Genomic DNA, 72,089 nt, shown 5'->3' on the forward strand with positions numbered 1-72,089 from the left:
TTCACACTGCCACACAGCTTTGAGTCATCTGAAAATTTGCTAATGTTATTTTGAATCCCTTCATCCAAATCATTGATGTATATTGTAGATAGCTGCGGTCCCAGCACCGAGCCTTGCGGTACCCGACTAGTCACTGCCTGCCATTCTGAAAGGGACCCGTTAATCCCTACTCTTTGTTTCCCGTCTGCCAACCAATTTTCTATCCATGTCAGCACTCTACCCCCAATACCATGTGCCCTAATTTTGCCCACTAATCTCATATGTGGGACCTTATTAAATGCTTTCTCAAAGTCTAGGTACACTACATCCGCTGACTCTCCCATGTCCATTTTCCCAGTTACATCTTCAAAAAATTCCAGAAGATTAGTCAAGCATGATTACCCCTTCGTAAATCCATGCTGACTCGGACCGATCCTGTTACTGCTATCCAAATGTGCGGCTATTTCATCTTTTATAATTGACTCCAGCATCTTCCCCACCACCGATATCAGGCTAACTGGTCTATAATTTCCTGTTTTTTCTCTCCCGCCTTTCTTAAAAAGTGGGATAACATTAGCTACCCTCCAATCCACAAGAACTGATCCTGAGTCTATAGAACATTGGAAAATTATCACCAATGCATCCACGATTACTAGCGCCACTTCGTTAAGTTCCCTGGGAAGCAAACCATCAGGCCCTGGGGATTTATCAGCCTTCAGTCCTATCAGTCTATCCAACACCATTTCCTGCCTAATGCGGATTACCTACAGTTCCTCCGTCACCCCAGATCTTCTTGCCACTACTATATCAGGAAGATTGTTTGTGTCCTCTTTAGTGAAGACACATCTAAAGTACCTGTTCAACACATCTGCCATTTCCTTGTTCCCCATAATAAATTCACCTTTTTTGGTCTTCAAGGGTCCAACTTTGGTCTTAACATACCTCTTCACATACCTTAAGAAACTTTTTCTATCCCCCTTTATATGCTAGCTTACCTTCGTACCTCATCTTTTCTCCCCGCATTGTCTTTTTGGTTATCTTCTGGTGTTCTTTAAACATAACCCAGTCCTCTTGCTTCCCGCTCATCTTTGCTACGTTGTACTTCTTCGCTTTAATTTTTATACTGTCCCTGACGTCCCTTGTCAGCCACAGTCGCCCCTTACTCCCCTTGGAATCTTTCTTTGTCCTAGGAATGAACTAATCCTGCGCCTTCTGCATTATATCTAGCCAAATACCTGCCATTTTTGTTCCACTGTCATCCTTGCTTGGGTATCTTTCCAGTCAACTTTGGCCAGCTCCTCCCTCATGGCCCCATAGTCCCCTTTATTCAACTGTAACACTGACACCTCCGATCTAGCCTTCTCCCTCTCCAATTGTAGATTAAATCTGACCATGTTATGGTCACTACCTCCTAATGGCTCATTAACCTCGAGGTCCTTTATAAAATCCGGTTCATTACATAACACTAAATCCAGAAATGCCTTCTCCCTGGTAGGCTCCAATACAAGCAGTTCAAAGATTCCATCAAGAAGGCACTCTACAAAGTCCCTTTCTTGGGGTCCAGTACCAACCTGATTTTCCCAGTCAACCTGCATGTTGAAATCTCCCATAACAACCACAGCATTGCTTTTGCTACATGCCAATTTTAACTCCTGATTCAACTTGCGCCCTATGTCCAGGCTACTGTTTGGGGGCCTGTAGATTAGTCCCATTAGGGTCTTAACCTTACAATTCCTTAGTTCTATCCATACTGACTCCACATCTCCTGTTTCAATGTCACCCCTTGCAAGGGACTGAATTTCATTCCTCACCAACAGGGCAACCCCACCCCCTCTGCCCACCTGTCTGTCTTTCCGATAGGAGTTATACCCTTGAATATTCAGTTCCCAGCCCTGGCCCTCTTGCATCCATGTCTCTGTAATTCCCACAACAACATACTTGCTTTTTGGATAGAGACTTTTGGATAGGTACATGGATATGCAGGGATGGAGGGATATGGATGATGTGCAGGCACATAATAGTAGATCTTAGCATCATGTTCGGTACAGTCATTGTGGGCTGAATGGCTTGTTCCAGTGCTATGCTGTTCTATTTTCATTGTTCCATGAGCTTCCAAGTCAATCTTCTGGGAAGAAGTGGGAGTTAGACAAATCTATCAAAATGTCATTATTCTGCATTATTTTGGGGATCTGATCTTTGCTGGGCAAGCCAGTTTTCATTGCCCTTTCCTAATTGCCCTTCAGAAGGTGGTGCTGAGCATGTTTCTTGAAGCACTGTGGTCCTGTTGATGAAGATGTGGGATTGGATGTCCTTCCTTCTGTAAACATGATACATCTGTACAATTTTCCACATCACTAGCAAGCCGCCAGTGTAGTAATTGCACTGCCACAACTTCAATATATGTGGCATTTTCAAAGTGATCCCATTTCAGCTCAAAAATAGCATTACATTTTGACATCCAACAGTGCTTTCCTTATTTAATAGAAATATAATTGGATTGAAAACAGAAAATCAAAATGTCGCGAGTGGGGATGAGATGACAGCCCTCAACATCACCGGAATATGGTCGCAATCTGATGGTCCTTCTTCCGTTTTCTTATGGAGTGCGGCGTTAAAAAAATAATAGTATTGGCTTCACATCAATGGACATCATGCTGCTCTCCATGTGACTGATGTCAGGAAAGGACACTAACTCCATTTCAAATTAGAGTCTTCAGCTATTGTTATCAGCTGCTCATGCCACGATGTCAGGCCCCATGTTTAAAGCTTGTATGATTACCTAGCACCTCAAAAGGCACATCACCATTGAATTAGGGCAAGAAAAGACATTGTGTGCTTCATACAATGTTATTCCTTCCGTTTGACTATCTTTAATCGGACTTTACTAGCTTTAGCTTGCACCAATCTTGTCCTACTCCCTAAAGAAGGGGAATGGGAGTGTTCTCCTCAAGAAATCCCTGTGCCTTCTCTAATCACCCTTTCAATCATGAAGGAAGACCCATTTTACCCACATTATTAATGTCGTTCCCTTTATCACGTATCTGTACACTGTGAATGGCTCGATTGTCATTGTGATTGTCATTGTCATTGCTGACTGGTTAGCATGCAACAAAAACTTTTCACCGTACTGTACTATTTTTCATTTAAACCCTGTGATTCCAATGGGAGAAGTTGTCGTTGCGCGATCTCCGAAAAGCGGTCTCCCATCAGGGACCTGCGAGCTCCCGATATTCCTGTCCACCGGGCCCATGGCTGGAGCCTCCGAAGCTCCGAAGTCTGGTCGCAGCCGCGCACCACCACAGCTCTACCCATTCCGAAGCCAGCCAGCTCCGCAATGGCGAGTCCGCAGGCTCCTCGACAGGAGCACCCAGGTTGGTTCCGGCCGGAGGCCGCCGCTGGCTCCACGATGTTAGGCCCAACGACATCGGAGACCCGACAGGGAAAAAGTCGGGTCTCCCGTACAGGGAAGAGATTAAACGGTTCCCCCCCCCCCCCTCCCCCACATATACACAGCTAAAAAATAATAAAAACTAGAATCAACACAGACATTTAACGAGCAAAATAAAAAGACAGACGGACTGCAGTCGAGCCGCTGCCGTTAGGCGCCGTCACACCACAGTTGGTGTTGCAGCATGTTGTTGCAGGGAAAATGGAGACATGCACTGTTCACTTATGGGCAGCAAAGTCAGTGCTGAAGGAAACAACCAACCAGAAAAATGTCCTACTACCATTTTACCCAGCATGTGTCTACTCCCACTACTGATTTCCCCCCATCCTGATATTTACACTGGGGTACATCTCCAACGTCACAATAAGTTGCTCAGTTTTGTACTAACTTCTTGAAAACTCACAGGCACGATATGACACTAGAGTCTGAAGAAGGATCTCGATCCGAAACGTCACGTATTCCTTCACTCCATAGATGCTGCCTCACCCGCTGATTTTCTCCAGCATTTTTCTCTAGCACGATATGATAGTCAGCTCTTGACTATACTTAAAAGTTAATATAAAAGCAATGTCATTCGTCTTGGAAAAAATTGAAAAATTTGGCATAATTTCCCAAATGTCCGTCGTAAGTTTGTAACACACTTTTACTTTCAACCTATTAACTTCCTGTTTTTTTTTCCTTCCCGCTATCAATATTTCCTTCCCAACCTTAATATTTTCTGAAATCAATTATCGATCAGCTGGGTCAATGCAGTGATATTTATGTCCCATTCATAGTAGCAGAGCTGGTTTTACACAGAGTATTCTTATTGATTCTGCTGCTTTTGATGAAATCTTAAGTATTCACTGCTTGCTGCTGGTGTTGTTGCTGGTGTTGGTGCTGGTGGTGTGATGCTGCTGGTGTGGTGCTGCTGGTGGGCTGGTGTTACCTCTTGGTTGTTTGAAATTGGACTCAATTATCTGTTAACCTGATATCAATCAGGTAACAAGCTGTTTGTGAGTGATCTATGTTCATAGTATGTGAACTTTGTCTGAAATGTAATAGCCATTATTCATTCATTTCCTCTGTTTGAAACCTGTGTTTGTGAAATATAAGCTGTTCCCCAGACTGGCCTGCTATGATTTCCAGTCAACAGAGATTGTTTCCTTCCTCATGTGTCACTCTATTATACACTGCTCTAACTTCCTTGCTTACCACATGTAATCAGGAGCTGGTTTGCAGTGCATTTTGCATCAACAATATCATCAACACACTAGGGACAATTTATAACTTTACCAAGCTAATTAACCTACTAACGTGTACATCTTTAGAGTGTTGGAGGACATCAGAGTTCCTGGGAAAAACCCATGTGGTCACGGGGAGAACGTACAAACTCTGTACAGACAGCACCCATTGTCAGGACAGGGAAAACTAGCGGGTCATTGGTAGCAAAATGCCACCATCCCTGACATGAATGCTGCTTCAATTCCTCAATGATCAAACTGCGAGAAGACCGAGTTTGGTGATTGTGCTTTTGCAATGAGTAATTTCCTTTCTTTTCCAGGGTTGTTGTGTATACAGCAGGTATTGTAGGCCACCCACAAGATCAATTCCTCAGAGTGTTTTAATTCCTTCAGTCCATCCCATCATATGCAACAACATTCAGGCATATTTGTACAATTCTTTGGTATGTCTGCTAATAATTTAGGTTTTTACTTGGTAAATTCCCAGCTTCACAAATATTCATCAGCAGATACTTGGGGCGAGGGCAGCCACAATGCTTTCCAAGCTCAACCAAGCTGGGCATAAATGATGTACCACAAGTGTTTTTTTATTGAGGGGGGAAACACTTTTGTTGTATCAACAATTGAGCTGGATGCTGATACATGTACTGTGCTTCCTTCCCAATAGCAAAGAAGTGGGGCAGATGTAGAGTTGCTGCCTTACAACGCCAGAGACCTGGGTTGGATCCTGGACTACACGGACTAAACTGTCTGCACGGAGTTTGTACATTCTCCCTTTGACTACATGGGTTTTCTTTGGGTGCTCCGGTTTCCGCCCACATGCTGCCACATCCTCCCACATCAAAGATGTGCAGATTTGCAGGTTTTTTGGCTTCTGTAAAAAATTGTTTCACGTATGTAGGATAGAACTAGTGTACAGGTGATCGTTGGTCGGCACGGATTCAGTGCACCAAGGGCCTGTTTCCCACTGTATCTCTAAACACTTCATCCTCAGTAACAATTAGTATGGGAGAACCTCAAGGCTGCGAGCTCAGTCCCCTGCTGTACTCACTCTATACCCATGACTGCGTAGACGGACATAGTGCAAACTCCATCATCAAGTTCGCCAATTACACCACTGTTGTTCGACGAATCACAGATGGGGACAGGTCAGAGTATAGAAGTGAGATCGACCGACTGACCAAATGGTGCCAGCTCAAGAACCTGGCTCTCAAAATCAGTAAGACCAATGAACTGATTGTGGACTTTGGTAGGGGATGGATGAGGACCCACAATCCTGTTCACATCAATGAGACGATGGTGTAGAGGGTCAAAAACTTCAAATTCCTGGACGTGCATATTTCCGAAGATCTTTCCTGAGAAGATTATAGAGATTCTGCATGTCAAAGAGGATTCTCCTAAACTTCTACAGGTGCACAGTAGGGAGCATTCTGACTGGTTGCATCGTGGCCTGGTTTGGCAACTTGAACATCCAGGAGTGAAAAAGACTACAAAAAGTTGTGACCACTGCCAAGTCCATCACCGGCTTTGACCTCCCCACCATCGAAGGGATCTATCGTAGTCGCTGCCTCAAAAAGGCAACCAAAATCATCAAAGACCCACACAATCCTGGCCACACACTCATTTCACCATTGCCGTCAGGAAGAAGGTACAGGTGCCTGAAAACTGTAACATCCAGGTTCAGGAACAGCTACTTCCCTACAACCATCAAGCTATTAAACACAACAATGAATAAGCTCTGAGCTCTGAACTGCAAAAGACTATATTATTATTGTACTATATGTTATTTATTGAACTTTTTATTTTTCTTCTCTTCCCCCGTTATGTACTATGTTTACATATTCACATATTCTGTCGTGCTGCAGAAGTAAGAATTTCATTGTCCCATCCGAGACATCTATATAACAAAAACTCTCATCTTGACCACGTCCTGTCTGCGCTGTATATTGATTTTAGAAAATAAAACGCTACTATATATCGCTATGATTTTTGGCCATCTTACTCACAATCCTCCTCCACTGAGGCAACCCCGAGGATTTTTCCGATCGATGGAAAATAAACAAGTTATGAGTGTTTAAAAAATCTTGAGATCAGCTGATTGATCCTCTCGCCTGTCAATCACCACAATGAAGATAATGCCCCTTCAGGGGAGGAGGGGGGGGGGGGGGGTGCAGGACTATAAAACCCCGGATGCCTGGACATGAGTCAGTCACTCTGGAAGATCGGGAGGGAGAGTCCACAATTGTAATTCTAAGCTGTGAATCAACTGATCTGTGAGTCTGCAATGTACTTGCAATAAATGATTTGTTAGCCCTTAATGACAATGAAATGAGTTGTTTGGAATTGGTGGAGAGGTGGAATATTGCGTTGGGGGGCCAGCCCAACAGGTCCCACTTAGTCTAGTATAACAATAAAACCCTCTTGACTCTCTTGACTAACGAAACAAAACTAAACTAAAACCTCAATCATACCCTTTGATTCACCTCGACAGTGGTGAACCATATGTTTGGTGGGTGAGGAACACCAGCCTACTGATGTATTGCGCAGGGGCAAAAATAAAAGGCCTATGGATGAATGAAATTGATATATCCACGTTTGAATGAGAAGAAAATGTAGCGGGATTTATTGGATTGCTTTTACAAAGAGGTGGCTAAGACTCAAAGGACCAAATAGCTTTTTGTGATTCAGTAGTTCATATTGCCAGCTTGGGTCTTATAGACAATAGACAATAGACAATAGGTGCAGAAGTAGGCCATTCAGCCCTTCAAGGCAGCACCGCCATTCACTGTAATCATGACTGATCATCCACAATCAGTACCCTGTTCCTGCCTTCTCCCCAAATCCCTTGACTCCGTTATCTTTAAGAGCTCCATCTAACTCTCTCTTGAAAGCATCCAGAGAATCGGCCTCCACTGCCTTCTGAGGCAGAGAATTCCACAGATTCACAACTCTCTGGGTGAAAACGTTTTTCATCATCTCCGTTCTAAATGGCCACCTCTTACTCTTAAACTGTGGCCCCTGGTTCTGCACTCCCCCAACACCGGGAACATTTCCTGCCTCCAGCATGTGCAATCCCTTAATAATCAAATATGTTTCAAAAAGAAAACCCTCTCATCCTTCTAAATTCCAGAGTACACAAGCCCAGCCGCCCCATTCTATCAATATATGACAGTCCCGCCATCCCGTAAATTAACCTTGTGAACCTACGCTACACTCCCTCAATAGCAAGAATGTCGTTCCTCAAATTTGGAGACCAAAACTGCATACAATACTCAGGTGTGGTCTCACTAGGGGCCTGTACAACTGCAGAATTACCTCTTTGCTCCTATATTCCTCCTCTTGTTATGAAGGCCAACATGCCATTCGCTTTCTTCATTGCCTGCTGTACTTACATGCTTACTTTCAGTGACTGATGAACAAGGACCCCAAGATCTCGTTGTACTTCCCCTTTTCCCAACTTGACACCATTCAGATAATAATCTGCCCTCCTGTTTTTGCCACCAAAGTGGATAACCTCACATTTATCCACATTAAACTGTATCTGCCATGCATCTGCCCACTCACCCAACATGCCCAAGTCACCCTGCATCCACATAGCATCCTCTTCACAGTTCACACTGCCACCCAGCTTTGTATTATCTGCAAATTTGCTAATGTTACTTTTAACCCCTTCATCTACCTCATTAATATATATTGTAAATAGCTATGGTCCCAGCACCGAGCCTTGCGGTACCCCACTAGTCACAGCCTGTCATTTGGTAAGGGACCCATTAAACCCTACTCTTTGTTTCCTGTCTGCCAACTAATTTTCGAACCATGTCAGTACTCTACCCCCAATACCATGTGCTCTAATTTTGCCCACTATTCTCCCATGTGCGACCTTATCAAATGCTTTCTGAAAGGCCAGGTACACTCTCTCTCCCTTGTCCATTTTCCTAGTTACATCCTCAAAAAATGCCTTTTTAGTTATCTTCTTGCGCTACAAATGCTAGTATTCACTGTAATGCTTTTCATAGGTGCTGAGAGAAGGATGGATTTAAGTGAAAATATATGTATGCAAATACTTGTAATTGATTAAGTTATGCTTTTGGAAAACGACATGTTGGAATTCATTGTCCCATTTATGATACAGACAATTATAAGCAGCTCCTGATTTATAATTTTTTCCTTTTTATGTGTAAATAGAGCTTGTTCATATGAACTAATCATGCACACCTCAGATTCTTCCATCAGAACTGAAAGCATATTCTCACTAATTACAGAATGCAAGAATTTATTGTAATAATTAGATATCATTCACGTCTTTAAACAAGCATTTCAAAAACTGTAGAACAAGTTTTTCCATGTAGCTAATTACTCTGTGCCTCATTTTGATGCAGTTCCTGTTTAATTTTGGTGTGAGCATTGAGCAGCATTTTGTTAATTTATGATGATCAATTTGCGTGGTGCGTAGTGGCACAGTTACAGCTTTATTGACCAAATTAGATGTGCTTACAGCCCGACTTTGTCACAGAATCGAGGCTGCATTTTAGTGCTGATATTCAGTTAAACAACATTTTATCACAATGGCCAAATGAATATCTCAAAATAACAGAATTCCTTCTGCCTGTGATGTGTAAAGGCAGTGAAGCAGAGCCTCTAGAACTCCACAGGCTGAGAAACGTTTATTAAAAAAGTCTATTAAAAATTCACTGTTATCACAGATTTAAGTTTGACTGTTGGAACCTATGCAATGTTAATTCAAAATTTTAAAAAGGTATCTAGACTTCTAAGAAATGGTCATATGATCCTAATATATAACTCATAATCGTAATAATATATAGGGCAGCAATGTGGCGCATGGGTAGAGTTGATGCCTTACAGCACCAGAGACCTGAGTTCGATCCTAACTATGGGTGTTGTCTGTGTGGAGTTTGTACGTTCTCCCTGTGACCCCGTGAGTTTTCTCTGAGTGCTTCGGTTACCTGCCAGATTCCAAAGATGTAAAGGTTTGTTGGTTAATTAGCTTCAGTAAGTTGTTATAAAAATAGTCCCTAGTGTGCAGGATAGTGTTAGTGCACAAAGGTCAGTGCCGACTCGGTCGGCCGATGGGCCCATTTCCGCGCTGTATCTCTAACGTCTCAAGTCTAATGTTCTCATATGGAGTCACAGCAGAGGTGTCCATGTGATGTCCTGGATGTCTTTCCTTTTTCTATCATCGCTGAGCCAATCCCCGTACGCAGGGAATGATACAACATCCGAACAAACACAATAACCCTACCATGACTATTACTGATGTTAGGACAGATGTAAAGATGTGCTTCCATTTCCCAAACCAGGAGTCTAGAAACCCGGTCCAGGAGGTGTCTACTCCAGAGTTCTCAGCCAATTCGATAGACAGAGAGGTGAGACCTACTAGGGCTCTTGACACTGACCCATCCGGAGCAGTGTTGTTGGGGATGAATGTGCAACATTGTTCGCCAAACATTACACACACCTCTCCCTTCTCAGCCAGTAGCATGTCCAAGGCCATACGATTTTGCCAGGCCATTTGGCTCGTTGCTGTCAGTTGTTCCGCTAATCCTTCAACTGCATCTCGAGTGTAATTTATAAAGCGTTGTTGATTGTAGTATAAGTAGTTGATCCAGTCCACATTTTTATTAATTGTGGACCACCAGAAGAGTATGGACTCAAAGCCCGCAGCTATCTGATTTCTGGCTTTAAATTCATCGGGTACCCCTCTTGGCATCCCTATCGCATCTATATAGATGTGTGTGTCGAATGATCCTCTCACCTTTCTCTTTTGTCGTCGGCTTCCTTTATTGAGTTCTACAGCATGTTCTACTGCTATGGTGAAGGGCATCATCAGTTGTATGAGGGTACAGGTTCCCGTCCATGACCCTGGTAACCGGGGCCACAGGGTATTCTCCCCGCACCACCACCAGACATCGGCTCTACTGACTATCTGCTTTTTCAGCCAGGAGCTATTGAACAGTGGCCCCTGTTCCTCAGCCGTTATATTATACATCTTATTGCAGTTGAGCACCTCCCCCATGTCCTGTCCCTCTGGGTTATTTCTTGTATAGCACTCAAACCCCTCCTCCCCAAAAGGAATGGTAAATGGAGGAGGTCGAGGGTCTTCCCTTCGGCCCTTCGTATTTTTGTTGCTGGCCGGAAATAGGTAATGATAACTCTGGCATATCACATTCTTTGGTAAGAGGGGATTCGTGAATAGCTGTAGTATACATGTCATAGCCCTAGTTGTTCTATCCCAATTCAGGGGAAATGGTACAGGGACCAGCTGAGGCCTAGCTCCAGCGCAGGCGTAACAATTGATTCGTTGCATACTTCTGGCTGTGTACATCATCCAGGCAAGCCAGGTGTTGGCTCCTTTTCCCCCTGTTGGTATTCCTTTCTTATATAACTGCCTTAATCCTGTTTCTCCTGCTACTATCATTATCTTCAGATCCTTCGACTCATTTTCCCTGATGACATTGCTGACTACTGGTGGTGCTGGTGTTGCCCCGGGATCCCTATTCTGACTGTCATCTATCTTGAACACCTCTCCCCTATCCTCATATCTTCCCATCTTCCCATCTCACTTTACTTCTATCTCAAACTTCAGACATGCGTCCTTCCCTGTTGTATCTGCACATATCCAATACCTACCACTTTCCTGTATTTGGACACTCTGTATGCTCACATATACGCGTCCTGGCAATTTCTTGTTCGGGTTTTGATATACTCTCCACCTATCAGTTTGATAGGTGGTCCGATGCCACCCATATTTTGATGAAGTAAACACCGCGTGCCAATCTTTACAGGGATGGGTGCATACATATATTCTATAGCCGCACCACCATTTTCCTTTACATACATTAAATGGGATGGTGGTGGACCTTCTATTCTGTGGTATTGTGATTTTTATGCATGTTACATTACTTACAAGTTGGGTAACCACCCAACACACGACCCACCAACACGAAATCTTCATTTTTCCTGCGGGTTCTTGGTAAATGTTAAAGTCAATGGTTCTTCTCCTTTTACGCACAGTCCACGGGCTGATATCGTCTGGTGGGGCCTCCACAGGACCCTTAACTCGACTTTCGTTAGTCCACCCTTTCTCTTTTGTTCGTACTGCTGTCTCCGTGATTAGTAATACCAAGTAGGGTCCAGTCCACTTAGCTTGCAGCTTTTCTTCTTTCCACGTTTTTATTAATACCCAGTCTCCAGCCTTGACTGAGTGAATCGGAAAGTCCAGTGGTGGGCTCTGGGCCAGCAATCCTTTAATTTTTAGTTCTGCAAGAGATTGGGACACTGCCAGTAAATAGTTCCTCAGGAACACATCGTTCCCTTGTATTGTTGGGACTCCTTCTACCTTCCCTAAGTATGGGAGCCCGAATAACATTTCATATGGTGATATCCCTATGTCTTTTCGAGGTGCCGTTCGGATTCTCAACAGGGCTATCGGAAGGCACTTAGTCCAGGGGAGTCTCGTTTCCTCTATCAACTTGGTGATTTGGGTCTTTAAGGTGCCATTCATTCTTTCCACTTTCCTGAGCTCTGGGGATGCCATGGTGTATGCAATTTCCATTCTATTCCCAGTGCTTCACATATCATTTCATGTGTTTTGGAGGCAAAATGGGTCCCTCTATCTGAGTCTATTGTTTCCACAATCCCATATCTGGGTATAATTTGTTCTAATAATATCTTGGCTACCGCCTGTGAGGTGGCAGTTGCCGTGGGGAATGCCTCTACCCATCTGGTGAAATGGTCCACTACCACTAACAGGTACTTCCATGTTCGTACCCGGGGCAGCTCGGTAAAATCTATCTGTATTCTTTGGAAGGGCCTAACTGCTAATGGTTGTCCTCCTCCTGGGACTGCTCTCATGATTTCCTTATTAATTCGCTGACATATTACACAGCCTCTTATGACTTGTTTGGCCATGGTAAACATCCCACAGCAATCGTAGGTTCTGAGGAGGGTGTCACAGAGGGCTTGTGTTCCCCAATGGCTTTGTCCATGTAATCTCCCTAATAACTCCCTCATTATTTCTTTGTTCAATAGCTGCTTTCCATTTGGTGTCCACCATTTCCCATTTGAAGTGCGCTGAGCCCCCATTTCTTTCATGTTTTCCTGTTCTTTCTCACTAAAGATAGGTATCTTTTCCTCTGGTTCCCTTAAAGGTATTAGTGACTTAATTTCTACCATCTGTTCTGTGGCTGCTCTTTTTGCAACCTCATCCACTGCCCTATTTCCTCTGGCCTCCAGGGTGTTACCCTTCTGATGCCCTGCCACATGTGCTATGGCTATTCGTTCTGGTTTTTGCAAGGCTTCCATTGTCTGTCCTACCAATTGCTCATGCGCTAGTTCTTTACCTTGAGTTGTTATCATTCCTCGCTCTTTCCAGATCTTCCCAAAGGTGTGTACTACTCCAAAAAGCGTATTTTGAATCGGTATATACTGTTCCTTCCTTCCCCTCCAATAATTCTAAAGCTCTCATTAATGCATATAATTCACAATATTGAGCTGACCAACGACCAGGCAGCCTGCCGCTTTCAATTTCCTCCATCGTTTCCCCGTTCACTATACCGTACCCACTATGTCTTTTTCCACCTATGCACCTGGAGAATCCATCTATAAACCACCGGCTGCCCTCAGCCAGAGGTTGCTCTTCTAAGTCTTCTCTACTTTTTGTCTGTAAATCTATTATTTCACTACAGCAGTGTACTGGGCCCTCTTCCTTGTCACCCTGTTTCTCCGCTGGATACAGGAATTGGGACGGGTTAAGGTTCTTATCCGTAATTATCATCAAATCGTCTTTTTCCATCAGGATGGCCTCATACTTCAAAAGTCTAGAGTCTGTTAACCATCTGTTGGATTTCTGAGTGAGTATGGTTCTTACTGTGTGTGGTGTAGAAACAACCAGAGTGCCTCCAAAGGTTAATTTCCTACTCTCTTCCACCAATATTGCGGTAGCTGCTACCGCTTGTATGCATCCCGGCCATCCCCTGGAGACTGGATCTAATATTTTCGAGAGGAAGGCCACTGGCTGTCGATTTCCCCCTCTTTTCTGGGTGAGTACCCCTAGTGCCACCCCCTTGTCTGAATTTACAAACAGGTGGAAAGGTTGTTCTACTGAGGGCAGGGCCAACACGGGAGCAGTAATCAAACTGTTCTTTAATTTCCCAAATTCCACCTCCTGTTCTGGGGTCCACTGAACTTTGTCTTTTTCTTCTCCCAATTTATCATACAGGAATTTCACTTGTCTGGAGTAATCATCTATCCACAGTCGACAGTATCCTATCAATCCCAGGAATTTTCGTATCTCTTTCTTATTCTTTGGTATTGGTACTCCCTTGATCCCAGCTATCCTTTCAGGGTTGATTCATCTCTTTCCTCCATTTATCAGATGTCCCAGATATTTTACCTCTTTGTTTCACAAATTGAAGCTTGTTACGGGACACTCTTAACCCCTTCCTTCCCAAGAAGTTTAACAGGCTTATTGTGACTTCCCTTACTTCCTCTTCTCTCTCTCCTGACAAAAGGAGGTCATCCACATACTGTAATAGTTGCGTTTCCCCGTGTCCTGGGAAATCCTCCAATACCTGCTCTAAAATTTGGCCGAATAAATTTGGTGATTCTGTAAAACCTTGAGGGAGCACCGCCCACCGGAATTGTTGCTTTCGCCCGGTTTTTAGGTTTTCCCACTCAAAGGCGAATAAGTCTCTACTCTCTGTTGCCAGCGGACAGCTCCAGAAGGCATCCTTTCTCTTTCTCTTTCTGTCTGTGTCTGTGCCTCTCTCTCTCTGTCTGTCTCTCTCTCTCTCTCTCTCTCTCTCGACGCTGAATAGATTCAGGACTGGACATGGCCCCTGCTTGGCCAGCCTTCACAAATGGGGCAGCAGCCCAACCCCACGGTGTGCTTGTGGCACTCCCTTACAACACATCATTGAAGCATGCCTTCAACTAAGACTCAAAGGAGGACTTGTCACCCTTCATACAGCAGATCAAGAGGCAACTGCTTGGCTAAAGGACTTTACATTCGCTAAATAAATAAAATCTCTCTCTCTCTGTCTGGCTGTCTCAGTGTCTGTCTCTCTCTCTCTCTCTCTCTCTCTCTGTATCTGTCTCTCTCTGTGTCTCTGTGTCTGTCTGTCTGTCTCTCTCTCTGTCTGTGTTTCTCAACTTGTATGTCTACCATAAAACACCATAAAAGCTGGTCATGTTTCATCAATTAACTTATTTCCAGTTAACTTTACTGACAAGAAATCTAAAAGAACATCAAGAAACGATTTTTACAACTTCTCTTTTTCAGGTTACCAGGATACAAAGAGTTCATTTTTGCAGCTTGTTCGCAATCCCCTACGGCCCAAACACAGTGGGAATTCCCACCTCCGCCACGGGGCGTCTGTGTTCAATTTTACAACTTGCTCATTTCAACCATTTGTTACAAACATCCCCCTTTCGCGGCCTCTGCCGTCTTATCTGCTACTTTTGGGAGTAACTCCCTTATCATCCTGTCTCAGGAATTTTCCTGTCTCTCAAGAATTGATCTAACTGTTCTCGTCAGACCTAATTAATCTTCAAGGAGGCAAACTCCCTTCTCCCTCAGGGTCCTCTCCTAGGTACCTCCCTCAGGGGTCTAATTTCTACCGAACTTCTTATCTTCCCCTTCTGCCCTTTGACTCCCCGTCCTGTTGGCCGGGTGATCTTCGTCAACCCCGGCCCCTGTCTTCTCTTTCCCTTGGGTATTTTGGCCCCCTCCGGCTCTACATTTTCTGTGGGTATCTCCTGTCCATATGCAGATCTACATTTTCCCCAACTGACTATACCTTATCATTGTTGGCTTTTCCAACCCCTGGGTATTTCCTGCCCTCCAGGGTCCAGCATTTGCCCCAACAGACTATTGGGCAGAATGCGGGGATTTGGCCCACAGCCTTTTCCCCTCCCTTCTGGGTTTGCCTTGCAGCCCCCTGAATCCTTCAGGGCATTAACCACAAGGTCTTATATTCTTAATACCGTGTTCATCGTACCGTGTTCATCATTCTCAATAGCCCAGGAAGTACTTAATAGTCATGTTCCTACCTGGGTTCCATGCACTGGAATTGCTCGATTAATTTTTCGCGATTTCCGACTACTCCCACTTCTTTGTCGAGTCTCTGTGTGGTCCGGATACTACTGCTTAAACAGCTGACGGCTAGCAAGGAGTTTGAGACCGCTGAACTCAGCAGGGTGCACCTTCCCTTCGTCCGTCTACTCCCATCAGCTGTCCAGAGTATTGGATCTCGGAAACGAGACAACCAATCTATCACTATTCAACACTGTTACTGTTGGGAATGACAATGAAACATCGATGGCTTTGCTGGATGGACAGGAGGAATAATATTTCTATAGCAGTCACACATGCAGCAGGTAAGGTGCTTGATGGTGCACTGGCTGTGGTACTGACCTGGCAATACACGCGCATAGGCTAACAGTCCAGGGATGTGAGTTCAAACCTCGTTGTAACACCTTGTATATTTGATCAAATTTAAAAAATAAATATGTGTAGGAATGAACTGCAGATGCTTGTTTACACCGAATATAGCCACAAAATCCTTGAGTAACTCAGCAGGATAGGCAGCATCTCCAGAGAGAAGGAATTGGTGACATCGAAACCCTTCTTCAGACTCAAATAAATAAAAAAGCAAGGGTGCAGAAAGGGAGATTCAACATTGTGTTTTGGTGATCGAGTTCTAAAGGACATGGTTGCCATTTTAATCTTGGATAGGCAGTGAGAGAAGTAACATGCGGTAACAAATCTGCTTCATCCTCACCAATCTCCCTGTGGTAATCAAAGCTTCTGGTGACAATAAGAATGAAAGTACACTAAACCGCAATTATGGAAACAAAACTCTATCATATTGTATGCATCTATCCCCATGATAAATGTGGTAGATGTCAGATGTCATTAAAATGGATATGAGTGAACAGAACAATAGCCCTTCATACACTGAGCAAAGGTTGTCCATACATTGAGCAATTATTCTTGTGTTTGGGCAGCTTCAATTAGTGGCTGCCAGCAACAGCTGCACAAGTTCTATGGCTAGCATGGATATGTCCTCAAAGGTAACAAAGGGCCCCAGAGTAAAATTGATCTACTGAGTGCAACTTGCAATCCTCAGATCAAGCCCGCACTAAATAATTGTGTCCCACTGCAATTTTACCCATCGTGCAACTTTTATAATGAGAAAGCAGAGAGGGGGTAGTTGAGGCAGGGACTATCGCAATGTTAATGAAACAGTTAGACAGGTGCATGAATAGGACAGGTTTGGAAGGATATAGGCCTAGTGCAGGCAGGTGGGACAAGTGTAGCTGGGACATGTTAGCTGATTTGGGCAAGTTGGGCTGAAGGGCCTGTTTCCACCCTGGAATGGTAGAAAAAAGAATGATAGAAAAAACAATGATAGACTGGTGATGGCGCACATGAACTCCAGCCTCCCTGACAGCCATGATCCACTGCGGTTTGCCTACCATTGTAATTCTGTATTGATTGGGAATTAAACTGTTGGCATTCCGGATATGTTGCCACCTCTTACTAAATAATGTACTTACCACATTAAAGGTCAATGATGATCAAATGTGTACTTCGCCCCAGTCTTCTAGAGAGAGTGTAGAGTGAAGTTGTTATTTTAGTCCACCATCATTCCAAGTATAATTTGTTGGCAATTTTACATATGATTGAATGTTCAAGCCTGAAGTACTCAACACTCATGCAAACCTATAGCCTAGCTCAGGTAAGAGTGCTCCTTCGTCGCATTGTTAATCAAATCTCAAATCCGCATTTCCTTTGCTTTTGGCAGTTGAGTTTAAAGTACCAGGAAAAATTATTGTTATTGAAGCCCAGGCATGTATTCCTGTGACAACTTAAGTGTAGTTTGAGATGTTTGAAACCTCAAAATACAACACAAATTTGAACAACTATTATTAATCACACCTACTCAGATTCAATAATAAATTATGTAAGTCGCTCCCAGCATATGTTTCATACAGCTCATAAAGACATTCAATAAACCCTAATTTTTTTCCAATCTTGGTTGGAGTGGAGCAGTGAAATATTAATCGTTGTAAAAAAATGATTTTAATAAATAAAGAAAGTTCCAATAAAATTCTGAGTAATGACACGTTTTCAATGCATATCAGATTTTTATTAAAGCAAATGCTCAATCTGTCTTCAAATTAAACTTCAGCCATCCAAAGTACTACAAATGAAATGCATTTTCTGACATTCATTTGAATTGACACATTTGGAGCTTTTTATGGTATGACTGTGGCAATTTTATGCAACGAAACTTCACGACAGCAAGTGAGTCAGTAGAATGTAATTATCCCAAAGTACATTTGCAGTTTAATATAATGTGGTTTTCCAGCTGAGCAAATCATCTCCTCCCATTCTGAGTCATGACAGGAGTGAATCCTGCTATATTCGCAGGTAAAAATGCCACTGAACCGTGTCTGTTCAATGTATAGCATGTGTCCTCATTGAATTCCCCTAAACTGGACTGCATACTTGAAACTTCTGACCTTGGAAGTAAGTGAAAACATGGTCCCTGGAAATCAGTATAAAATGGATCATTATATTCCATTCTACAGGTGGACGAATAAAATGGAAAGTAATTATGTTGTCATGATGTGCATGTTTGCTGATGGCTGCAATATTTCTTCCCAAAGCATAGTGAAAAACAAGCTGTCCAATTAATATTGTGATTTCAATGTCAAGGAAGGATCTCACTTTGTTTCACAAAATGGGAGAAAAAGAGAAAGGATTGAGCACCATGGAAAGATAAATCAGCAGACAGTGTATGTTTGATTGAAAATGTGGTTTTGCAGAAGTTTTTTAAAGGAAAAGAGGGAATTGGAAGGATTAATAATGGAAGCTGGCAACGGTTTACTTGGGATAGGTGGCATTGATCGATTGATTGATTGATCGATTGATCGACTGATTGATCGATTGATTGATTGATTGAGATTGAGTGAAAAATACTGAATGGAAACAGGCCCTTCGGCCCACTAAGTCCACACCCACCATCGATCACCCATTCACGCTAGTTCTATCTTTGCATCGACTCCCCATACAAAAGGGTCATTTACGGAGCCCTATTAACCTATGCCTGCACGTATTTGGGATATGCGAGGAAACTGCAGCATTCCGAGGAAACCCATGCAGTCACAGGGAGAATGTGCAACCTTCACACAGGCAGCACTCGAGTTCAGGTTTGAACCCTGGTCTCCGGCACTGTGAGGCAGTAGCTCTACCAGCTGCGCCACTGCGCCACTGTGCCACTGTGGTAGAGGAAGGATAATCTGAGCACAATTGCCGGGGGCGGCACAGTAGTGCAATGGTAGAATTGTTGTCTTACAGCACCAGATACCCTGGTTCGATCCTGACCACGGGTGCTTGGCTGTGCAGAGTTACTCCAGCTTTTTGTGTCTATATTTGACCTTTAATGTTTTCTCTGCTTCTCCTTCCAAAGGTTGCCTGTCAAGTACACAATTACAATTAACCCCGAGGTACTTCCAGTTGTCTGTTCAGCACACAGGATTCCCCATGCTAAGCAGGACTGTGGTCAAGGTGAACTCGACAGAATGGTGTCTCTGGGTGTGATTGCCCCCGTCGCTGACCACTCGGATTGGGTCTCGACCATGGTCGTAGCAATGAAGAAGAATAAGGATGAAATACAGATTTGCATCAATCCTAAGGACTTACAACCATTAAGCACTCCTCCAAGTTAACTGCCTTCAGCACACCCTTCGGGCGAAGCAGATTTCTTCGCATGCCTTTTGGCATAAGCTCTGCTAGTGAAGTATTTCAACGGGCTATGGAACAATTGTTTGCAGTTTACCCGTGTTCCATTGTAGTAGATGACATCCTCGTTGTTGGACGAACTATCGAAGAACAAGACTCAATTTAGAAAAGGTCCTGGACCGCGACAATGCAATCAACCTCAAGTTAAACCCTTAAAAGTGCAAAGTCAGAGTAAGTGAGGTGAGCTACGTAGGCCATGTGTTCACTAAAGGTGGCCTAAAAACTGATCTGGCAAAAACCATTGCTATCAACAAGTTGCCAGCACCCACAGACGTGCTTAGTCTGCAGAGATTCCTTGGCATGGTAAACTACCTGGGCAAATTTATTCTGAAGTTCAGTGAAATATCATCCCCACTGCGCCAGCTTACCCACAAAGACACTGTTTGGGCCTGGCACGAGTAACAGCAGAGGGTGCTTGACACTCTTAAGCAGCAAATGTTTTGTGCCCCTACTCTCGCTTATTTTAATCCTAAACTACTGGTCACACTGACGTGATGCTTCACAACACGGACTAGGCACAGCATGTCTTCAAAATGATGGTAGCAGCAATAAGCCTATGCTTCACGCACCATGAATGACACGGAACAACACTACGCCCAAATTGAAAAGGAGCTGCTAGCAGTCATTTTCACATGCAAGAGGTTTAATGACTTTATCTTTGGACATACGGTCACGATTGAAACTGACCACCAACCGCTGGTCAGCATCTTTAACAAACCGATACATGCCTCTCCAGGACTCCTTCAACGGATGTTGCTTCAACTTCAAAAGTATGACATTGCTCTGACCTACAAACGTGGCAAGGATATGCACCTGGCTAACACCCTCTCGCGTGCTCTCCGAAAGACCTGCGAGGGTCCGCCCTCACCGGATGATGACTTTGTGGTAATGACTGTGTCTTTTATTCCCTCGTCCTGTGTGGAGGACCTGGTTGCCCACACTGCTGCTGACAGTACCTTACGATCGCTCACCTCCATCATTAAGCGTGGCTGGCCTGACAAGCATTACAATGCACCGCTTCCAGTTCGGCCCTTCTTTGCCCTCCATGATGAACTAGTACTATAAGACGGTATTATCGTAAAAGGCCATAAGACTGTAGTCCCTGCTTCTTTACACGGCAAGTATTTTGATGCTGTCCATGCAGGGCACCCAGGCACTGAAGCAACTGTCCTGTGAATAAAAAGCATGTTTTACTGGCCTGGTATGACTGAATACATTCTCGAGAATGTGGCATCCTGTGCAGTGTGTAACAGTTTGTCACCTCATCAACAAAAGCAAACACTTCTCTCACACCCGGTTCCTGCCCTCCCGTGGTCTACAGTGGCAACTGACATATTTGAGCGGCATGGCAAGCAATACCTGGTTCTTGTCGACTCGTATTCCGGCTCGTTTGACATCGATCTTCTTAGTAGCCCCACATCTCACGGGGTGGTTCTAAAACTTGCTTGCCATTTCATAGACCACGGAGCTCCTTGTCAACTCCTTGTCAAAGGGAAACGAGGGTCTCAGGGATGGGTGATGAGGGTGATGAGGGGAATGAAGCCTGGTGACTAAGGTTGGGAGATAGTGGAATAAATGGATGGACACAGGAGAATTGGAGAATTTAATATTCATACCATTGGGTTGTAAGCTACCCATGCATGGTCCATTAATTCTCTAATTTCAAGTACCGGTAATACCCAATTGTTTTTCCCAGCTTTCTCCTCAACAGTACTCTCAGTTTGAAGAAGGGTCCCGACCTGAAATGTCATCTGTCCATTTCCACCAGCCCGAAACGTTGCCTATTTCCTTCGCTCCATAGATGCTGCCGCACCCGCTGAGTTTCTCCAGCACTTTTGTCTTCCTCCAGAGATGTTGCCTAACCTGTCCTCTGAATCTAGATCATGAATAATCCTCTATCTCAATACTATATTCCCACTCTCTCCATTTACCTATGTATGCCATCTAAAATTGTATCTCTCTTCTTCTTAAAACTAATTACTGGATTGCTTCGATGGTGGAATATTCTACCGGTTCACCAGCATCTGTGTAAGGAAATATATCTTCATCTCAATGCTAAATGTTTTACCATATTTACTGGTGCTGGTCTTTGATCCAGATCTGCCATCCAGAGGAAGCATCCTCCCTGTGACCTATCAACCCCAGCCAGAATTTTCCTATGTCTTCTTAACTCTACAGGTTAGATCAATCCAATCTCTCCTCCTCCCCTATAGCAAGTATCTTCTTCCTTTGAGTAAAAGACCAAAATTGTACACAATACTCCAGATGTCATTCTCATGATGTCCTTGTACATTTGTAGGAGGATATCCGAGCTCCTGAAGACCATGTTGACCAACGGTCAATGTTTATTGTCACGTGTACCAGGTACAGTGAAATATATTTTTTGCAGATCGATCGGAAAGACTATCCCCATACATAAGCACAATCACCCCGGTCAATAGACAATAGACAATAGGTGCAGGAGTAGGCCATTCGGCCCTTCGAGCCAGCACCGCCATTCACTGTGATCGTGGCTGATCATCCACAATCAGTACCCTGTTCCTGCCTTCTCCCCATATCCCCTGACTCCGCTATCTTTAAGAGCTCTATCTAACTCTCTCTTCAAAGCATCCAGAGAATTGGCCACACTGCCTTCTGAGGCAGAGAATTCCACAGATTCACAACCCTCTGTGTGAAAAAGGTCAGTACAGTATGCACAGAACAACCCACTGAGTCAATTTCCAAGAGGCGCCATTTTGGCACCATTTTACAGCGCTATTGGGCATTGATCTTCTGTACTTAAAACCTCCCCCAATGAAGACCAGGTACAATTTGTCTTCTTCACTGCTGACAGTGCTTGCATGTCTGCTGTCAATACTGGTATACAAGGACACACAGGGCCCTTCCTACATCAACATATCCCAATCTATCACTCTATAGATAGTAATATTCTGCCTCTTTGTTTTTCCTACCAAAGAGGATAAACATAAAATTATCTACATTAAACTGCATTTGCCATGTATTTCCCATTTATTAAATGTGTATAACCCTTGTATTGTACCAAGCTTAGTGTTATTAGGAAACTTCAAAATATTACTTATGCCCACTCAGCCAAACATTGATATGTGAATAGCTGGGGCCCAAGTATTGATTCTGTCGTGAGACATTAGTCACTACCAGGCATCCCCAAAACAATTCATTTATCTCTCCTCTATTTTTCCAGTTTGTCAACTCAGATTGAAAGCATGCCATTGTAATTCATCAATCCTCTGTACTTTAAATCCTGCTGCACATTCAGCGCTTATGTGGGGCTTTATCATAGGCAGACAAAATGTGCATGAAGGAACCGCTGATGCTGGTTTAAACTGAAGATAGACGCAAAATGATGGAGTAACTCAGCGGGACAGGCAATATCTCTGGAGAGAAGGAATGGGTGATGTTTCGGGTCGAGACCCTTCTTCAGACTGATCATCATTCTTCAGTCTGAAGAAGGACCTCAACCTGAAACGTCACCCATTCCTTCTCTCCAGAGATGCTGCCTGTTCTGCTAAGTTATTCCAGCATTTTGTGTCTATCTTTATCGTAAGTAGTGCGGTTTCGCAGACAAAAAGATGCCAGAATGCATATTGGTCCTTACTGTGGTGACTTACAAGCTGCTTAAGCTGCTTAAGGCCCTGACCGCATAATTTAATTAAGACATTTTATTATATAAGATTTTAGTAATCTTATATAGTAATACAAATTCTAAAATATTTGAAACCCTAGTTTTTAACTTTTCAGAAGTGCTCTCATGCCATGTTGGCACGCACATTCACAATCTTTGATCACAGGGCACCTACAGCCCAAATACATCATATACCCCAGAACATAAGAACCAGCACGTTGGGGCATATTGTATATACTTCCTTAACTATTCTGCTAGTTATATTCTCAAAAACTTGAGTAGAGCAGTCAAAAACAATTTTCATTCGAAGTAGACACAAAATGCTGAAGGAATAGGTAAAGTTTCAGGTCAAGACCCTTCATCAGACCCTTCGCAGTCTGAAGAAGGGTCTCAACTCGAAACGTCACCTATTCCTTTTCTCCAGAGATGCTGCCTGGCCCGTTAGGTTACTCCAGCATTTTGTGTTTATCTTCGGCAGTTCTTTCTTACACAATTTCCCTTCCATGCTTTGTCTAATCTTGTTGATATTTTCTAATTGACCCATTATTATATCCTTTAAAACAAACTTAATGTTTTCCCTGTCAGCTGTATTAGGTTAACCAGTCCATAGTTACCTGTTTTCTCTCTACTCTTTAAAAAAAATCTGCAGGAACCATTTCATAATCAGAAGCATGTTGGAAGATGACAACCACTGTTACCATGGTTACATCCTTCAAAATTCAGGGATGCTGATTATCAATCCCGAGGGATTCATTGGATTTCAATGCCGTTAATTTCTCCAGCACTAATTTTTTTTTAATCAAGGCTAATTTGGTTTTATTTCTAATTTTCATTTCTCTTTGTTCCCAAGCATTTTTGAGTTTTTTTTTATCCTCTTGCATATAAATGCTTTAGAGAGAGTATTCCTGTAGGCATTACTCCAGGCTCTAATCAGTTGTCCGCCTTCTCTATTAGATCCATGCACATGCCTTGCAATGCATGTAGGTGATTGCAATAAACTAGGGTGCTTTTGCAGCACGGGAGCCTGTCTGGTGACCCCTGCATGCATTTGCAGTATTGTCTGAGGATGTCTATGGCATTGTTCAGAAAGTTGACGAATGAAGGTATTTCATTAATCTTGTGGTCAGCTGAGGAATGGCATGGATGACATGCCCCTGTCCCACTTAGGAAACCTGAACGGAAACTTCTGGAGACTTAGTGCCCCACCCAAGGTTTCCGTCCAGTTCCCGGAGGTTCCCGGAGGTTTTTGTCAGACTCCCTACCTGCTTCCACTACCTACAACCTCCGGCAACCACCTGCAACCTTCGGGAACCGCACGGAAACCTTGGGTGAGATGCAAAGTCTCCAGAGTTTTCCGTTCAGGTTTCCTAAGTGGGACAGGGGCATAACTGCTCTTGACGGAGAAACATATAAATTCCCCTTTCTTTGGGAAAGAATGCCTGGGATCTGCAGAGTCGGGTAGTGAGCAACAAGTTGTAAGTTGTGGTGGATGAAGGCTGCCATCACTTGGAATATTCAAGGCCACGACCCACTTTAACCCCACAACTAGGGTTCAATGATACTTTGTTGTTCAAGAAGGAACTGCAGATGCTGGAAGATCGAAGGTACACAAAAATGCTGGAGAAACTCCAGCTGAGTTTCTCCAGCATTTATGTGTACCTTCAATGATACTTTATTGTCGCATGTACCTCGGTACAGTGAAATGCTTTGTTTTGCATACAACCCGGTAAAAGCAGACAGCGGCCCTCACCCACGCAGGACACAAGAGTCGCCACGTTTCTGGTGCCGACAAAGTTACATAGAGTTCATCAAGCAGTCTTATCTTCTGCTCACAAACCAGGCCAGCCATCGCACATGGTAGCAGGTAGCCACCCCACTGGATCCCCTCTTCATTCTTGGTGGCTCCCCACCAGGTAGCTCTCAACAGCACGGGACCCCTTGTCCGGCCATAGGTGTGTATTCTATCCTTAGTAGGCGACAACCCATGTTAACCACCCGCAAGATAAAATCTTCATTGCCAAATAGATTGACGCTAGGACGTGCAGAGACCGGAGAGTTGCTTCTGGCAAATTGTAACAAGTCTACCCAGTCAGTGCCATTCTGCCTCCTTCAGCCTCCTCTGGCAAGGACCAGCCACACTTATTCAAAATGCTGCAGCGTTCATCTCAGTGAGTGGAAATAATGATGCAGTGCCCTGACTCCAGAGAGTACAACAAGGTCTGTTCAAAGTCAATCACCACCATGCTGGCAAATCATTACAGATCCCTTTAAATCGTGCAGCTGCAGGGGTTCTTCCTGCTGTTCAGACCTGATTTCTCATGCACGGTTCTTACACATACACGGACCAGTCTGACAGATATTAAATGAATGCTGCACAATGATTGATGCCCCTGCTCCCTGCTCCCTGCTCTGGGTACAATGCACATGAACCAGCTCGATTTAACCTTACAAGTTGTGTGAGCTGGGCTTTGATGATTACATCTGAAATTGTGCAAAAAATAGAGCCATCAACTCTGAAATAATGACTCATTTCTAACTTTATGTTTCCACTTATGAGGAGTTCAATAATATGGGTTGTGCATACAATGCAACTATTGAATCCAGTTGGGAATTCAGGAGAGCTTTCTGTTATGTCAAACAGAGGTTAGGATGTGGAACTTAGAAAGCCCAGAGGTAATGGTTAATGACAGGGCAGGAGAATGGGATCACACTCCTGGATTCTGTATGGGAGGCAGTTTGTTGCTCTAACTGTGTTAGGAAAGGTCACCACAGTGAAACCCAAGAGTTCACCAATACCTGATATGAGCATCACTCCTAGCTCATTCTCTGCACAGTTAAGCCATCTACATTCCATCTATGATTCTATTCTACGATATCTTCTACCTTCCAAAGGGCGAGAAGTGCTAGGAGTTGTTCAAAGTTACCAATAATATTTCTTCAGAGAATGTCTATCCCTCCTAGGCAGTGTTGCACTATGATTCCTTCAGACCATGCACCAGTGCAAATACTTACTTTATATTGAAGAAACAATTTTGATTTAACCTGGTGGCTCAGACTTCACAAGAACATACGATGGAGTCAGGGACAGAAATAGAAGGTCTTCATCAAAGGGCATGAGATGCTCTTTGCTCTGCTCAGCTGAACAGAATTTTTGTTTCCCTGAGGGACATTAATGAAATGATATTTTGTGAACAGCAGCAGAAACTGTGTATTAGAAAGTGCCCCAGCACATTGTTGAAGACCGCAGAAAGGTGGAAAAGATTTGCCTCAAGTATGAACATTCTGGTTCTAGAGTAAAACCTTCTTCCAAGTTCAACTCCACAGAGCATCAAAAGCAGCAATCCAGCAAACATGCACGGCCCTTTAATAAAACTTTGAAAGTGCATAATTATAGGCAGGATCCTTAACTGCATAGTATGGTTACCCTCTCCGGGATACAGTGTAATGCTCCAGAAGAGATCTCCATTCTGATCGGATTGATCAAACTTCCAGTGCATAAAGCATGATCTTAGCCTTCATGAGTAGCAAAGCAACTGTGAATAGGGAGTGCATATTAGTATAGTGCCCTCAGGATCAAAGATCATAGAGGGCTCCTCTATGATCTTTGCTCAGGATGTTTCTGGCCTTCTTTTGACACTATGTATTCATCTTGGTCTCACTGGCATAGTCAAACAATCCCAAGCAGCACTGTTTAACAAAAATTTAGATTGGTATCATTCTGATTGAATTATTTATTTTAAATTGATCGATAAGCTTCTTCTCATCTTCTGATGAGTTGCACAGAGAGCATTCAAGCTTACAACTCAATGCCAAGGTTGACAGGATAACCCTGAACTCCATTGTTTTTCCCTATTTTAGTCCTCCTCCTGAACTCTTCAATGTTTAAATCCTCCCACTCTCCCACATAACTGCATAATTATGTTATAGTTTATCGTGTGATAAACAAAACATGGTGGAATAAAGTTAATACATAAATTGGATCTGATAACCGACTCACAATGCAATAAAGCTGGCGTTAATTGTCACATTAGATATGATAGCAAATACACCAAGGAATAAACCTATGTTTTATTGTCAAATTGGGTATTTTTAAAGGGGATGTTGTTTTATAGCCAGGTGCTTATATTCAGACCACATTTAAAGGTTACAAAACAAACTGATTGCTCTGTTCAAAAGTGTACTGTGGTGTTTTGCATAAAAACAGAGAGGCAAATAAAAGCAAGGAAATTGCTCTGAATCTTTGCAAACATACTGATTAGTTTCAGCTGGAGCACCTTGTTCAATTTTGTGCCATGCACTTCAGGAAGGATAGCAAACACCTGGAAAAGGTGCAGTAAATATTTACCGATGTACCAGGGACGATTGGCTTTAGCTATGCAGTGAAACAAAGAGAGGCTCTGATTGTCAGTCTTAAAGTGGAGAGGATAATGAGGATGTTTCCAAAATATTTAAGAAATTACACGGGTATTTAGGAGACACCAGAAACTGCAGATGCTGGAATATTGAGCAAACTACAAAGTGCTGGAGGAATTCAGCTGGTCAGGCAACATTTCATCTGTGGGGGAAATGAACAGGTTTTGGGTCATGACCCTTCTTCAGACAAGGGTATTTAGACAGAACAGAACTTTTACCTGAGGCAGTGACATTGGTGTCAAAAGATACACCTTTTAAGCAATTAGAAAAAAAAGAGGAAAAGTGAAATGTTTCTCCCCATAGTGAATCGTTATGATTTGGAATGCTGTGCTTGAAAGAAAATGTGGAAGAAGACTTAACACAAATTTTTCAAAAGGGAATTGAATGAACATTTGAAAGGGAAAAAATGACAGGGCTGTGGGAACAGAGCAGTAAAGTAAGTGACATGAGTAAAAAACTGGGCAGTTCTTCAAGAAATCTGCCATATGTATTCTAGAATCATGGAAAAAAAGTCCTACAGCCATTGTCCACACCAATCAAACTGACATTCTGGGATAGTCTAATTTGTCTGCATTTGGACAATATCCCTCTAAATTGTCGCTATCCATATATCTGTCGAGGGGTATCAACCAAAACGTCACCTGTTCCTTTTCTCCAGAGATGCTGTCCAGTTTTTTGTGACTATTATGGAAATGTATTTTGAATGTCATAACTTTCCCCCAAGTTCTCTCTTAAATTTCTCCCTGCTCACCTGGTCTATGCTCCCTAGATTTATAACCCAATACTTTGAGGAAAAAATGTGACCTTTCACTTTATCCACATCTCTTGTTATTTTCAATAAGGTCACCTCTCAGCCGCCTTCGCTACAAAGAAAAAAGTCCTAACCTCCCCACCCTCTCTCCATCACTCAATCCCAAAAGTCCAAGTAACATCCTGAGGAATCGACTCTGCACCGGTTCCAACTTAATGACATCCTTCCCATAACTGGACGACCAGAACTGCATGCAGTACTCCAAGTGTGGTCCCACCAAGGGCTTCTTCAAAGGAAGGAGTCTGAAGAAGGGTCCCAACCTGAGACATCACCTATCATTTTTCTCCAGAGATGCTGACTGGCCTGCTGAGTTACTCCAGCATGTTGTGTCTACACACCAAGGACTTGTATCATCACTTCTCAACCTTTGTACTTAATACCCTTCCTAATGAAGGCAAGTGTGTTAAAGGCCTTTTTCACCACCCTGTCCTCCTGAACCGCCACTTTCAAGAACCCGTGCACTTGTCTTCCACGATCTGCCTGTTCCATCTATCTTGCACTAGTTTGACACACCAAAGTGCACCACTCACTCTTGCCAGAGTTCAATTCCATTTGCTCATCTCCCTAGCCACTCTTTTACGTTTAATGTAGAATCTCTTAGGATCCCCTGTACTTCAAAGGTTTCAAAGGTTTCAAAGGTCTTTTATTGCCATGTGTACCAATTAAGGTACAGTGATATGCGAATTACCATGCAGCCATACGAAAAAAAGCAGCAAGACACACAACTACACACATGGTAACATAAACATCCACCACAGCGGATTCCCCACATTCCTCACTCAGATGGAAAGCAAATAAGTCCAATCTTCTTCCTCTTTATTCTCCCGCAGTCGGGGTAGTTGAACCATCTGCAGTCGGGGTGATCGAAGCTCCCACAGCCGGCGGTCGAAGCGTATGCCTTCATAAGTGTGCAGAGAAGGTTCACCAGACTGATTCCTGGGATGTCAGGACTGTCTTATGAAGAAAGACTGGATAGACTTGGTTTATACTCTCTAGAATTTAGGAGATTGAGAGGGGATCTTATAGAAACTTATAAAATTCTTAAGGGGTTGGACAGGCTAGATGCAGGAAGATTGCTCCCGATGTTGGGGAAGTCCAGGACAAGGGGTCACAGCTTAAGGATAAGGGGGAAATCCTTTAAAACCGAGATGAGAAGAACTTTTTTCACACAGAGAGTGGTGAATCTCTGGAACTCTCTGCCACAGAGGGTAGTCGAGGCCAGTTCATTGGCTATATTTAAGAGGGAGTTAGATGTGGCCCTTGTGGCTAAGGGGATCAGAGGGTATGGAGAGAAGGCAGGTACGGGATACTGAGTTGGATGATCAGCCATGATCATATTGAATGGCGGTGCAGGCTCGAAGGGCCGAATGGCCTACTCCTGCACCTAATTTCTATGTTTCTATGTTTCTATAAGCGTATTCCCACACTTCTTATACTCACTAAGGAAATTACTATCCCGACTGTCTAAATCTGTCTAAATCTGTAATGGGCTTCCTTCTTTTTCCTCACCAGAACCTCAACATGACTCATCAACCTGGGTCCCCTAAACTAGCCAGTCGTGCCCTTCACCCTAACAGGAATATATTGCACCTGTACTCTTGTTATCTCACTTTGAATGCCTTTCACTTGCCAGCAGTCCCTTTACCTGCAAACAGGCTCTCCTAATTGACTTCTAAAAGCTCCCTCTTAATGCCTCCAAAATCAGCCTTGGCCCAATATGGGATTTTAACTTGTGGACCAATTTTATCCTTCTCCATAACTACTTTAAAACTAATTGAATAATGGTCACTGGTCCTGATGTCCCTCCTTGACTGATACCTCAGTAACTTGCCCTATCTCGTTCCCTTAGATCCTGGTCCAGTCTAACTCTAGTAGGCCCTTTATGAATTGTTATCTCACTTCAGAAGTGAGATAACAAGAGTATAGATGCAATATATTTTTGTTTGGGCGAAGGGTAAGGCCGCCAAGATTAGGGATCCCTGGTTGACAAGAGATGTTGAGGTCCTGGTCAGGTTAAAGGGGGACACATCTAAATAATTCCATCCTCTCCAACCCCAGTTTGGGAAGTTTAAATCAGCATTATTTCTATACATTTCTTACAGCTATCTGTAATATCCCTATATATCTGCACTCCTAATTCCACTGACTATTGGGAGGCTTATATTACAGTCCCATTAAAATGACCATTCCCTTCCTATTTCTAATGTCTACCCATAATCCTCATTGGACAGCCACCCATGTATGTCCTCAATGAGCATTGTCGTTATATCATCCTTGATCAAAAAGGCAACGCACACTTCTCCTATTTCAAACCCCTCTCCTACCTGCCTCTTCATCATGCCAGTAGCATCTAAACCCTTGAATGTTGAACTGCCAGCCCTGCCAGTCTCTCACCCATGTTTCTGTTGTAGCTGTAATGTCCCATGTAAATGAGCCAATCCACCACCTGAGATCGTTCAGCTTACCTGCTAAGCATCCAGCAGTAAAATCAATACAGTTAAACCATTGTTTTTTCCGCTCACTTTGCATGTTATGTCTGCTAATCCTGCCCCCCTTTGACCACGGTATTTGCCCCCAAATTCTCATCTGCTCATGTATTGTTTATCCCTCTTTTTAGTCAAATACGATCTGACAAGAGAAATTATCAAGATTGGTTCATTTTGAATTTCTATTCTCCAGCAACCAAGATGATAGATTAATTCATGCTCTGCATGTTTATATCATTAAAGTATGGAGTGCCTAAGGAGGCCATTCCTTTACCATGAAGAGGAGGGACAGATGATTTTATGATGATTGTGGATGATCAGCCATGATCATATTGAATGGCGGTGCTGGCTCGAGGGGCCGAATGGCCTACTCCTGCACCTATTGTCTATTGTCTATTGTCTTACAGTGTTAGAAAGCATAAGCAGGCTGTAGAAACACTCTGGATTGAATTATATTTTTGATTATCATTTCCACTCAAGTTAATGATTAAGAACTTTTCGAAATGATCTGAAGAAACCCACAGTCACCAGAAGCCAGCCAAAGGTAATATGAGCTATTGGTTTGAAAGGGACTGTAGGCAATTTTATCTTCTCCTTCCCCATAACTACTTTAAAACCAATAGAATTATCGCCACTGCTCCCCTACTGACACTTCAGTCACTTGCCATCAGTCATTCCTGAGGAGGGAACAAGAGGTCCAGGGTTGCATCCTCTCTCGTAGGGCCTAATGAAGTTAACATAAGATCACGGTCTCCTTATTTCCATATTCAATTTAAAGCATTAAACATCATCATTACAAGAGAGTAAGGGTTCTGGTGGTTTCCATATCGTTTTGCTGTAATTTTAATAAGTAATTTAAATTTCTAATGGTCCCCCAGGCCTCCAACTAGAACTTTTTGTTGAGGTGGGAGGACCTCCTGGAGAAATGGTGTAGATTCCTACCAAGAAAATCCTGTTCTTAGAAATTGCGGGCAATGGTGTACAGGTCAAAATTAGCAAAGCTGGTCGAGTTATTTTTAAATGTATTCTGCATTAAATTTAGTTTCATTTTTTGTCCTCAGATTTATATAGTGAAAATGTCCTTTGTACTTTCATCTGTAAATGTTAATTATACATTTTGAATCTCTTTGAACATTAAAAAGACATGTGGGAGGTTTGTAGGAATAATCGACAAAGCAATGTATCAGATCAGGTCCCTGTGGGCCAGAATTTTCTGTTGTAATAAAGAGGAGATTAATGGTTTTTGCTTTTATTTATGCAGAAGTTCCACAGTTAGTTCAAGCACATGCATGATTAAATGTAGAAATCCAAAAGGTGTCTGCAATACATTGGCCTGCTTAAACTTTGCAAAAACATTACCTTGTCATCTGCCTTTTCATTGAAGTGCAATGTATAATTGTAGTTATGGATTGATCAGTCAATACAAAATAAATTGCAATTTTAAACTTGTCCATTTGTTCAAATTATATCTTTATAAACTAGTGCAAACCTCTCTGGCACTGAAAATTAAATATTGAAAATGTGGAGCCATATTTTAAGCTTATTTTTTGATGGAGTTTCCAAATGCAATCATTTGAATTATTACTTTTGCAAGTTTTCCTTTCAGTCTCATTTCTCCCTTTCCCATGATGTTCCCACATTCACATTTATAAAAGTGATACCCTACTCCTTATAGTCAAATATAGAAACATAGAAACATAGAAAATAGGTGCAGGGGTAGGCCATTCGGCCCTTCATGGCTGATCATCCAACTCAGTATCCTGTACCTGCCTTCTCTCCATACCCCCTGATCCCTTTAGCCACAAGGGCCATATCTAACTCCCTCTTAAATAAAGCCAATGAACTGGCTATATTAAATATAGCCAATGAACTGGCTTAGACAACAGTAATAAAGTAGGGTCTCGACCCGAAACGTCACCCATTCCTTCTCTCCAGAGATGCTGAGTCATTCCAGCTTTTTGTGTCTATCTACAGAAATAATCAAGATTTGTGCATTTTGAACCTACCCACAAGATACTGGAGTAATGCTATGTTCTGCTTGTTTATATCATTTAATAATAATAATAATAATAAATACTTTATTGATCCCCTCAGGGAAATTCAGAAACAAGGGGTGTTTAAAGCAGTCATTCCCTAACAGTGCAGAGGAAGAGCAATAGAACTGGAAGTGATTACCACATTCCAAGCAAGGATAATAGTAAGCGCAAGCAGACTGCATTAACTCTCTGGGTTCAATTAATTATTTGGAAAGCTGTTGAAAGCTCTCTGTAAACCCATTGATACCAATGAAATAATTGGATGGATATATTTGGAGATCAGAAAAGCTTATAGATAAAGCCAGACTTTAAATTTCACCTTCAATGTGCGAAACAGAACAGAATTTTACAATAGAGGATAAAGTTAAAGCATCCTGCAACATGAGGAATATTTTAAACAGGTCAAGGGAACTAATTTAGTATGCTTAACTCATGTTAAAAATGGTAATGGGAAGCAGTCAAACTGAGACTGTTAGTTCTTCAGATCTTGGTTTGCATCCAAAAGTAATCATAGAAAATAATTAAGGAAAATATGTATAATTTAGTAATGATCAACTAAAAACTCTTGTGACCCTCTGAACTAGAAAGTTGATAGTGACATTCCAATATTTATTAAGACTAGGAGAGAAAAAAGGAATTAAGGTGGACACAAATTGCTGGAGTAACTCAGCGGGACAGGCAGCATCTATGGCGAGAAGGAATGGGTGACGTTTCGAGTCGAGACCCTTCTTCAGACTACGTTAGGGGAGTGGGCAGGACAGAGCTAGAATGTAGTCGGAGACAGTAAGACTGGTGGGAGAACTGGGAAGGGGGAGGGGATGGAGAGAGAGGAAAAGCAAGGGCTAGTTAGAGAAGCCGCTGGGGTGTAAACTACCCAAGCAAAATATGAGGTGCTGTTCCTCCAATTTGCGCTGGGCCTCACTCTGACAATGGAGGAGGCACAGGACAGAAAGGTCAGATTGGGAATGGGAGGGGGAGTTAAAATGCTGAGTAACCGGGAGATCAGGTAGGTTAAGGCGGCCTGAGTGGAGGTGTTCAGCGAAACGATCGCCGAGCCTGTGCTTGGATTCGCCGATGTACAGGAGTTGACACCTGGAACAGTGGATACAGTAGATGAGATTGGAGGAGGTGCAAATGAACCTCTGCCTCACCTGGAAAGACAGTCTGGGTCCTTGGATAGAGTCGAGGGGGGAGGTAAAGGGACAGGTGTTGCATCTCCTGCGGTTACGGGGAAAGTACCTAGAGAGGGGTTGTTTGGGCGGGAAGGAACAAGTTGACCAGTGAGTTGTGCAGGGAAATGTCTCTGCCTAAAGCAGAAAGGGGTGGAGATGGGAATATGTGGCCAGTAGTGGGATCCTGTTGGAGGTGGCGAAAATGTTCAAGGATTATATGCTGTATGCGACGACTGATGGGTGGAAGGTGAGGACAAGGGGGACTCTGTCCTTGTTGTGAATGGGGGGAAGGGGAGCAAGAGCAGTGTTGCGGGATATCGAGGAGACCCCAGTGAGAGCCTCATCAATATAGAGGTATATATGTATGCAGCTTTGTTTAAATGTGATTTAATTTATATAGTAAAACTAGACTGAGTGGGACCAGTTGGGTCCCAGCATCACACGTGAGAGCTGATCACCAATGCAATATTCCACCTCTCCACCAATTCCAATATTGCTCGCCAGTGGGGGGGGCTGTCTGTTGCGCTAGTATGGCTGTTGTGGACCGAAGGTGCTGGTTTCCAGAGGGCTAGTATAGACATTGTGGGCCAAATGGATTCTTGGGCTTGCAGCCAACTGTTGCAATGATTTTAAAAGCCAAGGCGAGGCAAACAATTGGGCTGCAGCCACCTGACAACCAAAATTCATTTTGTGAACACAAACTTTTTTTAAAAGAAAAGGCAAACAATTGGGCTGCAGCCACACTTGACAACCAAAATTCATTTTGTGAACACAAACTTTTGTAAAAAGTCGAGGCAAACAATTGGGCTGCAGCCACCTGACAACAAAAAATTCATTTTGTGAACACAAACTTTTTAAGAAAAGGCAAGGCAAACAATTGGGCTGCAGCCACCCGACAACCAAAATTCATTTTGTGAACACAAACTTTTTTTAAAAGGCGAGGCAAACAATTGGGCTGCAGCCACTTTACAGCCGCATCGAGGGGACTCACCATGGAGTAGACGTGCGTTCAGTGTTATTCGCAGCTCCGTGAGCCATGACCCTCTCACTTCCTGGGTCTGGCAGAGACTGACTGAGGCACGACACTTCCGGGTTTTATAGTCCCTCCCACTGCCGCCAGCGGGGGCAGCAGAGAGAATGGGGATTTTTGTTTAAACATTAATATATCTCTGATTTTTTATCGATGGGAAAAATCCTCTGGTCCAGGAAGGCGGAGGGAGTCTCTCAGCGAGGTGTCCAAAAATTACGGCCGTAGGTGGCGGCGTTCTCTCGGAAACCGCACCACAGCAGGCCAAAAGCGGTCAAGATCAGACTTTTAGTAATTATAGATGTGCTAATATTATGGTTTAATAAGCAGATATTACAGCTTAATATCTGATTAGGGAAACTTTCATTGAAGACAGACTTACTGACCACATCCACATGAGCAAATATCAAAGGACTGGAAAGGGCATGGACTTGTAAAGATTAAATCACATTTAAACAAAGCTACATATCTGTTTTGAGGAGGTTGCTAACCTGATAGAAAAGGTAATGTCTTTGGATGACTTTTATGTGCATTTTCAGAAAGACCCCATAAAGATAGAGCTAAACCATTCAGAGGAGATGACAGGATATATTTCTTCACACACAGAGCCGTAAGCAATTAAACTCACTATAGAAACCAACAGCTGCTCCTGGAAATCAAAATTCTCCTTATAATCTCTGCTGTTAGTGGTGCCATTGTCAGCCACTAATACTGTAGCTACCCAAAGATGGAGTACTCTGCAGTGTTTTATTGCATTGGAACATTAAAGGAGTTTTTTTCAAGTACCTAAAACAGAAAGCAAATAAATAGGAAAAAAAATATTCAAAGCATATTTTGGATGGGCAAGAATGAGTAATAAAATAGTTAGAAAACTAGTTCAGATATCTATAAATCAAGTATATTATAAAAACGTGTTCTGTTTTAAAAGATGTCTTTGGGTTGATTTTGTCCATAAGCCAGTAAATGCACAAAAATCACTCAATGTGCTGACCATTCGTGAACTACTTTACCTGAGGTATTATTCCGATCAGCATTTCCGAGCAGTATATCCCTCTCTCTACGGATAGCATGCCCAGAACTAGTGTGCGAGTGATTGTTAGTCGGCCTGGACTCGGCGGAGCGAAGGGCCTGTTTCCACCCTGTATCTCTAAACTAAACCAAACTAAAAAAAAGACATTTTGTGTTAGAAAAGAAAGTTAGATATTACCTTTATTCTTAAAGTGCCTGTCCAACTTAGGCGATTTTTCAGCGGACTGCCAGTGACTGTCAAGTTGCCGGCACTCACCTGAAAAACCAGGAACTGGAACGGCGACTGTCAGAGTGGAACACACATACACACACACAAACTCGCAAAGGCAGGGGCCAGGGCAAGCGGGAGGAGCGCTGTCTGAAATTCACACGGTGCAAAGGCAAGGTGATACAGATACACACCTCGATGAACAGGAAGGTTAAGACGGCTAGTGTACGGTAAGTCCTTTAAAAGAGGGAGGAGGGGAGAAGGGGGGAGAAGAGGGGAAAAGGAATGGAGAAGGAGTGGAGACAACTTTTAAGAAGCCAGACAACTTTTAATAAGCCAGAGATGCACAGCTGTGAAGTTCGGCGGGCATTTAACATTACCAGTCGGTTATCCTTGGTTCTGAAAACGCATGCTTACGTTTTTTTTCCCCAATGAGCCAATGAAAATGACCGGTCAGCAAAGGCAATTTACTAAAACTACCTACGACTACCTTGGCTACCTACAACTACATGGAGACCTCACTACAACTGCACCTACGACTACAGGATTATCGATTTTCTCCATGGGGACCAACATGGTGAAAAATTTGAGGCAACCACATTGAGGCCACGACTAGTTCCCAGAATGTGGGAACTCCTCGCGACCATGAAGGAGATTCACCAGAGACCACCAGCGAACATGTGGCGACCATGTGGCGATCATATGGCGAGCGCAGAGCCTCCTGCACTCGCCTAAAAAGTCGTCTAAGTGGGACAGGTCCTTAACTTTCTAGCCTGCAGAAAGTCTCAGGGCGTAACTGGAGGCATTTATATGATCCAGCAGTCAACAGTGCACATATGATATTAGGGGGCTGGAGGCCAGCGTGTCAATGAACACTATGTCAAAAAGAAAAGTGATATCAGAGCTTTTATGTACACACTGATCCGCTGAATATTTAAATACCACAGGATTGCTAATGTACACCAAGGAATTAATTTAAATTGTTGTTTTAATGGATGTCAGCGAAATTCAATATCTGCACACTTGGCAGCCTTTTTATAATGCAAACAGATTTATCAAAACTTAGGTACTTGATACTGTCTGAAAGAGACAGAAACTTCACTGTACATGTTGGTGCATGTGACAAATACATTTTGTTGTATTGTATTGTTGGGTAGAACTGAGCAAGCAAATTTTTCTCCAGTTTAAGAGTTCATCCTTTCTACATCTGTAAACTGGATGTAAAACTGCAGCCTAACATATAAGCCAACCAGAAACACAGGAAAACCTAACCCAAACGTTTCTCAAATGAGAACTGAGAACTGGTGGAAACTGAAATAAAAACAGAAAATGCTGTGGAAATCTGTGCAAAGGGAAACGTCAAATGAAGTGTGTCAAACCTTTCCTGCTTCTCTTACCACAGGAGCTCAGATTCAGATTCAGATTCAATTTTAATTGTCATTGTCAGTGTACAGTACAGAGACAACGAAAAGCATTTAGCATCTCCCTGGAAGAGCGACATAGCAAATGATTTGAATAAATAATAATAAGTGTCCGGGGGGGGGGGGGAGGTGATTGGCAGTCACCGAGGTACGTTGTTGAGTAGAGTGACAGCCGCCGGGAAGAAGCTGTTCCTGGACCTGCTGGTTCGGCAACGGAGAGACCTGTAGCGCCTCCCGGATGGTAGGAGGGTAAACAGTCCATGGTTGGGGTGAGAGCAGTCCTTGGCGATGCTGAGCGCCCTCCGCAGACAACGCTTGCTTTGGACAGACTCAATGGAGGGGAGCGAGGAACCGGTGATGCGTTGGGCGATTTTCACCACCCTCTGCAATGCCTTCCGGTCGGAGACAGAGCAGTTGCCATACCATACTGTGATGCAGTTGGTAAGGATGCTCTCGATGGTGCAGCGGTAGAAGTTCACCAGGATCTGAGGAGACAGATGGACCTTCTTCAGTCTCCTCAGGAAGAAGAGGAGCTGCCTGACTTGCTGAGGTTTTGCAGCTTATTTTAATGGTTTCTCAAATGGAACAATTCAAAGATGATTATAAATACACTCCTATCCCAAGATAACAAATAGCATGTAGAACTTGCCAATGGTACACACCTAGAATACCTTTAATTATATAAGAGGATAAAACATTAAACATTGTGTTGATGTGGTGGAATCAGAAGAAGGTTTGTGCAGAGTTTACGTTAGTGGAGCAGAGGAACTCCAGATGCTAGTATCTTGTGCAAAACACTAACTGCGGGAGCAACTCATTGGGACAGTGTGGAAGTCCCAAAAGTCGTTGGGGGTGTACAATTCATCAATACATTAAAACAAGCTGCCAGTTAGTATCTGTAATTTAACATATTCATTTTCCCTACCTGCGAACCCCCATCCATGCGGAGTTCAGACGATAGTAATATCGAACATTTAACATGCTCACTGTTATTTCCATTATACCTCCAATACCCAGAGACTTGCCATTAACACATTTGTTGTCACTATTTTTGAACTCCACTGCGTGCAAAGTTCAGAGAATGCCAGCTAGTATAATTGTCAATATATTCATTGTCCTTACCTTGACACATGCAGCACTCAGAAGCCACCGGTGGACATATTCACTGTCATTATCTTTGTTTCCCGTTTCATGCAGAACTGAGAAGTTGCAATCCATGTCAGGTATTAACATATTAAGCATCCTTACCTTTGCACTCTGATGTGTGCGGAACCAAGAAGTCACGACATTTGTATAATGTAAGCGTAATCCTGTAATTAACACATCAATCTACCTCACCTTTGTACTTCCTCCTTTCTACGTCCGGCTTTTCATTGTCTTTGGAGTTGTGATCACAGACTTTAACTGAGACACTTGTCCTCTTGTGCAAGTAAAGGGCCTGTCCCATTGTACAAGGTAATTCAAGAGTTCTCCCGTATTTTCCCCTGATTCAAATTCGGAGAATGTCCGTAGCGGGTCCGTAGGAGTTTGCGGATGTCTCGTAGCGGCTCTACGAGTAAAAAGTAACATTTTTTCCATCACAAGTATTTTTTTACTCGTGGACATTTTTTGCAGTGTTGAAAAAACTTCACCAGTTTACCGGATTTCTCGAGTACCTACCGTTAGCATTACGAACCACTACGAGACATCTACGAACTCCTACGCACCCGCTACGGACATTCTCCGAGTTCGAATCGGGGAAAACTCGGGAGAACTCTTGAATTACCTCGTACAGTGGGACAGGCCCTTAAAACTTACTGGTGATGGTTAATCTTATAGTTCCTTGAGTCTTATTAAAGGGTGGACTTCGTCAACAGGCAACATCTGTGGTGGAAATGGACAGGTGGCCTGATGATATTTGTTTTCTTTCTTAATATCAAAGCAGATTAACAAATTTAATGCAAGCATATCTTAGGCTAATAATGATATTATTTTTAAATATTTTTCTACAGACATGATTTTAAATGCCATTGACGGGTTTGAAATGGACATTTTTATGGCCTGGGCAACATGTCTCTGAATAAGATTCACAAAATGAACATCAACGTGTTAACTGGAATGTATTCTTCCTGGGTCTGATGTGTCAATAGTCCAGCTGAGGACAAGAACATTACCTTGCAGCCCTGCAGCAGCCAGAAGATCCATCCTGCTGGGCTCTGAAATGCTTGCTCGGATGTACGGACCACCCGTTGGTTGAATTATCATTAACTGAGAATGATAGTAAACTTTTAAACTTCTGGATAAAAAACATTTTCCTTGTCTTCCCTCTCATCTGTTTAACTATTACTTTAAACATATGCCTCTTGGTTTTGACCCCCTCTGTAAGGAGTTGCATCCTTCCTATTCAGGCTGTCTTGGAACCTTCCTTACCCACCCGCCCAATAATTTTACATGTGTTAAATAACCCTTTGCGCAGCCTTCTTTGTTCTAAAGAAAGCATCCTGACCTTTCACATGTAACTAGGTGCAGTGAAATGCTTTGTTTTACGTACAACCCGGTAAAATATAACCATATAACATATAACAATTACAGCACGGAAACAGGCCATCTCGGCCCTACAAGTCCGTGCCGAACAATTATTTTCCCCTAGTCCCATCTACCTGCACTCAGACCATAACCCTCCATTCCTTTCCCATCCATATACCTATCCAATTTATTTTTAAATAATAAAATCGAACCTGCCTCCACCACTTCCACTGGAAGCTCATTCCACACAGCTACCACTCTCTGAGTAAAGAGGTTCCCCCTCATGTTACCCCTAAACTTCTGTCCCTTAATTCTGAAGTCATGTCCTCTTGTTTGAATCTTCCCTACTCTCAATGGGAAAAGCTTGTCCACGTCAACTCTGTCTATCCCTCTCATCATTTTAAAGACCTCTATCAAATCCCCCCTTAAACTTCTGCGCTCCAGAGAATAAAGACCTAACTTATTCAACCTTTCTCTGAAACTTAGTTGCTGAAACCCAGGCAACATTCTAGTAAATCTCCTCTGTACTCTCTCTATTTTGTTGACATCCTTCCTATAATTGGGCGATCAAAATTGTACACCATACTCCAGAATTGGTCTCACCAATGCCTTGTACAATTTTAACATTACATCCCAACTTCTATACTCAATGCTCTGATTTATAAAGGCTAGCACACCAAAAGCTTTATTTACAATCCTATTTACATGAGATTCCACCTTCAGGGAACTATGCACAGTTATTCCTAGATCCCTCTGTTCAACTGCATTCCTCAATTCGCTACCATTTACCATGTACGTCCTATTTTGATTTGTCCTGCCAAGATGTAGCACCTCACACTTATCAGTATTTAAAAATAAATCATACAGCAGACCTCACCTATGCAGCATACAAAGAGTCACTATGTTTCTGGTGCTAACAATCATTATTCAGAGACAAAATTTGCCATTTGCTGCAACATCCTCACCTGCACCTTCTCCAGTGCAATCAAATCATATTGTTTCGAAAGGAACTGCAGATGCTGGTTTATATCGAAGATAGACACAACGTGCTGGAGTAACTCAAAGGGTCAGGCAGCATCTCTGGATAAATAGGATGGGCGATGTTTCGGGTCGGTGCCCTTCTTCAGACAAATCATTTTGTTACTGTGGTGGTCAGAACCATACAAATCATTTAAGTTATAGCTACCCTGGTGATCAATGTTCTATCATAACTTACCATATTTTATATTTAATGATTTGGCTAATAAAGGAAAGCATCTCACAGGCCTTTGTAGCCAGTTGATTGTTACCTCTTAATATTTCTGAGAATCTGTGAACAGAAACTGCAAGGATCCTTTGATCTTTTATATGCCTGAGTTTATGCTCCCATTTATTCCTTACTTCAAGGCTCCTTCAATTTAATTTAATGGAATGAAATTATTCAATTTTTCCCAGCTCACCAAAACATCTTCAAGCAGTCTAAAATGTATTTTCTCATGCCAACCAAATTACAACTTTTGCCTCACCTGCAAATTCGCTGATCATGACCCCCACATACAAAATCAGCAAGGGATTGATTTCTGAGGCTTGAAGACTGCATGTAATGCACGACAATCTATGAAATACTGAGGTGATTTAAAAGAGGATCAATCTAATTGATCAGGTGCTCACAGTCCCTAATTCATTGGTATCTTTCTCATTTTACAATGCCTCAGAATAGATTCCAATAATTTATGAAATGTGAGTGGGATTTTAATTATATGTATGGACAGATCTTGTGTCCATGCCCATAGCTCCCTGAAAGTGGCAACACAGGTAGAGAGTGCGGTACAAAATGCATATTGTATGCTTGATTTCATTGATCAGGCCATTGAGAATCAGTGCTTCCACACCTCAAATTCTTTTTCCTGAAATAGAATCTCAAATTTCCTGGAATTTGATGGTATTTCCTGAATTTTTCAAAAATGTTCCCTGCGTGCTATTTGTTGTTGTTGACAACACAGCCATCAAACTCAGACAATGAACACAGTTAGCTTCTAATTAGCCTCAACCTAAACTACCTGGTTGTGATGGCTCCCTCCCTCTCCCTCTCCCCCTCTCCCTCTCCCCATCTCCCTCTCCTTCTCCCTCTCCCCATCTCCCTCTCCTTCTCCCTCTCCCCATCTCCCTCTCCCTCATGGTGATGATGCAGAAGAGGTTGTAAATGCTGTAAAGATTAGTGAGTATTAGCCTCAAGAAGAGGTTGGACAAACTTGGATAGTTTTCTCAGGACCCAAGGAAGCTGAGTGGAGACCTGGTAGAGGATTATAACATTATGAGAGACATAGATGAAGCGGTCAGTACCATTTTCCCATGGTGGAAATGTCAATTATTAGAGGGCACAGCCTTACGGTAAGAGGAACAATGATCAGAGGAGATATGCAGAGCAAGTTTTTTTTACACAGGTAGTTGTAGGTGCCTGGAAAGTACTGCCAGGCCTGGTGGTGGAAGCAGATACAATAGTGGAGTTTACAATATGGATAATGTGCAGGCAGAAAGAAGTATTTAATTTGGCATCATGTTCAGTGCAGGCATTGATGGCTGAAGAGCCTGCTCCTGTGCTGTATTGTTCTATATTCTGTTCTGTTTTTTTTTATTATTATTTGCTCACTTTTCTAAACATCATAAAATGTCTGCAGTCCTCCAATCCCCTGGAAACACTCACTAGCCTGCAAGGTTTGAAACAAATTAGTCAAAGTGCTTGCAATTTCCTACTCTCTTCCTTTAGCGGCATGAAATATCTTTCATCCAAGCCCGGGCTAAACATCCATTACCAAAGAATGGGAAAAAAAGCTTTAGTGCTTCCTCATTTACAAAGTTTATCCCCGCCAATGCACCACTCTTATTTAGTTTAGCTATACTTTTGACTGTCTTTAATAAAGGAAATAAGATGATGAAATGGGGAACAATTGGAGTGTGGAATAAATAGGGCAAATGGTACAGACTAGGGGTATTAAGGAAACAGATTGCAAACATTTGGCTTCAACCTGAGGCAGTGCCAGGGAAGAGGGTGAATTTAATAGTAGGGCTACACTGTTTGAGGTCACGATAACGTGGGATCACTGATGAAAAAGTTGATTTTATTGGTGGAAATTGCAGCATGCACACAACTGGATATCAGTAAGGTAGGCTGGTGGCCTAATACTGTAAGGAGCACCTGAGGAGAGAAAACTATTACTTTAGGACCGTATAGAGAAGCTAGTTTAATGGGAATGAGTTCAAGAGATCAGCAGCTGGATTTACAATTCACATAAGGATAATAAAAACTGCAAAAACTTAACATTGATTCTGTTGATGGCTGTGAGAGGTTTATGGCTAGTTGGATGCCTATGGTGTGTGATTTTTTTTTTCTGCCCATTTAAATTAATGGCTGTAAAAGAGAGTACTGCCATCCTTTGATTGCCCAGCAGTGTTGCATTCCCTGTGAAGATTGCTTCATGAAAGTCGCACAAACACAGATTCACTCCAACATATTTCATGGTAATTCTGTTTCAAGTTGCTCAGATTAAACTGAAAAAGGCAGATAATATGCTGAACATGTTGTCATTCTTGCTGCAATAATTTTATGAAGCATACTCTCATCCTGGAGTCCCACCAAACAAAAAAGGAATAAAGCTACAGGATAATTGTCTGAACCTTAAAGTCTCAACATGGCTCCGGTTTAAGAGCCAATTTCAAAAACTCCCTGGAATAAATGAAAGGCTGAGAAAAACAAGGTATATATTAGACTTTCGAAGTTAAATTTCTGCTGCGTCTTCCACCATTTAATTTCCTTCTGTGCAAACTGTGGATGTGCAATTTCTTATGCTCCCATAATGAATAAATCCACATGAAAGAGAGCCTTTGCACCATTCATCCAGTTGTTAGCTGAAAGAAGAATTCTGTCACATTCCTGCATGTTGACAGCCTCTCGGTGTTAAAAAAATAACTGTGCTGACATCTAGTTATGAGAATTTTATGAGTCACAGTCAGAGAGATGTGCCAGTGGTAGTCCATGCAAATTAATCTGCTAGTTCACACTAATGTGGCTTGAGTGCTTCAGGGAACAAAGAATACTGAGAAATAAATGGGGTAGAAAATTACGATATTCTGTAAAAAACTTTTTTCTTGAATAAAATGCATCAATTAAATTTAATTTAAGGATCCCTAAGTGTCAATGGGCTCCTATCTTCTTGTTCCTCTCCTTTTCGAAAACTGTTCAGTCCTATTTTTGATGACCACACATTTGATGATCTCACATTGGATGACCTCACAGTTGACGTCACTACTGATGATCTCACATTTGATGACATCACAGTTGATGACCTCACACCCAATGACCTCACACCCGATGACCACACACCCAATTACCTCATATTTGCTTACACTGAATAGTCTTTTGCAGAATTTTATCAATGGAGCTGCTGCAAACTGGAACCAATGGAGGCCATTGAGAACAGCAATCATTTGTTTGAAACATCAAGGAATTGATGGCTAGGGGTCACTGATGCAGAAGGAGAGATGTGACCTGGGGTAGATCAACCACAAACAAATTGAATGTAAAGATGAGCTTGAGGGGCCAAGTGCATCAGAATGGGAAGTTTCAATGAAAGTAAGCCACAGACAAAGACCTCAGCAGAATGAGGCATACTCAAAAGGTATTGTGAACATGGAAGAAGACAGGCGTTGTGTTGGTGTGGATCTGGAGTTTTTTTTTGATACAGAGCGGAAACATGTAGTTGGCCCACTGAGTCTGTGCCGACCAGCGATCCCTGCACACTAACACTATCGCACACATACTAGGAACAATTTACATTTATACCAAGCCAATTAGCCTCCAAATCTGTACGTCTTTGAAGTGTGAGAGGAAAGCGGAGTTTCCCGGAGAAAACCCACACAGGTCATGGGGAGAGCGTACAAATTCTGTACAGACAAACACCCGTGGTCAGGATCGAACCCGCGCTGTAAGGCAGTTACTCTACCGCTGTGTCACTATGCTTCCCTGTTGGAAGCATCTCCAGGTCAAATGTAATTCCAAGATGTGCAGCATTGTGATGTGCTTTGGACACAGTGCTGGAGCCAATAGATAGGACATCTTGTTAGCAGTAGTGATGAAAGATGATTGCTTGAGTATTTCCAAATTTGTGCAGAATCAGTGTTAAACTAGTTAGTTTCCAGAAGAAAAGCAGTGAAAATCTTATAATTGAGCTCAATTTGACAGGATAGCCTAGCACAAAAATTCGACCCCAAATAAGCATAACTTCAGAATTGATAAGGCAGTTTTGAAGAAGGGAACATTTTACCAATGGCATTTTCACTGATCAATGCTACAGGCTTTTAGTATTCTGGTAGTTTAGTACTATTTGGAATGTCCATGCTAAAGGTTGCCATCACAAATACCATATACAATGCGATACGATAAAACTTCATTCATCCCCGGAGGGAAATTGGTCTGCCAACAGTCACAACACACAACAAGGTACACAAAAAAGTTGAAATTAAAATTAAATTAAATGAAAAAAAAAGAAAAGGACAAGCGACTGTTGTCTGGCTGCCGTGTGCACAGCCCCTTCACCAGAACAAATGAACAAACACAGACTAATCCCCTGGACAGAGGATTCCAAACTAGAGTCCCCCCTCCCCCCACCCCCCCCCCCCCCCACATCGGGTCCCCATTTGTTCTCCCACCGTCCCCCACGGAGGTCCCCAGACATGCCTCGCTGCCCAGCTTCTCCGCAGTCCCCTAGGAGGCCTGTGGGGCAAGTTGGGCCTACCGGGGCGTGTTGCAGTCCACAGCACAATTGTTCGGGGGGAGGATCTGGCCCGCGCAGCTCGCCAGGACATATGTGGGGGTAAGTGGGTTAAATCATATTAAAAGGAGATAGGACATAGTGGTAGTGATTGAAATTACCAAGGAATAAAAAAATTAATTGATGCAGAAATAAAATAGGTGAAAGTAGGCCAGATTTTACGAAGATGTTGCCAAGGTGAAGGGGAAAAGATCCCCTCAGAATCCGAGGGGTAACTTTTTCAAGCAAAGGTGATGGGTGTATGGAATAAGCTGCCAGAGGAGGTAGTTGAGGCAGGGACTATCCCATCATTTAAGAAACAGTTAGACAGGTACATGGATAGGACAAGTTTGCAGGGATATAGACCAAGCGCAGGCAAGTGGGACTAGGGTAGCTGGGATATTGTTGGCCGGTGTGGGCGAGTTGGGCTGAAGGGCCTGTTTCCACACTGTATCACTCTATGACTCTATAAACTTGAAAATGCAGTAAACAGAGCGCCTTTACTTCCTGAGGAGGCTCAAGAAAGCTCACCTGTCCCCACAGATCCTGACCAACTTTTACCGCTGTACCATCGAAAGCATCCTGACCACCTGCTTCACGGTATGGTACAGCAGTTGCACCGCAGCTGACAGGAAGGCACCACAACGGGTGGTGAAAACCGCTCAACACATCATCGGTGCCCCGCTCCCTGCCGTGGATGCACTCCACCGAAAACGGTGTCTGAGACGGGCCGGGAAAATCATCAAGGACCCCTCCCACCCTAACCATGGACTGTTTGCCCTCCTCCCATCAGGGAGGCGGTACAGGAGCTTCAGGTCTCGCACAAGCAGGATGAGGAACAGCTTTTTCAATAACACTATTACACTGCTGAACTCGGAGTCCCGTCGCTAGATATCTTTAGTCTCTCCCATTTGTATACAGTATTTGCCTATGTACCAGTTTTGTTTTCTAATCCATCCACATTCCACACATTGTTAACCAGTACTCTTTTACTCTGTTGTATGCTTATTCTGTATTTTTATTTTCTACTTCTACTATCTTGCACCATGACTATGACCAGACGCTAAACTGCATTTCGTTGTACCTATACTTGTATCTGTGCAATGACAATAAAGTTGAATTGAATTGAATTAAACACAACATTCAAATGCTTAAAGTCGAGAATGTTCAGAGGAAACACATGGAATAAGACAACATGTTATGACTTAATGGTGAGGACCACACTACCACTACTGGCTGTCAAGGTAGCTGAGGAAGAGCATTTGAGAGCACTTGAAAAGGTTTTCCAGATGCTCAGTGGATACAATGTAAAATAAAGCAGAACAAGGTCTCTGCAAAAAGAGATAATGCATCTAGATCTAGAGATGAGTTGATGTGGGTTGTGACCTGTCAGAAGAGATTCACAGCAATACCAACCATCTGGAGATTGGCAAACATCACAGGTTCAGATTCTTCTTGCTACATGTAATTTTGAGTTGCTGCAGTTTCTTGCCACCAGTAGTGGACAGATTTACACTGGTATTAGAATGAGGAGCAACAAATATTGCAGTATGTGCAGGAAGGAACTGCAGATGCTAGTTTACACTGAGTTTAGACACAAAATGCTGGAGTAACTCAGCGGGGACAGGCAGCATCTCTGGAGAGAAGGAATGGGTGAGGTTTTGGGTCGAGACCCTTATTCATGTTAAGTGCTGCCCATCTTTTGACCAACGTGTTGTTACTCTTCTGTTCCCTGACCGACATATTTTCCATGGAAGCCACCAAATGCAGGACAATCCCCTTCATTCTTTAGAGGTGTCCAAAGCTTAGAATGAGAATGATTAATCAAAATTATGTGTTTAAATGAAGGAATTAAATCCAATATATCAATTTTTAGTGGAAAAAGAGATCAAGGGAGGAGTGAGGGATAACAAAGGCGGGGAGAGGCTGGGGCAGAGCTGGTGTTGGTGTAGGTAGTACATGGTCGGAATAACACATCAAAGATGGAAGTAAGGCAAAACCGTGTAAATACACCTTTAATCACAGTCTAAAAGCAAAGTAAACAAGAGTAAAATGTTGCAAATCTGTCCAAATAAAGTGTTCCTATGAATGGCATGTATGCAAATGACCAGCTTGATAACTGGAAATAAATCACTTCACCTCTCACAACTTCAACCAGTTCTGCAGTGACTGAACATCTTTGCACATTGTGTGCCAGACAGCTGGTGACTCTGAGCTGGAAATTCAGTACTTCCCTCTCCCTATCACATTAATGTCACTCCTGTTAGCCACTTCCAAGTTCAGAACTGTCTTTAGCTCAAACCACTACTGAGGCTAACAAACTGTATGGCAGTCATTATAACAAACAATTCATCTCCAATGCAGAATATTAATCAAGTGTAAATTCAAGGGTGATTATAAATTCCATATTGCACCAGACAGTAAGTTTGTCTAAACTGTGGCGGGCGAATAAACAAGCCACGCCTGGTGAATCAAAGAGATCTTTATTGTTGAAGTAAAGAGAACACACACGCGAATGGGGGAAGGCTGACCCAGGCCTCACTACTTATACTAGGGCACACCCCCTAAACCTCGTGACAACTCCTTCCTGCCATTACCCAGTCACGTGACCCTACCCCCGACTGCCAAGGGTTCGCATAGTGTGTGGCCTAACCACCGGGTGGCGCCACAGGCCACTCCCCAGAACCGGAAGCACGAAACCGAAAGGGTAGACGAACGAGGTGTTGCCCCCGCACATCCACCAACATGGATTGGGCCCGGAGGAAATCTGTGCCCAGCAACGGCTGGGAAACATCAGCCATCATAAAGGTCCAGGTAAAATGACAGGGGCCAAAGATGAGTGGGATCATGCAAATTACATACATCCATATGGAGCTGCGTTGACTGCAGTCAGCGAAGGCCCCCGCTTTCCAGAACGAGTGTCCACCCCCGACGGGGGTAAAATGCTAACCTCCGCGCCCGTATCCATAAGGAAGCGTGGTCCCGAGTGACAATCCCACTCGTAGAGGCGATGTTACAGGCCGGCCGCCGCAGCAACTACTGGTGGCCGGCCCTGGCGTTTTCCGGAAACGAGCAGGGCGGGCGGCATTGACGGACTGCGGGACCTCAGCGTTGGTGGTAGTAACACCACTTCCCCTTACCGGGGTCGTTCTGGAAAGGCGGGAGCTGAACTCCCGGCAGACGCAGGGCCTGGTTTCTGGGCCCTCCAAGACATCGCCAATACTCGATCAATCGAGCCACAGCTCGTCCACACGCTCCGCTAGCAGCAGGGGGTCTGCAAACTCCTCACTGGCAAGCAGCAGGCGGATGTCGTCCGGCAAAAACCGAGGGGAGTAGGGTGCGGGGGGTGTGAATAACATGGGAGGGGGGTGTATAAACCAGGAGGGAGTGTGAATAACCCAGGGAGGAGTGTGAATAACCTAGGGGGGTAGTGTGAATAACTCAGGGGATGGAGTGTGAATAACCCGGGGGAGGCGTGAATAACCCGGGGGGGGGGGGGGGAGGGTGAATAACCCGGGTGAGGGAGGGGTCGAGGGGTATGAATAACCCGTGGGGTGTTTGCTGCCTTTTTGAGCTGGTGTTCCGTGCTGCCTGTGCGGAGTGAAACTCAAGCCGTGACCTATTAGTTTGTTGTGCTATCATAGCCCCTCAGAAACATTGCTTTGCTGCTTGGCCTCACTCATTTTCTCTGAATCGTAATCCTGGAAAAAAACACTCCAATGACTTCATCTCCGGGCTCGTCCTTTGTTCCACCGGCGGCGTCTTTCTCGGCGGTGCGGGGGTGTGTAAATAACCCGGGGGAGAGAAGTGTGAATAACCTGGGGGGGGGAATGTGAATAACCCAGGGGGGGGAGTGTGAATAACCCTGTGGGGTAGTATGAATAACCCGATGGGGTGTGTGTGAATAACCCGGGTGGGGGGGTTGGGAGTGTGAATAACCCAGAGCTGGGGAGGGGTCTGGGGGGGATGACGTCAGTCGAAGCGCGTGGAAGATTCTGTGTGTGAGACGGCTCCGAGCCGAGACATTGTGATGTCATCAGTGAAAGCTGTCATTTTAAATTCAAAGTCTTTTGATGTTTTTTAATTTTTTCAGTAATGTCGAGAAATAAAGCATAAAATGTTCAGTGAAGGTAATCTCTGCCTAGAGGAAAAAATGTGAATCAGAATATGTAAAAATGTTATTGACCGCGTAGTATTTTTGCGAAGATGTAAAGACACACACATATACACAAGTACAAGATGCGAGTTTTAGAGTTATACTAGACCAAGTGCAGCTCCCCCAACGCACATGTTCCCTACCCATAGCACCCACGGGAGGTGAGGTCCTCCAACTCAAGCCGAACGCAAGTTTACAGCACTCCCCTTGCCTTCCTCAGCAGTGATCTTTAAAAAAAATTACAATTGTACTTGCCCCGAGTGTTGCAATAGCAATTCGCCCTCCGCCTGCTAGTCGAGCCATTGTGACATCATCAGTTGAAGCTGTTCAGTTTGAAATTAAAGTTTTTTTTTTAACATTAATCAAATAAGTTTAGAAATAAAGCATAAAATGTTCAGTGAAAGTGATCTCTGCCTCGAGGGGAAAATGTGAATCAGAATATGTAAAAATCGTGTGAAAGTTGGCATCTTTAAAGCTTTAATCACAAATAACGTGTCAAATATAGGATGAAATCTTTATTGAGGCTTGGCTCTGCTCGCTGAGTCATTGTGATGTGATAATTTGAAGCTGGTGGTTTTAATTTCAGTCTTTTGACTTTTTCAGACTTTTAATCAGTAATGAGTCGTGAATAAGGGATGTAATGCTGAGGCTTTATAAGGCACTGGTCAGACCACATTTGGAGTATTATGAGCAGTTGGAGAGGGTCCAGAGGAGGCTACGAGAATAATCCCAGGAATGACTGGTTTAACATAAGATGAGCTTTTGAGGGCACTGCGTCTCTACTCGCTAGAGTTTAGAAGGATGAGGGGGTACCTCATTGAAACTTACCAAATAGTGAAAGGCTAGGATAGAGTGAATGTGGAGAGGATGTTTCCACTAGAGCGAGTCTAGAACCAGAGGGCATAACCTCAAAATAAAAGGAAAGTATCTTTAGAAAGGAGATGAGGAGGAATTTCTTTAGTCGGAGGATGGTTAATCTGTGGAATTCATTGCCACAGAAGGCTGTGGAGGCCAAGTCAATGGATATTTTTAAGGCAGAGATTGACAGGTTCTTGATTAGTACGGGTGTCAGAGGTTATGGAGCTAAGGCAGGAGACTAGGTTGAGAGAGAATGATAGATCAGCCGTAATTGAATGATAGAGTAGACTTGATGGGATGAGTTGTCTAATTATGCTCCTAGAACTTCTGAACTTATTACTAATATCAGAGTGAAATTTTCCTGCTGAAGTTGTGACAAGATTTCAAGGAAGCGCCGGCAAAATTCCAGGGCGCACGTACAGAAAAGGCAAGAATAGCCCAAGCAAAAGAATAATAAGAAAACTGAAGTCAGGGTTGAGCTGCAAATATGCAAGTGCAGAACAAAATCAAACTTTGAAGTAGAATATTTAATAACTGTGGAAGGATATGATTGAAAAGTAATAAGAAAAATGTTTTTATTAAACAATGGCAATCTAATAATATGGACTTAAAGAGAAGTGGTGGGTGGTTGGCTGAGGAATGTAAAATGTGATTTTAACAGGGTTCTTAACGGATGGCGGTGAACCAAATGGGAAATCAGTCTGTCACAACCATCTTACATCCTTGTTGTAGACCCCACAAAATAAAAAGAGTATAGTTATTTTGGCACAGAAACCGTGGGTCGAAGGGCCTGTTCCTATGCTGTACTGTTATATGTTCTGTGTTATTAAAGGACCATCAGGTTTGCTGGGATATAAGAATGCACTATCAATCACAATAACAATCTTTAGAATATTCATGAAAAAAAGAATGAGGTTGAGTGTACCACAGAGATATTAAATAACTTCTCTATATTCATTTTTAATACATTGGTGGAAGTGACATGTGGGACATGCTTAGAAAGGCAGTTGTCAGATGTAACAGTAGCCAAGAATAGGGTCTCAGATGATAAATCATGGCCCATAAGTCAGTGCACTGGTAGCAAACTCATTAAGATGTAAGCAAAAGTCATGGAAGGGATTGTAAAGGCTTTGTAAGTATGTCGATTACAAAATGAGATTGGAATGTAGCTTTTGCCACATTTTCTTTAGGATAGAAATGAGATTTCTGCACTCAGATGAAGACTCAGAATGTGGTAAATCTGTTGAATTTTCTACTCCAAAGGGATATGGAGACTCAGTCATAAAAAGAGAAATTGATACATTTCTGCACACAGGAGAATCAATGAATGTGCAGGCAAATGGGTCAGAGTAGGATCAGCCATGACTTTAATCAATGATGGGGGAAGTCTCAAAGGCCCATATTCCCTTCTCCTTCTCTCAGTTCTTCAGTGGTTAGGATCTGCGAAAAATGTGGAGAAGTGCTTCTTCAAGAATTGGATCCATGGGACAGATTAGGGTGGCATGGTGGCTCAGCAGCATAGAGATGCTGCCATACAGCACCAGAGACCCAGGCTCAATCCTCACTACAGGTGCTGTCTGTACAGAATTTGTGCATTCACCTTGTGGCTGCGTGGGTTTTCTCCCGGTGGTCCAGTTTCAACGCACATTCCAAAGATGTGCAGGTTTGTAGATTAACTGGCCTCTGTAAATTGTCCCTGGTGTGTAGGATAGAACTAGTGTATGGGTGTTTGCTGGTCAGCACGGACTCGGTGGACTGAAGTGCCTGTTTCCATGCTGTAACTAAACTAAACTATACTAAAACTTCAATCATAACTTTACATCCACCTCGACAGTTATGAACCAGATGTTTGGTGGGTGGGGAGAACCAGCCCGCTTGCTCTGTTTCCGTGCTGTGCCTCTAAACTAAAGTAAAAACCGGAAAATTCTTACTGCCTACTTTCAGGCAAACTTCTGGGGGACAATTTCAACCACCTCAGCCTGACAGAAACTAGATCAGTGAGCAATTAATGTGCAGAGCAAAGTCTGGCACAGAGTGTAGCTTCTGTTGTGCCTAAACTGCTATGTGAAAGCATCAGAGAGGAGATCCTGGGTCTATTGTTTCTCTGGAACCAGGAGATGAACTAGTTTTCCTCCCAATTCCAGAAAGCTTCCCTTGTTGCTAAATAATATCTCAAGCTTATCCTAGTGATGACAGATATCCCTTGGGTGCTAACCTATTCCATTCTGCCACCCAATGGTAGAACATGGCTATTCCTCTCCTGGATTTCTGCAATCACCTCCCAACATCCGTAGTTCCCTTGGAGCTCACCTTTCATCCCACTGTCATACGTTGATCGAGCATTTATGCACATATAGTAAGTGTTTATCCCAGCTCTCTTTTGAAATTTTTATAGCTAGTTCTTGTTCCCAGTCTCTTCTAATACCATCGGTTGTAGGTATTTCTATATTTAAAATAATGTTGTATAAGTATGATATTAGATTTGCTGATTCAGCCTTTGTCTTCATGGCTTCATCCAATAAGTCTGAGGGCATGTTATGATAGTCTTTTGTGTATTTTTTCAGATAGTCACGGATTTGAAGATATTTAAAATATTGATTATTTTTCAAATTATATTTCAGTTGTAATTGTTGAAATGATAATAATTTTCCTAATTCATACAAGTCTCCGAGCGTTTTGATTCCCATTCTTTCCCATTGTGTAAATGATTTATCTATAATTGAAGGTTTAAACGACGGGTTATTGACTATTGGCATTAAAAGAGATAGATTTCTTAATTTTAGATTCTGTTTTATTTGTTTCCAAGTTCTAATTGTGCTATGTATCATTGGATTTTTATTATAATTTTTGTTATTCAGATTCATTGGTGAGAGGAGAGTCGCTCCTGTATTACACGGAGAGCAGTCCTCTCTCTCTCCATTACAATCCAGTCCACCTGCTGGGCAGAGTTGTCCAACAGGTGAATCATATTTTTAATATTTACTGCCCAATTATAGCACATAAAGTTAGGGAGCGCTAGACCACCCATCTCTTTTGGTTTACTAAGGTGTGCTCTTTGTATTCTGTGGGATTTATAATCCCATATAAAATTTGTGATGTCTGAGTCTAGTTTTTTGAAAAACTTTTTTGGAAGATATATTGGAATTGATTGAAATAAATATAGGATTTGTGGTAAAAAGATCATTTTTATAGCATTTATTCGACCTATTAAAGACATCGGGAGCGTTTTCCAGAATTTGATTAGATTATTTAGTTTCTTAAGTAAGGGGCTATAATTGGCATTAAACATAGCGTGATAGTTTCTAGTGATTTCAATTCCTAAATATTTAAATTTTTCTGTGGCTATTTTAAAGGGGAATTTCAAGAGATGTGTTGAGTCTTTCGGTTTTATCGACATAATTTCACTTTTGTTCCAGTTTATTCTGTATCCTGAGAAAGATCCAAAGTCCTCAATTAGATTTAATATGTTTAGTATGCTGATTTGGGGTTTTGTGATATACAGTAATACATCGTCTGCGTATAAGGATATTTTGTTATTTGAATATTTTGTATTATAACCGTAAATATCCGGGTGTGTTCTAATTTTTTCAGCTAAAGGTTCAATTACCAGAGCAAATAACAGCGGTGATAATGAACATCCTTGTCTATTGCCCCTTGTTAATTGGAATTTCGTAGATAGTATATTATTAGTTAATATTCTAGCCGTGGATTTGTTATATAATAATTTTATCCATGCGATGAAGTTCTCTCCCATTTGAAATTTTTGCAATACTTTAATCATATAATCCCATTCTACTTGATCAAACGCTTTTTCTGCGTCCAATGAAATGATAGATAACTCTTGTTCTTGAGGTTTGTGAGAGTGCATTATGTTAAGCAGACGTCTCAGGTTATTAAATGAATGTCACCAAAGGGATTTCTGCCAACACCAAAGTAAGCAGTGATTGCAACAGTGGAAACTATCTTGAAATGGAAGGAACGCATCCATTGGCTAAATTAGAGTACTCGATTGAATTTGCACATCATCAAGGGAAGATTATTAAGAATAGTATTATTATTACAGGTGCAGATAATCTGTGAAATAAATTCATCCAAATGATGGCAAACATGAGATAAAACATAGCCAGGAACATTCCAATTAAAAATTAATAAAGATCTGAAGCAGACAAAAATAGGGCAGTTCTAAAGTGCACAGATGTGATGAATCTCTGCACAGATGTGATGAATTGAAGCCCTCCTTTCTCAGTTCCCCTCCCCTCTCAACCAACACTCCTTCACCCCATGTCCTCCACCTCCGCTGTAATTTTCTTGGTTGTACAAGCAATTGCCTTACTGCTTAATTCAAATCCTTCGTTTTCAATTGATTACCATTACTATGATTAAAGTCATGGGAGGAAAGGTTTGTGCCATCATTCATAATGGAGTGGTGGGGGGAGGGGGGCAGGAGGGCAAACAAATGCGTTGAAATTACCGAGTTGTCTTAGCATCCCCTTAAATGAAAATCCTTTCCATGGTAACCATGGTGATGGACTTTAGAAAAGCTAAAAGTAGAGTGAGAGGCTGATTTCTTTTCCATCGGGCCCAGCAATTTCTGATTTGCAGACAAGACAGATGTTATATGATTTTCCTTGCCCCCAAGGGCAGTGGGGGCAGCTTGTTTGACACACTTAAGGTAAGGATGAAACAATATTCGAAAGATCGAGTAACTGTGGGTTATGGGGAACTGGCACAGAAGGGGAGTTGAGGCCAACATAGATCAGCCATGACAATATTGAATGGTGGGGCAGACTTGAGAGGCTTGGTAGCCCACTCCTGCTGCTATTTTCTTGTGTACATTTGTAGTCTTTGGTCTGGAATGAACTGGGAAAATGAACTTGTAATAGCCCCTGGAGCATGTATTTTAGAATGTCATTTTATTTTTTCCACCAAGTGGTTTTCTCTGGCTCCCAAGGCCTCTGGTATTTATCTCCGGAGTTCAAGATAATTATTAACTTTAGCAATTGTCATTCTGTATGTCAGGATAAGATGAAACAGAATTACTTCACATGACACACTAAAATAACAATAGAGCAGTAATTATAGTACTTGTAATGTATTATATGTGGCACAGAATGCAAAGAGAATGCTTTCATTACGTTAAATATTAAGGTCAACTAATGATGTGTCTACTTTTGATATCTGAGTGATCCACATAAAATAAAGGTTATTTTTCCTGTCTTGGGAAAGGTTAATGTATTAATGATATGATACAATTATCTTTGAATGGAAAAGACCCCAGGACTCCAAGATTTTGAACTATTAAGAATAATGAATTAGCTCATTCTTGCACTTTCACTGACACAGCATCTTTCATGAACTCATGACATCCCAAGTTTGTGTACAGAAGTAACTTCTGAAGTGTGGAAACTGTTGTAATAAAGGAAAAATTGTGAAATATGATAAAGACATTTGTTATCAATGGGAGCAGGGCTACTGTAGGCTGCCGCAAAACACAAAGTGCTGGAGGAACTCAGACTGAAGAAGGATCCCGACCTGAAACATCACCTGTCCATTCCCTCAACAGAAGATGCTGTATGGCCTGTAGAATTCTTTCACCACTTGGTCTTTTGCTGAAGATTTCGGTGAGGAGGAATCTCTTTAGTCAGAGGGTGATGAACCTGTTGCATTCATTGCCACAGAAGGCTATGGAGGTCAAATCAATGGATATTTTTAAGGCAGAGATTGTTAGATTCTTAATTAGTATGGGTGTCAGGGGTTATGGGGAGAAGGCAGGAGAAAGGGGTTAAGAGGGAGAGATAGCAATGATTCATTATTATTCATAATTCAGCAATAATTGAACAGCAGAGTAGACTTGATAGCCGAATGGCCTAACTTTGCTCCTTGAACTTATGAACTTATGAACTTATTTGCAGTTCCTCATTCCTCAGTTCCTTAACTTTAGGCAGGAGTTGGGGTTTGTTGCCAAAGATGAGAAGTCCAAAAGCAATTGAACTTGTTGGTGAGAAGAGGTGGGTGCAGGGAACGTGTGATTAAGTGTTAGCCGGTTGGCCAGAAGCCACCCAGAAGCCAGAACAGGAATGTATCATAAAATGCTGCCATATTGCCAATGCTTACAGGCTCATCATTGAATCCTGGTGAAACATCCAAGATGTTTTTTCCAGGTTAATGACAAAGTAAAACAGTATTAAAGCAAGTATAATTATAATGTAAGTACACAAATAATTACACATTATTTGATCCTAATACAGAAATCAATCTCCATCTGGGTTTAAGAATTAATCTTGCTAACCACATAAAATAAGCAACCAATTAACGTTGCACAAATAATTAAGTGGATTCCAAATTAATAACTCGTTAGTACAAATATGACATGTAGTCATTACATTTCACATGTTCTAAATTTGTAACTAATAAAAAAATTTACATGGCCGGTGAAATAATTTTCTATAATTAACCAATGTTAAATGAATAAATGAATTACAGATTTACAGCATCTGCAGTTCTTTTCCTTATAAATTAATTATCTTTTATATTTTTAAACTCACTAAAACAGGTTTTAAATGCTTTTGGGTTCATTTCCTGTTGTTTACGTAGTCTGAGAAACAGAACATTAAACACATGTGTCATTCAGGTTTCAATGTTTTTATTGGAAGCATTTGTACAAAAAACTTGACAATTTTACAGCTTTGTCAACAGCTTCAATTTTAACACTTTCCAAAAAGGACATTAAATTAAAAAGGGAGAGAAAGAAGGAGGAGAGAGAAAAAAGAAAAGAGGGGAGATATACCCGTCGACACAACCATACGCCCGTTCACCCGGCCCTATGAATAATTTCAAATTGGTGTTCATGTGTTCGGCATGGATGTGTTGGATTGAAGGGCCTGTTATGTGTTGTTCGAGAAAATCAATAAAAGGTGATCATATTTTTTTTTAAATGCTTCCGGTTATCATTCAAGTTAAACCTAATTCTCTCTAGATGTAATGTGTCCATCATATCTGTAATCCACATCTTCACTGGAGGAACCAGCATTTTTCCAGAATTTGTATGAGTTTTTTTGCTGATATTAGTCCATAGCTGAAAAACAGTCAATTTACATCATGACATGATATGACACAGTATTATCTGTTTTGAATCTGGCTCTAATGGGATTTTCAGTATATCGGAGAGGACGCTGAATACTGCCGTCCAAAAACTTTCTATTTATGTACAAAGTACAAAACTGTGGGTTAAAGTGGCTCGTGTGTCATTCCACGTTGAAAATTGAGTTAGCTGCTGCATCAATAGGATCGCTGTGCCTCTCTAATTCATCACATTGTGACTTGAGTTGGACTATCCACATGCTAGTTCAGGTAACCCTGGGAAACTTGGTGGTGGGTATAAAGAATGAACTGCCGGAGCAGGTAGTTGAAGCAAGAATAATAACAACATTTAACAAATACTTGGATAAGTACATGGATAGGAAAGGACGTATTGGTCGGCATGGATCTGTTGGATTGAAGGGCCTGTTATGACTCCATGCTGTATGACTCCTTGCAAATGCTGCCCCCTCTGAGCCTTTTGCACTAAGTCCCAGTTAACAGTCACAGTTAATATTGGGGAAGTCGCCCACTACAACAACCCTATTTTTGATGCTTTTGCATCTTTTTGTAATCTGGCCAATGCCATTATAATCAGTGGCCAAAGAAGTAATTGCACATGATAAGGAAAAAAAATAATGATCATTTAGAGCGTAACTAAATCTTTCAATCGACACAAAATCAGAAATGCTATCTACCATCACCCATCGAAGGAGGGGTGGCCCAATTATTTGTCTTAGTGGTTACCAATGAGGATGATAACATCGTAGGGGGCTAGACGTATTCCTTGCAGTAGACTGCGAGTAGGGGAATGCAAGGATTTTTTTGTTGGCATTTTGCAATTGTTGTTTACTGGGCTCATTCCTCAAATAATGAGATGTACCACCAAAAGCCAAAGACTTACAACAATTTCTGAAGCTGATGGAAGATGGGTAGAGTGTTTTAGTTTAGTCTAGAGATAAAACTATGACATCTGATCCTCGCCGACCAGCAATCTCCGAACACTAACACTATCCTAAACGTAGGGACAATTTACAATTTTAGCATAGCCAATTAACCTACAAACCTGTACGTCTTTGGAGTGTGTGAGGAAATTGGAGTACCTGGAAAAAAACAATGCGGTCATGGGGAGAACCTACAAACTCCATTCAGGCAGCACCCGTAGTCAGGGATTGAACCTGGATCTCTGGCGCTGTATGGCAGCAACTCTACCGATGCGCCACCATGTCATGTTCTTAAAGTAGAATAAAGGCATCTGATATTCATTCATTTATTAAATGCAGAATTTCACTTTTTTGAACACTGGTATTTAAACTTGAACAGGACAGCAAGAGCCTATGCAAGTTAGTGTCAGATTCTTCATTTTTAATTTCCATTTTCTTGATTGCTCTGATTTACAATTTTTTCACGAAAATTCCTTTCGTATCACTTTTGACAAAATCCACTGTGAAAACATATCTAACCATTCACCTGAGATAAATAATAATGCAGTACTATTTTGTGACATTTTTATTAGCCAAGCTCTATTTGTTGTTCCAAGTATATTATTACAGTCCCATTATAGCTGCTTATGCTCTGCATCTAAAGTGTAATAGTCCCACACTAGCCACATTTATATATTATTCAGTTTCATAACTGAATTACTCAAATATAATTTTTAAATATCCCAGTTTCATTAAATGAAAACCCTGAGATTCTGAAAAGATTAAAGATATAGATATATATTGCATTTGATAAAAATCCAGCTATGAGTTATAGTGCAGTCACGAATATGATCAGCAGATCTATAAAGTTATAATGGACTTACATCAACAAAGATAATAATCAGATTTATTTTGCACAGTTTGAAATATATATTGTTTCACATGCCAAGATAAAATCTCTTAGCAACAGACTATTGGAATGAACTGAAAACAGTTTTCAGGATAATATTGGATCACTTTTACCATCACAAAATAATACAAAGCTTAAACTTTGTGCAGTTAAGTTTATTCACTCAATCCATCTTTGCACTACAATATTCTGCATCTGTTTTGCCTGTGGAATATTATTTGTAATTTTTCTGATTATTTGGTTAAAAAAAACATCTCTGCCCAAGATTACAAGATATTGCAGAAAGTTGTAGATGTAGCCCAGTTCATCACACATACCAGGTTATTGACTCCATCTACACTTCACGCTGCCTTGGAAAAGCAACTAACATAATCAAAGACATAGTCATTCCTTAGTCAAGACCCTAGTCATTCCTTCTTCTCCTTACTCCCATCCGACAGAGGGTACAGAAGCTTGATAGTGCATACCATCAAACTCAGGAACAGCTTCCTGCCCTCCATTATCAGGCTTCTGAATGATTTTTCCATAAGCTAGGGTGCTGTATCTTCCCCCCTTTGCTTTACCTATTATACTTGATTGACTTGATTGTATCTATGTATGGTATATCTGATCTGATGGAATAGCATGCAAAGCAAAACTTTTCACTGTACCTCGGTACACGGGTGGGAGAGGTTTATTCATTAAAGATTCTACCACGTGACTAATTACTCTGGGACTAGTTTAAAACAGTGTTTCAAGCAAAATAAACCAGAGATACTGTCCTCCTCAGAGGAGACGCTGGCTGCCCATAAAATAGTAGACACACAGCAGAGAATAGCTCCTGCCCCTTTGGCTCCTTGAAAATAAGCACTTTGTTGATTTAACTTGTTGATTATTCTCCAATTTTGCATTAGGGTATGAAAAGACGATGCTGAGACATATGTCTCAGAAGTACTTGGTAAGGAGCGGCATGGTGCTGTCTCACAGCGTCAGCGATACAGGTTCAAACCCGACCTCGGGTACTGTCGGTGTGGAGTCTGCACGTTCTCCTGTGGCCGCATGGGTTTCCTCCAGGTGCTCTAGTTTCCTCCCATATCCCAATGATGAGCAGGTTTGTAGGTTAATTGGCCTCTTTAAAATTGCACCTAATGTGTAGGGAATGGATGTGAAAGTGGTTCATGCACCAACCCTTATACAACACCACAGGTCACATACCTGCAGTGTGTGAATCTTTAATGGTTTACTGCCCAAATTATGAATGAAAGTTTTGAGTATTTTCTGAGTTATTTTTTGATGGAATAAGCAGCTTATTCACAGTGCTGTGCTTTTTTGTCTGGCCTGGGGAAGAGAATGTGCTCTCTGTTAGATAATAATTTGTTAGGTATGTGATAATTAGCATATGTAATTAGCATATGTAATTAGTGTCTTGTCATATGTGGTGCAAGTACGCATGTGCGGGGAGACTCAAGGTGGCATCCTGTAGTAAAGAAGCTTGTAAGATTACTCCCGTGTCCGAGCCTTTATTCAAGTATGTTAAGCATCCCGAATACATAACAATTGGCGACAAGGATAAAAGAACGAAGATAAGAACAAGGCCAGCAAGAAGAATCAAAAACAAAGTTTTTAAAAAAAAGTGTATTTGGAAACAAAGTGGAACAGCACGAAGCCTAAAGATTTGGCGCCAAATGGTTTTGAATTGGCGTCAATAGGAAAAAAAAAAAGAAAAGACAAAAGGTAGGAACGGGAAGTAATAGCTTAGGGAAGAGCGAAGGAAAACAAGCAGGGCAGTTAAACATCCGTCGTTTGAACCTCAAACGTCACGTGAGGGCTTGTGTCGTGAAGCCAACGGCCAGCCGCAGGAGCAGCCACAGACGTCGGGTGGGGGCCTCGTACCGTGAAGGCCACGGACAGGTCCAGAGAAGCACCGATGGAAGAGGACCGTGTAGCCCACGGCCAGCCCCAGATGTCAGGTGAGGGCCTAGTACCGTGAAGGCCACGGACAGGTCCAGAGAAGCACCGACGGAAGAGGACCGTGTAGCCCACGGCCAGCCCCAGTAGCCGCCACAGACGTCGGGTGAGGGCCTCGTACCGTGTAGGCCACGGACAGGTCCAGAGAGCCACCGACAGAGGCTGAGTCTTCAGCCCAACCGGGAACAGTCAGCCCGTTGGGGGAAGAAAGTAAAGAAGGCCCGGTCGGGATCAGAGTCAGCCCGACCGTGAGCAGAAAAGCGGACAGGCCCGCGAAAGAAGCGGAGAGAAGCCAAGAGCCGTGAAAGCCCGGTCGCAGGGGACGGCCGAGAGCGGGGAAAGCCCGGACGTGAAATGAAGTCCGGCCACGAGCGAAGAGTGGGTCCGCGCTAGAAAAGCGGGACACAGTACTCAAAGTCGGGGGAGTGAAGCAGAGAAAGCCCGGTCGCGGGAGATGGCCGAGAGGGGAGAAGGCTGAGAAAGCTGAGAGGCCGGCGCTTGGAGCAGCGGGGACCAGCAGCAGAAGAGCAGCGACTTACCTTCACCTTCCGCAGGGTGGCCACGGGAGCAAGCGACGAGCCATGCAGCGGGTCCAGTAGCAGCCAGGAGGGCTGTGGAGACAGCGGGCAGGCAAGTCGGCAGAGCAGTGGTGGAGAGGAAGGTCAGCAGGTAAGGGGGCCAGCAAAAGCCAGCCTGAAAAAGCAGTGGAAGTCCGGTGAGGCCCACAGCAAAAGTATCGGTGGGGACGGCTCGAGAGGTTAAGAAGGCATCGGAGTCCACAAACAACAAGCTGGAGCAGTGAAAGCCTTCATAATAAAAGTCCTCTATGAATGTAGTGCATTGTCACAGTTAAAGCATGGCTGTTTGGATTTAATGTATGGGTCACTGTTATCAATAATTTAAGTAAATCTGTGTGCATAGAAGGAATAGGAATAGAAAAGGGCCTCACCAAGGGAACTATAAGATTACACTATATTTTATATGAGATTTTATGTGAGATTTATACTATTATTATAAGATTAAGTAATAGTCAGTGAGCTGGATAATCTCTTAGAATGTAAAATAAATAAGTCCAGTGCAGAGAACACTGTGCGAGAGAACAGAACGTAGTGTACCTGAATAGCAACAGTGTAGCATGGCTACTTCAATTGTGGGAAAGTGGCCCCAGTTAGATTCTGGGTGCAATTTTGAGAAATGGACTGAAGCCTTGGAGGCTTCGTTCATTTCTAATGATATCACTATAGAGGAGAAGAAGAGAGCATGGTTCATATTAGGCATGGGAAGAGAGGGTTATCATACCTTACGTACGTTACTGCTGCCAGCAAAGCCCACAGAGAAAACGTACGAGGAGTGTAAGGAGGTATTAATGGCTCATTTCTCGCCAAAACCTCCAAGGGCATCCAGAGGCTAGGAGCCTGAACTAAAGAGGGCAGGGAGTCCCTCCGTGGACAAAGGTCAAGTGCAAAAGGACAAAGGTCAAGTGCAAAAGGACAAAGGTCAAGTGCAAAAGGACCAAGGTCAAGTGCAAAAGGACAAAGGTCGTGCAAAAGGACACGGGTCAAGTGCAAAGGGACCAAGGTCAAGTGCAAAGAGACACAAGTCAAGTGCAAAGGGACACAAGTCAAGTGCAAAGGGACCAAAGTCAAGTGCAGAATGACAAAAGTCAAGTGCAAAGGGAAAAGGCCAAAGGTAAAAGGCAAAGGACAAGGAGTCAAAGGCAAAGGGAAATTGCCATTCAAAGGGCAACTCTAGTTATTCAAGCTGCATTTAGGGGTATGAAGGTACGGAGAGAGAACCGGAACAAACAGAAGGCAGCAACGGTAATACAAGCAGCATTTAGAATGCATAGAGTGTACCGTCAATACAAGACAATGAAATTAGCAGCTATAATAGTGCAAACCCATTATAGGGCACACCTTCAAATGGTAAGTGATCGCAAAACTTACATAAAGGTACGCAGCAGGGTTGTACTGCTTCAGGCAGCCTACCGAAGAATGCTTGTTCGAAAGCAACTGCATAAATCTGCTAAGGTCATACAGACTTATTATCAGATGCATAAACAGCGTCAGTATTTTAAGAAACTACGCTGGTCTGCCATTGCGGTACAGCAACGATACCGTGCATGCCAGATAAGAGATGTCCAAGTGAGACAGTATGATAGTTTGAGAAAAGCAGTGATTTGTATTCAGGCCTTATACCGCGGGATCAAAGCCAGAGTATTGGTAGAGAAAATCAAGGCAGCACGCCGTATTAAGTCATTCATAAGAATGTGCATTACAAGAAAGCATTTCTTGATGCAAAAGGCGGCTGTAGTCACTCTGCAAGCAGCATACCGTGGTTACCGATTAAGGGCACGGTACAAAGCTGTGCGTCAAGCAGTCATTTCGATCCAGAGATGGTACAAAGTATGCAAAATAGGGCATTCCCAGTTTGTGCAATATCAATCAATGGGGGATGCAACTATTACCATTCAGACTGCCTACAAGAGTATGATGGTTAGGCAGGGGGTTAAGCAAAAGAGAGCTACTGTAAAAGTGCAGTCAGTACTCCATATGAGTTGGTATCGGAAAGAGTTAAGTGGACAAATAGATAAACAACAGAAAAGGCTTAAACGATACAAAAGGCTTAAACAATATAGGAAAGCCAGTGTTGTATTGTAAAAACAATATAGATCCTACTTCTTGATAAAGAACCAGAAAGGTGACTTAAGAAGACGAGTAGATGAACAACAGAAAAGGCTTGAACGATGCAAGGAAAGGTTGAATAAATGTGTGACAATGAGTAGAAGCTGCTAATAGAAAAGTCTAAAGAAGGGAGGCTGGTCGGTCAAGACAAAAGTAGGCAGGACCAATTGTAATTAGGACACTTCAGTATAATCCAGTATTGAAACACCAAGAGCAGATAAATAAGCAGAGAAGGGGAACTGAACAGCAGAGGAAACTGCTAGAAAATGGAAACTTGCAGCCATGGGTCCGATCCCACCTACCAAGAGGAAAACAAAACAAATACATGAACCAGAAAATGAGAACTCATAAAGCTAGGGGTAATGTATTTGGTTTAAGTATAATACCATTGTGTAACAGTGTATTATTCAATGATGGGTAGGAAAAGAGCATATACCGGACAGGTGAAATGGACTTAAAAGGGGAGGAGTGCGGTGTATGTAATAGAAATGGTATTACCTGCCTCCAAGTTAAAGGGGGAGGAGTGTTATGTAGGTAATAGAAGTGGTGTTACCTGCCTCCAAGTTAAAGGGGGAGGAGTATTAGGTATGTAATATAAATGGTATTACCTGCCTCCAAGTTAAAGGGGGAGGAGTGCGGTGTATGTAATAGAAATAGTGTTACCTGCCTCCAAGTTAAAGGGGGAGGAGTGTTATGTAGGTAATAGAAGTGGTGTTACCTGCCTCCAAGTTAAAGGGGGAGGAGTGTTGAGTATGTAATAGAAGTGGTGTTATCTGCCTCCAAGTTAAAGGGGGAGGAGTGTTAGGTATGTAATAGAAATGGTATTACCTGCCTTCAAGTTAAAGGGGGAGGAGTGTTAGGTATGTGATAATTAGCATATGTGATTAGTGTCTTGTCATATGTGGTGCAAGTACGCATGTGCGGGGAGACTCATGGTGGCGTCCTGTAGTAAAGAAGCTTGTAAGATTACTCCCGTGTCCGAGCCTTTATTCAAGTGTGTTAAGCATCCCGAATACATAACATAATTAATGTTTGTTCAGTATCTCCCTCAAACATGGCTGGAAGCATTAATCTGTGTTTTCCCATCCAAGACACAGGATCTTGAAACACATACTCCTCTGTTATTGTTTTCCTTTTGGTATGAAACAAAAGATTGAGTTCAAAATTATCAACGTTGCTTAGTTCGCATGTCTTTTAATACTAGGTTTCTCAATTATTTGAAGGCAGAGAGGAATCCATCATTTTGTAAAAGCCTCACATACTCTTTGGAAAAGAGATAAGAGGCAGATCAGTCGATTTTCAACTTGTCATGAAGGTGTGAACAATGACATATGACAAAAATGGGGCATAATCACAGGAAACTGGAAAGTGAATGTCTTCTGCAATAGAAATGAATTCACAGTGGATTAAAGATCAAGCCTTTCTTGATCTAACTCCAGGCATTTTGTCACAAACTGCACTCTGTGGAAAACATTAATCAATAATCAAATGGATGTTCATGATTTATCTATTGATTTCAGATCATATTTTTAAAATAGGATTTATTAAAGAAGTGCTCGAGGAATTTTATAACATTTTGGACCTTCAGAGAAATTGTAGGAGAGTTATAGAGTCTTACAGCATGGAAAACAGGCTCTTTGCCCACACCAGTCAACATGTCCCATCTACACCAGTCCCACCTACTTGCATTTGCCCCATATCCCTCTAAATCTGTCCTATCCATGTACCTGTCCAAATGTCTCTTAAATGTTGCGATAGTACCTGCCTTAACTACCTCCTCAGGCAGCTCATTCCATCCACCCTACCACCCTTTGCATAAAAAAGTTACCCCTCAGATTCTTATTAAATCTGTTAGATTTAATAGATAATGGGTGGTGTCGGCAAGTGGGGATGAAGGGCCTGTTTCCATGCTGTATGACTCTATGAATGTAATTGAAAGTTGGCCTGTCGACTCAATCGGTATGTTTGCAGCACAGGTGGCCTTAAGTTCAGTGTGGCTTTGTTGACCTCAGCCAGGCAGCACTGAGACTAATATCACCTGACAACTACAGAGACACAATGGCTCTCCCACCATAAAGCCTGGGATGCAACCGAGACTCTTTCTAAACCCGGCAGCCCATCAACTCACCGGGCACACTTACAGAGGAACAGAGCAGCAGCAAAGACCCATAGTTACATGGTTGTCACCATGGCAACGCGGCGAGCAGTCAGATGAATTCTGAAAAAGGCAGATTGAATTCATTGTGCTTGGCTCTCCCAGGGAATATAGGAATCAGTTGCGAGGATAATGTAGACATTATTTAGTGACCTTTTCAGATTGGCTACATGTTGGACCTTTCAGTTGTGATTGATTAGCGAGTGGATTTCAGTGACATCGAATGCACCCTGGATGGCACAATCAACTGAAATGGTGCGAATTAGATTTTAACAAACTGCCACGCCAAAAATAGCACATCATTTGCTGAAGTTCTTCGTGCCATGGCACTGTGGTAATCTTTGTTGTCATCTAAGCTGTCTGCCTTCTGCCTGACAAGCTTGTGCACTATACCACAAATGACGGCAATTTCCAGCAGGTCAGCGGACTCCTGTGGTGAGAGAAACAATGTTAACATTCTAGGTTGATAACTTCTCATCAGAACATATGAAAGGTCATAAATCTGAAACATTGGTTTTCTTCCCGCAATGTTGGGATGAGTGCCTGTCCCTTTCGTTACTCCGTGGTATGGGTTGAAGGAAGATAGTCAGCTTGATGTGCGTGGCATTCTGATCTTCTTTGAAGCGTATCATTCAATCTTTGTAACCCACCTTAACAAGCAAATAGGCCATCAATTTAATTTTTCATACTCAAGGCCCAGTACATACAACAAATTAGTTCAAGATTATGAACAATACATATTAATCCATAATTAGCTATGTTATTTTATCCATTTCACATAAGGTCATAAGTGATAGTAGTAGAATTAGGCCATTCGGCCCATCAAGTCTACTCTGGCATTCAATCATGGCTGATCCATCTCTCTCTCCTCACGCCATTCTGCTGCCTTCTCCCCATAACCTCTGACACCTGTATGTATGTACTTATGAATGTACAGAGAATGGAAATTTGCATTAAGACCAAATGTAATCAACGCTGGTGTTCAGAGGTAAATATCATTCTGGTGCAGAGTAGTCACAATCTAATTAAACGGTAAACTATCCAACTAGCTGGATGTTTTATTACCATGCCTGCGCACGTATTATTGCCAGGTTGAGCCATTGGGTCATAAGCTAATGGGTTGTGAGGTTTTCTGCTTTGGTCAATAACACACAACATCAAGTTCATCTAATCAGATGTGTTATTTAAGCAAAATAACACTCAGCTCCCCGATTGTGAAGGAATTGTGTATAAAAATATTTCACAGATAATTTTTTTAGCAGGTCAGGGTGGGTAACACAGTGGCACAACTTGTAGAGCCGCTGTCTCACAGCACCACACACCCTAGTTCAATTTGAACTCAACTGCTGTCCGTGTGGAGTTTGCATGTTCGCCCTGTAGCCCACATCCGTGGGTTTCCTCTGGGTGTTCCGGTTCTCCCCACATCCCAAAGACATGTAGATTGGTAGGTTAATTGGCCACTGTAAATTGTCCCTGATGTGTAGGTGAGTTGTAGAATCTGGGGGGAATGAATGATAATATGGAATTTATAAAATTGGATTTGATTAATGGGTGTAAATGGGTGGTAGTGGTCAGCATAGACTTGATGGGCCAAATGGCCTGTTTCCATACTTAATCTTTCTATGACAGAAAATCTATAACGGGGAGTCAAATGAAACCTTAACGAAACTATTCCAGCGATTTGATTACATGAACTAAAAATTCAAATATGTACTATTGATCACACCCCAACATTTTGAGAAATTCAACAATGATTCAGAAATAAAGCATTTATCAAAATTCTGTGCTGTAATTTATGGGAAAGATAATCTAGAGGGTAACCCTTTGAAGAACCATCTCTTTGTATTAACACAATCTGATCAACTGATCTCTTGCTGGTTCCTGTGTTGTAACTTCTATGGAACTATCACTTCTCAAATATGTTCAGTCTGCAGCAAATCAATTAGTTCCTCTGTCTGAGAAGCCTCATATATAAAATAAATGCAATTTTTTCAGCCATGAGCAAAACAGTTGGAATCACAAATAGATATATCTTTGGGTATAATTGGGCCAACAGTGAGCACATGGGAGGATTTAACAGGTGCGTGTTGTTTTTGGCTTGCCCTCATTATAGAGTTGTCAGGATTAAAGCCACTGCCATTAGCAGCATACCAATTAGGAGGTGGATAATTGGGCAGTGCAGCCAGCACTGAAAGGTCTGTGGCTGGTCCTCTTATAAATGGATGCCTGAGTTTAGGCTCAAAATCAAAATGGATGTCATCTCAGTGGTAATCTGGAACTCCATTTTGGTCCCGGAGTTTTGCCCCTTAACCTTCTAACCAAACATTAAAGAAATCCAATGTACCCTCCATAAGGTGGCTATGCCATCAGTCAATTATTGGTCAAAGATACTGCAAGTTATAAAGCAAAATATGCCTATTTGTTCCTTAAACACCATCATTTAATAAATTCACGGTGTAGTTAAATTTAATTGGATAAGAGCATAAAGCTGAAGTCAGTGAAAAGTTTCCATCCCTTATTTTGAGAATGATTCAAAGTATTTGTATCAAAAATCATTTTAATTCTCTTGAACATTATTTCTATTTATTGATTGTGTTCTTAAAGTAGAAAGAACAGAGATTTTATTTGATTATATAATTTAATTATGTTTCAGTTCAGTACAGCTCTGTGGCACCATAGGTGATATAACTGTCTCCCAGTTTCAGTGATCCAAGTTTGATCTCCACATCCTGTGTTGTCCACCCTATAATTGCTTGGAGTTCCCTTGGGTTCCCTGAACAGTCTTATTGTAAAGTCAATGGGCTACAGTAAATTGCCCCCAATGTAGGTAATGTAGATGGCAGGAATATTGGGGAAAAGGGAAAACGCGTTGGCTGCAGGAAATTAATGGCCCTGTGTAAGACAAATAATAGCGCGAGGAGACTGATAGGATTACTCTGACAGATGACACTGACTCACTGGGGCTGAATGATCTATGTCATAAGAAAATATGAAATAAATTTACATACACATTATATTTTCCATTAAAATAAATGCTCCACCAATTTCTATGTTTCTATGTTTCTCTGTTCTGGAACATCAACTTAGATGTCACATCAGGAAATTTCTCAGTCTATCTGGAAACTTTATCCATTACAACTAGGCAAAGCAATCCCTATCTGGAAATTAACAATTATATCCATTGGCAGAAATAGAATATTTAGAACATAATTTCTGTTTTACAAGTGAGATCAAGGCTAATCTGTTACCCAACTCAATATAGTTGCCATTGCCCCCATTTTTTTAATACCTTTGATTAAAGTCTATTAACCTCATATTGAACATTAATAATTGACTGAGCACCAACTAAAGTTTGCAAGCAGATGTTCTCAACTTTTACTACCCTTAGTTAAAGAAGATTTGTTTACAGGCCTCACATTTTGGTAAAGGTAAGGTAATTAAACTCCTCTGTGGTGGATTACATTAAACTATCATATCTCTTGCCCAGAGTAGGTGAATCGAGGACCAGAGGAAAAAGGTTTAAGGTGAAGGGGAAAAGATTTAACAGGAATCTGATAGCGATGTTACAATACTTACCTTCAGCGGCACTGGAGTTCTGCCACTGGCCGTGTGCGCGACTTTGGCGCCTTTGGGGAGGGCGGGATTAAAATGCCGTTTTCCCCTGCCTGTCCGAGATGGATTTTCTCGGCCTACCAGCTAATGCAGAAAAATCATTCCGACTTCCGTTCTCTGAAGTTTTTTTTTTAAATCGCGGGACAATTTAGTCGCTGGAGTAAAATAATAAAGCGACTTCTAACGCCCTCAACGCCTACAACGGGACGGATCTCAGGTAGTGGACAAAACACGGGGTAAGTCGTCTATTTTACATATAAACTTGCTTCTTAGGATGACTTTAATCAAAATTTCCTTGGCGAAAATGTGATTTTGGCCCCATACGAACCGGCAGTGTTTTTCCTGCCGATATGGGGTTCAAATTCACTGCAACCGCAACCGCAATCGCAACGTTCCAATCGATCACTTTTCACAAAAACCCACTCGCAAGATGATTTAAAAGCCCATTAATTTACGGGAATTAAACATTAAATTCCTTCCATTTGGCCTATAAATTCATGACAATGAGATTTAAAAATTATGTTATATTGTGAATTATTGTGTGAATGTTATTTGGACACTTAGGCTATTTAAACATATTAACCTTTTCTTAAGAAATGGATAGATGTTTAGATCTAGTATTTGAATTTTGTAATTAGCTACAATTAGGTAACTAACTAATTATATGCTTTAATTTCAGGTCATCCAAGTAAGATTGTTTCACATTTGTTTCAGAATGCTTCAATCTAAAATAACTGAACATTTATTTCAGTTCTCTTAATTTTTAAGAACGTTATGGGTTTTTGACTGTCCTCGATCACAGCTTTTGTGTTAAGTCAATGGAAAAGCAATAGGGAACAAGATGCTAATTTCCGAGTATGAAAATGGCCATAACTTTTTTTAATACTGAAGATATTGAAGTGAATTAGGTGTCAAATTAAACTTCTTTTTATGCTTTATCTGACGGGATAAATTGCAGACTTGATTTTTAAAATTTCAAAATGTTGTAACATTGCTAAATCTGAGGGATAACTTTTTCACACAAAGGGTGGTGGGTGTATGGAACAAGCTGCCAGAGGAGGTAGTTGAGGTTGGGACTATCCCAACGTTTGAGAAACAGTTAGACAAGTACATGGATGAGACAGGTTTGGAAGGATATGGACCAAAAATGGGCAGGTTGGATTAGTGTAGCTGGGACATGTTGGCCGGTGTGGGCAAGTTGGGCCAAAGGGCTTGTATCCACGCTGTGTCACTCTATCATACTTACGTTTTCAATTGATGCCAAAGATTTTTCAATGTAACTTTATGTTTGGGACATGAAATGACTTTGGGGTAGGAGTCCATTCTGCCTTCCAAACAGATGGATATCTAATGGGCATAGAACAGCCCTACCTTCTCATCCATTATAGAGTTGCTCATTCCACTTGGCTGGCCATCAGTTCTGCCCTGCAGATGTGAGGTGAATTTATGGAAATATGTTTAGAGAGGAAGAAGAGCTATATTTTATCATATTTTTGTCAAGAATATTATTTAGGCATATGATTCACTGCCTGCACACAAATACCATTCATCTAAAAGTGTTTTAGTTATGATTTGATTTGATCAGTGTAATTGGATCCCGCTTTTCAAAGAGAAGAAAATCAGAAGGTGCAGGAGCACATTCCTATTCCTGTCTTTCAGAATAATAATTCTTCATTCGGTTCTCGAGACATTCCTATAATTAATTTAGTTTTATGGAAGAAAGAATGCAATCTGAACCAGAGAGAACTTT

Source organism: Amblyraja radiata, chromosome 5, assembly GCF_010909765.2.
Source record: "Amblyraja radiata isolate CabotCenter1 chromosome 5, sAmbRad1.1.pri, whole genome shotgun sequence".
In the NCBI taxonomy this organism is placed as follows: domain Eukaryota; kingdom Metazoa; phylum Chordata; class Chondrichthyes; order Rajiformes; family Rajidae; genus Amblyraja; species Amblyraja radiata.